Here is a 72089-nt window from a genome sequence, read left to right as displayed (position 1 = left end):
AGGATCTAGTTTATTGTTTGTTCTGTTTTACTTTTTGTTTGATTTCTCTCTCTCTCTCTCTCTCTCTCTCTCTCTCTCTGTTACTATTTTCTTCTGATTCGTTTTGTTTGTATTGTTCTGGTGGTGTTGTTGCTATTTTTGTATTTTCTCTCTCTTTCATCTATTCTTTTCTGGACATAATGATGAGATGGAGAAACTTACCCCAAAAAACAAACAGGAGGCAGTACTCACTGCCAGGCATTTAATCAATATGAATATAAGTAAGATTCAGAACTAGAATTCAAAACAATAACTATAAAGATACAAGCTGGGCTTGAAAAAAGCGTAGAAGACACTATAGAATCCCTTACTGGAAAAATAAAATAACTAAAATCTAAACAAGTTGAAATCAGAAGGCTATTACTGAGATGCAGTAAAAAATGGAGGCTCTAACTGCTAAGATAAATGAGGCAGAAGAGAGAGTCAGTGATATAGAAGACAAAATGATGGAAAATAAGGAAGCTGAGAAAAAGAGAGATAAATAACTACTGATTCCCAAGGGGATAATTCAAGAGATAGGTGATACCATAAAGTGAAATAACATTAGAATAATCGGAGTCCCAGAAGAAGAGGGGGGGGCAGAAGGTTTATTTGAATAAATTATAACAGAGAATTTCCCTAATCTGGGGAAGGAAACACACATCCAAGTATAGGAGGCACAGATAATCCCCACCCTCAAAATCAATAAAAATAGGTCAACACCTAGACATATGATAGTGAAACTTGCAAATTTCAGAGATAAAGAGAAAATCCTGAAAGCAGTTCAGGACAAGAGATCCTTAACCTACAAAGGTCGAAACGTAAGACTGGCATCAGACCTGTCCACAGATACCTGGCAGACCAGAAAGGACTGGTATGATATATTCAAGGGGCTAAATGAGAAAAATATGCAGCCAAGAATACTTTATTTAGCAAGGCTGTCATTCAGAATACAAGGAGAGATAAAGAGCTTCCAGAACAAACAGAAACTAAAAGAATTTGTGATCCCTAAACCAGCCCTGCAAGAATATTAAAGGGGGGGCGCCTAGGTGGCTCAGTCATTAAGCATCTGCCTTCAGCTCGGGTCATGATCCCTGGGTCCTGGGATCGAGTCCCACATAAGACTCCCTGCTTCGCGGGAAGCCTGCTTCTCCCTCTTCCACTCCCCCTGCTTGTGTTCCTGCTCTCGCTATCTCTGTCTCTGTCAAATAAATACATAAAATCTTAAAAAAAGAAATATTAAAGGGGATTCTTTAAGTGGAGAAAGAGCCCAAAAATAACAGAGACCATAAAGAAACAGAGACAATATACAGAAACAGGAACTTTACAGGTACAATGGCACTAAATTCATCTTTCAGTAGTTACTGTGAACGTAAAGGGGTATAATGTTCCAATCAAAAGACACAGGGTATCAGATTGGATTAAAAAAAAAAAAGACCCATTAATATGCTGTATGCAATAGACTCCTTTTATTTTGTTTAAACTTTTTAAATTTTATTATGTTATGTTAGTCACCATACAATACATCATTAGTTTTTGATGTAAGGATCCACGATTCATTGTTTTCATATAACACCCAGTGCTCCATGCAATACGTGCCCTCCTTAATACCCATCACTGGGTTAACCCATCTCCCCACCCCCCTCCCCTCTAAAACCCTCAGCTTGTTTCTTGGAGTCCATAGTCTCTCATGGTTCATCTCTCCCTCCGATTTCCCCACCTTCATTTTTCCCTACCTTCTCCTAATGTCCTCCATGCTATTCCTATGTTCCACAAATAAGTGAAACCATATGATAATTGACTTTCTCTGCTTGACTTATTTCACTTAGCATAATCTCCTCCAGTCCCATCCATGCTGATATAAAAGCTGGGTATTCATCTTTTCTGATGGCTGAGTAATATTCCATTATATATATGGACCACATCTTCTTTATTCATTCATCTGTTGCAGGGCATCTCGGCTCTTTCCACAGTTTGGTTATTGCAGACATTGCTACTATGAACATTGGGGTGCATATGGACCTTCTTTTCACTACATCTGTGTCTTGGGGGTAAATATCCAGGAGTGCAATTGCTGGGTAATAGGCTAGCTCTATTTTTAAATTTTTGAGGCACCTCCACACTGTTTTCCAAAGTGGCTGTACCAACTTGCATTCCCACCAACAGTGTAAGAGGGTTCCACTTTCTCCACAACCTCTCCATTTGTTGTTTCTTGACTTGTCAATTTTTCCCATTCTAACTGGTGTAAGGTGGTATCTCAATGTGGTTTTGCTTCGAATTTCCCTGATGGCTAATAATGATGAACATTTTTTCATGTGTCTGTTAGCCATTTGTATGTCTTTTTCAGAGAAGTGTCTGTCCATGTCTTCTGCCCATTTTTTGACTTATTTGTTTCTTGGGTGTTGAGTTTGAGAAGTTCTTTATAGATCTTGGATACCAGCCCTTTATCCGTAGTGTCATTTGCAAATACCTTCTCCCATTCTGTGGGTTGCCTCTTTGTTTGTTGACTGTTGCCTTTGCTGTGCAGAAGCTTTTTATCTTGATGAAGTCCCAAAAGTTCATTTTGTTTTTGTTTCACTAGCTTTTGGAGACGTATCTTGAAAGAAGTTGCTGTGGGCAATGTCAAAGAGGTTACTGCCTATGTTCTCCTCTAGGATTTTGATGGATTCCTGTCTCACATTGAGGTCTTTCATCCATTTTGAGTTTATCTTTGTGTATGGAGTTAGAGAATGGTTGAGTTTCATTCTTCTGGATGTGCTGTCCAATTTTCCCAGCACCAGGGATTGAAGAGACGGTCTTTTTTCCATTGCACATTTTTTCCTGCTTTGTCGAAGATTATTTAACCATAGAGTTGAGGGTCCATATCTGGGCTCTTTATTCTGTTCCATTGGTCTATATGTCTGTTTCTGTGCCAGTACTATGCTGTCTTGGTGATCACTGCTTTGTAATATAGCTTGAAATTGGGCAACGTGATGCCCCCAGCTTTGTTTTTCTTTTTCAACATTTCCTTGGTGATTTGGGGTCTTTTCTGATTCCATACAAATTTTAGGACTGTTTGTTCCAGCACTCTCTCTTTTTACAGATGACATGATACTTTATGTGGAAAACCCAAAAGACTCCACCCCCAAATTAATAGAACTCATACAGCAATTCAGTAATGTGGCAGGATACAAAATCAATGCACAGAAATCAGTTGCTTTCTTATACACTAACAACGCAACTGTAGAAAGGGAAATTAGAGAAATGATTCCACTTACAATAGCACCAAAAACCGTAAGATACCTCGGAATAAATTAAATAAATTTAATAAATAAAGAGGTAAAAGGTCTATACTCTAGGAACTACAGAACACTCATGAAAGAAATTGAAGAAGACACAAAAAGATGGAAAAACTTTCCATGCTCATGGATCGGAAGAATAAACATTGTTAAAATGTCTATGCTACCCAGAACAATCTACACCTTCAATGCCATCCCGATCAAAATTCCAATGACATTTTTCCAAGTGCTGGAACAATAGACTCGTTTTAGACCCAAAGGCACCTCCAGATTGGAAGTGAGGGCATGGAAAACCTTTTATCATGCCAATGGACATCCAAAGAAAGCTGAGGTGACAATCCTTATATCAGACAAATTTGATTTTAAACCAAAGACTGTAATAAGAGATGAAGAAGGACACTATATCATAATAAAAGTGTCTCTCCAACAAGAATATCTAACAATTGTAAATATTTGTGCCCCTAAAATTGGAGCAGCCAATTATATAAAACAATTAATAACAAAATTAAATAAACACATCAATAATAATACAATAATGGTAGGGGACTTTAACACCCCATTCACTGCAATGGAAAGATCATCTAAGCAGAAGATCGACAAGGAAACAAGGGCTTCGAATGACACACTGGACCAGATGGACTTTACAGATATATTCACAGCATTTCATCCTAAAGCAATAGAATACACATTCTTCTCGAGTGCACATGGAACATTCTCTAGAATAGATCACATACTGGTCACAAATCAGGTCTCAACTTCTACCAAAAGATTGGGATTATATCCTACATATTCTCAGATCACAATGTTTTAAAACTTGAACTCAATCACAGAAGAAAATTCGAAGGAACACAAATACATGGAGGCTAAAGAACATCCTACTAAAGAATGAATAGGCCAACCAGGAAATTAAAGAATTTAAAAAATTCATGGAAACAAATGAAAATGAAAACAACATTCCAGAACCTTTAGGATGCAGCAAAGGCAGTCCTAAAAGGGAAGTATATAGCAATACAGGCATTTCTCAAGAAACAAGAAAAGACTCAAATACACAAGCTAACCTTACACCTAAAGGAGCTAGAGAAAGAACAGCAAATAAAGTCTGAATCCAGCAGGAAGAGATAAATAATCAAGATTAGAGCATAAATCAATGAAATAGAAATCAAAAGAACAGTAGAGCAGATGAACAAAACTGGGAGCTGGTTCTTTGAAAGAATCAATAAGATCGATAAACCCCATGGCAGACTTATCAAAAAGGAAAGAGAAAGGACCTAAATGAATAAAATCATGAATGAAAGAGGAGAGATCAAACCAACACTGAACAAATACAGCTATAAGAGAATATTATGAGCAATTATATGCCAACAAATTAGGTAATCTGGAAGAAATGGATACATTCCTAGGAATATATAAACTTTATCCATTCATCTGTTGAAGGGCATCTCAGCTCCTTCCACAGTTTGGCTATTGTGGACATTGCTGCTATGAACATTAGAGTGCATGTGCCCCTTCTTTTCACTATATCTATCTTTGGGGTAGATAGGCTCTATATTTAACATCTTGAGGAACCACCATACTGTTTTCCAGAGTGGCTATACCAGCTTGCATTCCCACCAACAGTGTTAGAGGGTTCCCCTTTCTCCACATCCTCATTTGCCAACATTTTTTGTTTCCTATCTTGTTAATTTTTGCCATTTAACTGGTTTAAGGTGGTATCTCATTGTGGTTTTGATTTGTATTTCCCTGATGGCAGGTGATACGGAGCATTTTTTCATGTGTCTGTTAGCCATTTGTATGGAGAAGTGTCTGTTCATGTCTTCTGCCCGTTTCTTGATTAGATTATTTGTTTTTTGGGTGTTGAGTTTGACAAGTTCTTTATAGATCACAGATGAATGGATAAAGAAGATGTGGTATATATATACAATGGAATATTACTCAACCATCAGAAACGATGAATACCCACCATTCGCATCAACATGGATGGAACTTGAGGGGATTATGCTAAGTGAAATAAGTCAAACAGAGAAAGACAATTACCATATAGTTTCATTTATATGTGGAACATAAGGAATTGCACAGAGGACCATAGGGGAAGGGAAGGAAAACTGAAGGGTGTGGGGAATCAGAGAGGGAGACAAACCATGGAAGACTATGGACTCCAGGAAACAAACATAGGGTTTCAAAGGGGAGGGAGGTGGGGGGGATGGGGTAGCCAGGTGATGGGTATTAAGGAAGACATGTGTTGTGATGAGCATTGGGTGTTATATGCAACTAATGAATTGTTGAACACTACATCAAAAACTAATGATGGTCTATATGGTGGCTAAGTTAACATAATAAAAAAATAAAATAAATAAAATGTTAAAAAACTTTTAACAGCTTTATTGAGGTATGATCAACAAATAAAAACTATATATGTTCAAAAAAATTTAAGTACTGTTATGAGAATTTAAAAAAAGAAGAAGAAACATATAAACTACCAAAACTGAAACAGAAATAAATGGAAAACCTGAACAGATCCATAACCAGCAAAGAAACTGAAGCAGTAATCAAAAATCTCCCTACAAAAAAAGGTCCAGGACCCAATGGCCTCCCAGCAGAATTCTACCAAACATTTAAAGAAGAATTAATACCTATTCTTCTGAAACTGTTTCAAAAAATAGAAAGGGAAAGAAAACTTCCAAACTCTTTCAATGAGGCCATCATTAATTTGATCCCAAAACCAAAGATTCCACTAAAAAGGAAAATTACAGACTAATATCCCTGATGAACATGGGTGCAAAAATTCTCACCAAGATACTAGCTAATAGGATCCACCAGTACATTAAAAGGATTACTCAACCATGACCAAGTGGGTTATTCCTGGGCTGCAAGGGTGGTTCAACATCAACAAATCAATCAATGTGATACACCACATTTATAAAAGAAAGGACAAGAACCATACGATCCTCTCAATAGATGCAGAAAAAGCATTTGACAAAATACAGCACCATTTTTTTTATTAAAAATCTCTCCATAGTGTAGAGATAAAAGGAACATCCCTCAATATCATAAAAGCCATATACAGAAAACCCACAGTGAATATCACCCTCAATGGGGAAAAACTGAGAGCTCTTCCCCTAAGGTCAGGAACATGACAGGGATGTCCGCTATCACCACTGTTGTTCAACATGGTACTGGAAGTCCAAGCCTCAGCAATCAGACAACAAAAAGAAATAAAAGGCATCTAAATCTGCAAAGAAGAAGTCAAACTCTCACTCTTTGCAGATGACATGATACTCTATGTGGAAAACCCAAGAGACTACACCCCAAAATTGCTAGAACTCATACAGGAATTCAGCAAAGTCGCAGGATATAAAATCAATGCACAGAAGTCAGTTGTATTTCTACACACTAACAATGAAGCAGAAGAAAGAGAAATCAAGAAATTGATCTCATTTACAATTTTACCAAAAACTATGAGATACCTAGGAATAAACCGAACCAAAGAGGTAAAGGATCTGTACTCCAAAACTATAGAACATTTATGAAAGAAAGTGAAGAAGACACAAAGAAATGAAAAAACGTTCCATGCTCATGGATTAGAAAAACAATTTTGTTAAAATGTCCATTCTACCCAAAGCAATCTACACATTCAATGCAATCCTTATCAAAACACCGTCAACATTTTTCACAGAGCTGTAACAAACAATTCTAAAATTTGTATGGAACCAGAAAAGACGCCGAATTGCCAGGAGAATATTGAAAAAGAAAACCAAAGCTGGAGGCATCACAAAGCCCGACTTCAAGCTCTATTACAAAATTGTGATCATCAAGAACACATGGTATTGGCACAAAAACAGACACATAGATCAATGGAACAGAATAGAAAGCCCAGAAATGGACCCTAACTCTATGGTCAACTAATCTTCAACATAGCAGGAAAGAATATACAATGGAAAAAAGACAGTTTCTTCAATAAATGGTGCTGGGAAAATTGGACAGCTGCATGCAGAAAAATGAAACTGGACCATTCTCTTACACTATACACAAAGATAGACTCAAAATGGATGAAAGACCTCAATGTGAGACAGGAATCCATCAAAATCCTAGAGGAGAACATAGGCAGTAACCTCTTTGACATTGGCCACAGAGACCTCTTTCAAGACATATCTCTAAAGGCAAGAGAAACAAAAGCAAAAATGGAATTTTGGGACTTCATCAAGATAAAAAGCTTTTGCACAGCAAAGGAAACAGTCAACAAAACTAAGAGGCAACCCACAGAGTGGGGGAAGATATTTGCAAATGACATATCAGATCCAAGATCTATAAAGAACTTCCCAAACTCAACACCCAAAAAACAAATAATCCAGTCAAGAAATGGGCAGAAGACATGAACAGACACTTCTCCAAAGAAGACATACAAATGGCCAACAGACACATGAAAAAATGTTCCACATCACTCAGCATCACCGAAATTCAAATCAAAACCACAATGTGATACCACCTTACACCAATTAGAATGGCAAAAATTAACAAGATGAAACAAGCGTTGGCAAGAATGTGGAGAAAGGGGACCCCTCTTACACTGTTAGTGGGAACGCAAGCTGGTACAGCCTCTCTGGAAAACAGTATGGAGGTTCCTCAAGACGTTAAAAATAGAGCTACCCCATGACCCAGCAATTGCACTAATAGGTATTGACCCCAAAGATAAAAATGTAGTGAAAAGAAGGGGCACATGTACCCCAATGTTCATAGCAGCAATGTCCACAATAGTCAAACTGTGGAGGGAGCTGAGATGACCTTCAACAGATGAATGGATAAAGATGTGGTTCATTTATACAGTGGATTACTCAGCCATCAGAAAGTATGAATGCCTACCATTTGCCTCAACATGGATGGAACTGGAGGGGATTATGCTAAGTAAAATAAGTCAAGCAAAGAAAGACAATTATCATATGGTTTCACTCATATGTGGAACATAAGGAACAGCACGGAGGACCATGGGGGATGGGGAGAAAGCTGAATGGGAAGAAATCAGAGAGGGAGACAAACCATGAGAGAGTCTGGACTCTGGGAACCAAACAGAGGGTTAGAGAAGGGAGGGCTGTGGGGGGATGGGGTAGCTGGGTGATGGGTATTAAGGAGGGAATGTGTTGTGATGAGCACTGGGTGTTATATGCAACTAATGAATCATTAAGCACTACATCAAAAACTAATGATGTACTATATGTTGGCTAACTGAACATAAAATCAATCAATCAATCAATCAATCAATAAATACCCATATTAAAAAATTTACACCTCAGGAAATAGGAAAAGAACAATCTAAGCCCTAAGTTACTGAGCAGGAGAAAATGAAGTATGACTAGAAACACAACAGAAAAGATCAATGAAATTAAGATCTGGTTTTTTGAACTGATAAAGAAATATTACAAACCCTTAGCTAGACTCACAAAGGAAAAAGAGAAGACTCAAATAAATGAAGGAGACATTACAAGTGATACCACAGACATATCAACAATCCTGAGTCAACTATGAACAATTATATCCCAGTAAGTTGGACAACCTAGAAGAAATGAATAAATTCCTATAGACACATAACTGACCTAGGCTGAATCATAAACAAAGAGAAAATCTGAACAGAAAAGTAGTGAGTAACGAGATTGAATCAGTAATCAAAAAGCTCGCAGCAAAGACAAGCCCAGGACCAGATGGCTACATGTATGAATTCTACCAAACATTTAAAGATTAACACCCATTCTTTCAGACTCTTCTGAAAATATGAAGAGAGGGTCACTTAACCAGGCCAACATTACCCTGTTACCAAAGCCAAAAAAGGACACTACAAGGAAAGAAACTGCAGCCAAATATCCCTGATGAACACAGATGCAAAAATCTCAACACAACTGAATTCAGCAGGACATTAAAAGGAGCATATGCTAGGATCAGGTGGGATTATCCCTGATGTGGGGATGCCTCAACATATTCAAATCAATCAATGGTGATGACCACATTAACAGATCGAGGATGAAACCATATGATCATCTCAATAGATGCAGAAACAGCATTAAACAAAATTCAATATCCTTTCATGACAACAATCTCTCAACAATTAGATAGAGGAAGAAGGCACCTCAGCACAGTAAATGCGGGCCATACACAAGCCCTCCAGCTAACATCATACCTGATGGTGGAAAACCACCATTTTCTTGAAGATCGGGAAGGAGACAAGGATGCCCACTCCCACCACTGTTATTCAGTGAAGTACTGGAAGTCCTTGCCAGAGCAAAGAGGCAATCAAAAGAAATAAGAGGTATACAAATTGGAAAGGAGGAAGAAAATTGTGTCTGTTTGCAGATGACATGATCTTATAGAAGAGAGTAATTATATAGAAGAGTACCTGAAATAACCCCACAAAATGCATCCTGACATTTGCAACAGCATGGATGAGCCTAGAGAACATTATGATTAGTGAAATCTGCCACACAAAAATGACAGTCTATAGTATTACTTACATGTGGAATCCGAAAAAAAAATTGAACACATAAAAACAGAGTAGAATGGAGCTTGCCTGGAGCTTAGGGTGTGGGGAAATGGAGAGATTCTGAACAAAAGTACAAGCTCCTCAGTTATAAGATGAGTAAGTTCTGAGGACTGGACATACTGCATAGTGACAATATACTGTACTGTATACTTGTATTTGCTAAGACAGTAAATATTAAGCTTTCTCACCAAAAACAGTAACTCTGTGAGATGATGGATGTGTTCTTTAACTCGACTGTGGCAATCACTTCACAATGTACACATGTATCAAATCATCACATTTTATACCTTAAAAAACACTTTAAAATGAAGTATATACAACTTTTATTTGTCATTCATTCCTAAATGAAACTAGGGGAAAACTAGGCCTATCCCAAGTGAGAGGCTGACCCCTTCTCTGAAACCAAGTAGTGGAGGGTTAGGGTAAGTGAACCCTAGATTAGACCCAAACTAGTAAGTGCTCTGACCAGGAACTGAAGACGTCCAGCCAAGATCAGCTATCCAAGATTTGGACAGATCTGACAAGACCTGGTGACCAGCCAGCCACTGCTTCCACATAAATGTCCTGGAGGTCTGAAAAGCCACCATCCGTAAGATGCACCCTTTCCAGGAGCAGGGGCAGCCTGTTGCCACTAGCCTGGGTTAGCATGGTTTGCCCAGAGCAGGGAAGCTTCCATTCCCCCAGGTTTGTTGAGCAGAGAGGGGAGCATTTCCAGACTGGTTGAAGTCTGCTCTCACTCCTTGTGAGGCAGGTGGCACTGAGTGCACAAAACGCTGAGAGAAATGCCCAGTGGCCACTGACACCTGGCCATTAGCTACTCCAAGGTGCAGGGACCTGGTAATGTCCAGCAACAGCCTTGAGCCAATGACAAGCTGGTGAGGGTTGGCCTTGGTTTTTTGTAAACTTCTATCTGGGAAGAAAGGACAATGTCTGCCTGTGGCAGAAATGGTGGGTTGGTGTGTTCATTGGCTCGATGCCATGACAGTCTCACTGTCTGACATGTCTATCAGCTCTTCCTGATGCTGCTGCTGGTCAACCAGCCCCTGGGTGATTACTGCTGAGCACCAGCCCCTGTTGGAGCCTAGAACACCATCAGGTGCCAAGAATATCTTCTGTTCTTACTTGGTTGGCAATTCAATCTGTCCCCCAGGTGCTGGTCAGCTTCTCCAGAGAGTTGTGAATCCATGGACTGGTTCTGCCCAATCAGGAAGAGCAAGTTCTGTGTTAATTGGTCCCTCAGGGAGCACCAGCACTAGCTGGCGTCTGCCTGTTTCAAATGATATAGGGCATCTCTAGCCCTGGTTACAAATCTCCGACTGACCCCACTCTTTACTACAGGTGTCACTCACTGTACTTTTTCTTTTTAAAACAAAATCTGTTTCTTAATAATTGCTGATGATTGTCTAAAGTTTTTTGCCTTGGGACCAAGAAAGAAGTTTCTTGAGAGGATACCAGGATTTCCAGAAAGACTTTTTTCATATTTCTGTAAGCATCTACTATAATTGAATGTGGATTCTATGTACCATGTATGTTTTAAATATGAACAACAACGTTTGAGAATGGGATAATTACATTATACTCTGTTGACTAAGAGTAATGAGATCCCTTTGGCTGTTATGGTTTAGGAGGAAAATTCTCTAATCATATTTTTTAAAAAGGAAAATGAGCAACATGGACAATATATGGTATAAAATCCATCTCCCTCCGTCCCTCTCTCTCTCTCTCTTTCTATTTTTTTAAAGAATCAAGATTTTTGGTTGAAACATATCATCATTTTCCACACTGGTAAGCACATTCCAGTGGGCGATCTGGTTTGTCATTCCCATACCACCCCTCACAGGGACATGTTCTGTAATGTTTAATGAAAGTCATACATCCTCACAAGACTGTAAAGCAGATGGTTGGGGAGACCAGATCTCAGCCAAGGCTGGCATGTAGGTTGCCAAGCCCCTGGTTTTATACAGATGTATGAAAGTCTTCTTTTTTGGTTGAAGGGCTATGATTTAAGTAGTGAAATATTTTCAAGATGCACTGTTTTGAAATATGCACAGTGCCCCCACATTAACATAATAATTTATAAAGAGCCATGCCACCAGCACTGGCATCATCACCAGAAGCTGTCACGGATGAGCCTGAGTCCCCACTTATTCCAGGTTTATCTTGGGGGGACCTTTTTGATTCAGCTAGAGAGTTTTGGTGGTGATTTGCCTCTGATTTTTTGGGACCCCTGTTGTGGGCTGTCCTGCACCTGCAGACAGGCCTGCTCCCGCAGACAGGCCTGCTCCCATGCCCAGTGACCATGTGTGTGAGGACCCTCGGTCCCCCTCAGACAGTGTTGCCTTGGAGATAGTCAGTCCTAGAAGGAGATAGCTGGGCTTTGGAAGCAGGTTCTTTCCCATTTAATGTGCTCCCTCCTCCCCATCTCTCCCATCCCTCCTCTGTTCCTAGACCCTATCTGAATGGATGAGCGGGCTTTAACACAATCTTTGTGGTCTTCACAGACCTCAGGTCCCCTGGTTCTCTGTAAGCCCCCCAATGCCACACGTACCCAGTGCTCTGAGTGGCTGGGGAGACCAGCCCTTGATGACCAGGGCTCCAAGTCTGGTGATTTTGTTAGTGGCCGTCTCAGTCCTACACCAGGAAGAGAGGGGTGAGGACTGGGGCTTCTCTGCACACAGTGGGGTGGCTGCTTTCTCTGTGATGCCCCTGATCTCCAAAGTTTTCAGGGACACAAAGCTCCATTTTTATTACCAAAAGAGTATTTGAAATTCTCTAAGTGGATCACACACATATTTGCAAGACAGGATGTTCAGAACAAAGTGAAATAGTGGTACCTCTTTCCTTCAGAGCCAGGCTCAGAGCTCCCACCCACAGTGGCTGTGATGAACCAGACACAGGTCATTGAATTCCTCATTCTGGGATTCTCGGAAACACCTCAGCTGCAAATGCTGTTCTTTCCTGCCTTCCTCCTCCTCTACATGGTGGCCCTCTCTGGAAACCTGCTCATCATGGTGGTCATTGGCTCCAGCCCTGCCTTGCATACCCCCATGTACTTCTTCCTGGTCAACCTGGCCATGGTGGACATCCTCTGTACCTCCACAATCCTGCCTAAGCTGCTGGGCAGCATGGTGGCTAAGAGGACCATCTCCTACGGGGGCTGCATAGTGCAGGTTTTCTTCTTCACGTGGTCCCTGGGGGCTGAGCTACTGCTCTTCTCTGCTATGGCTTATGATCGCTATGTGGCCGTCTGCTGGCCCCTGCACTACAGCACCCTCATGGACCCCCAGGTGTGTAGGCTTTTGGCCATGGCTGTGTGGATGGTCAGCCTGGCCAACACCAGCGTGAACACTGGCCTCCTGTTGCGCCTGCCCTTCTGCCACTCTAAAGTGGTCCAACACTTCTTCTGTGAGATCCCCCCTCTGCTGAAGCTCTCCTGTGCCCCAACACACTTGAATGAAGTGATGGCATTCACTGCAGACATGATCCTGGCTGTGGGGAACTTCTCTGTGATCATGCTCTCCTACATCTGCATCATCGCCAGCATCCTGCGTATTCGCTCAGCTGCAGGCAAGCAGCGGGCCTTCTCCACATGCTCCTCCCACCTCCTGGTGGTCACCTTGTACTACTCCACTGTCATCTACACCTACATCCACCCGGCGTCCAGATACTCACTGGACAAGGACAAAGTGGTGTCTGTGATCTACACTTCTGTGGCACCCTCCCTGAACCCCCTTATCTACTCCCTGAGGAACACAGATGTCAAAGCTGCCCTCAGGAGGCTGCTCTCATGAGCTGAGGTCTGTGTGTCCAATGCCCAGACCCCACCACCTCCACTGAAGAGTATGGCAGCAGGCATGGCCCGGGGTACAGGTTTCCCTAAAGTGGGGTGTGCCCTGATGTCTGAGAGCCCCCATCCTCCTTCCAGAAGACACACCCCAATGTGTCCATGTATTATGTTCAAGGAGCCCAGCTCTGGGCGCCTGGGTGGCTCAGATGGTTAAGCATCTGCCTTCGGCTCAGGTCATGATCCCAGGGTCCTGGGATCGAGTCCCGCATCGGGCTCCCTGCTCCTTGGGAGCCTGCTTCTCCCTCTGCCTCTCTCTCTCTCTCTCTCTCTGTCTCTCATGAATAAATAAATAAAAAGTTTTTAAAAAAAAAAAAAAAAAAAAAAAGGAGCCCAGCTCTGATATCACTGCACCCTGGGGCCCCAGGAAGCCCCTCATCCTCCCAGATCCTGAGTGTCCTGCCCTATAGGGTCAAGGAATGACCTGTGTGGCAGCTCTGTGAACTGAGAGGCACTAAATAGATTTAAGAAATCATTAGTGTGGACATGGCCCTGTCCCCAGGCCTGGCTAGCAGTTTTCTCTCCAACATACCTCTGCCCAAGGCAGAGGCTTTGGGTGAAGACTGTGGACCCTCCTCCCACCACACTCAAGGCTGCATTTGTGGCAGGCATAGTGGGTGAGAGGCAGTGAGGGGCGGGGGTTGCGACACTTGGGGAAAGATAGCATTTCAGGAGAATAGATTCTTCCTGGAAGCAGAGGCTCCAAGAGTGGTCTTTAAAAAAGCACTTTTTAGGGTAATAATTTGACAAGGCTTTTTCAAGTCTCAGATGTGAAGATGTTATATGCATCACTGTGGAAAGTTAACCAGGGTTGCTGGGCCCTGTCTTCCCCTGCCACAAATGACGAACCCAGTTGTCTTCTCCCCATGGACCCTGGATCCAGGGAGATTTGGGTTCAGGAAGATTTGGGCATGGGGAAGTCCCTGGGAAATAGAGGCTCCTCATGGCCCAAGCACTCTGTTCCCCCTTGAAATTTAACTGTGTGGGGCTAGGGGCGGGATGTAAGAACGTGTTGCTTTTGAAGTACATGGACAGAAAGGGCCTTTTGAGGGAACAGGCTATCTCCCCTGCAAGCTCTCTCACCATGTTTCCTGGCCTGCCCTCCTCCACATTGCTTTGTCTGTCTCCCTCTACAGACTTTAAGCTCTTTGAGGACAAGGACAATGTCTTTTTCACCTTCTTACTCCTACACCAGGGGTTGTCTGTCTAAATCAATTCATTTAAAAGCATTGTGTACCAGGCACATGGCAGGAACCAGTAAATATCAGTTGACAGAGTAAACAAATGATCCAGAGATGATGTCTACCAATTAGAACTAATTTTGGAAAGGCTGCACAGAGGTATTTTTGTGACATGGTTACTCAGGGGACTGTGACCATTCTTTTTATTTTTCCCTGATCAGAAATAAACCTCACATTTATGAGGTTTATAAAACCTGTGGAAACTGGGCAGGGTATTAGGACAGTGGCCAGGGGCAGAGTTTGCAATCTAATCCTAGAGCCTCTGTGCAAAGCTTCTGAGCTTTGCACAGGTCACAGGAAGGTGGCTGGTAAGCAGTCTTGTTGGGACTGGCTGTGGCCACAGAGATGTGGGCTTTGCCTGTCTTGCTTCTCTGACCCCAGACGGAGAGGGTTGCTAGAAATGCTTCAAGAGATGAACTCTGGGGCCAGAATTCTGCATGAGAGGTGCCCATCCCCCATCCTCAGGTTGGGGGAGGCATTCTACTGAGGTAGGGTCTAGAACCACCATTGAGGGCCCCCAGCCCAGGGAGACCCGATATGGCTCACACCCTTAACTCTTGTCTACTCCCAGGTTCTCTGTTGCTCTGTGTTGTAGGGACTCCCTGAAAAAGATCCATGGGGTTTCATTTCATTACAAAAATGTATTTTACACCAATAAAATTGGAAAACAAGGACATTTAAAGGAGAAAATAAAAAAGCAAACCCTGTGATTCCAACCAGAGGAAGCTATTCTGGTATGAGCAAGTTTTGTTTGATTTGTATTTATACATATACACAGGCTTTAATAAATATAGAATAACTGTGTGATTGTTTTATAAGCTGCTTCTTCAGTTTAAAAAACACTGTGTAATTCTTTCCATGTCATTCCAGGTTCTTCTAAATCAGTTCATACTGGAAGTGTTCCCAATTTCATTACTGGCTTGTGTATGCAGGTGTCAGGGGTCCACCGGGGCCTCAGATACATGTCCTAGAAATGTTGGCCTTATTCCTCTTCTCAAGCCCTATATTCAAATTCTCAACAAGTCCCTTGTTCTCTTCTTGATTCAGAATAAAATGTATGCATATTTAAGGTTTTTTAGAAAACATTGAATTAAAAAGGAGATGACAGGTTGTTTCTAGTTCTATAATCTTTAAGTAGATTTTATCAGATTGTTATCACATAGATAACAATTATAATCTCCAGAACAAATGTTTTTTTATGTGTCACAACTCTTTCTAGAACCTGAAGGTGACCTAAACCAGACAAAACTGGATAGGAATAAACCTCAAAAGAATGGAGTCATTGTAAGATTCTGTGTCTAAGCTCAACTACAAGCTGAATTCCAGGCACTAAGACTCATCATAGGGCCATAGGCCAGTTGGCTTGAGATGTCAGAGGACAGAGATTGTGGCTGCCAGGCAGCTGGAAATTGAAGATAAATGTCTCAGAAAAAAAGCGGGGAGCAAGGGTTTTCCAGCCATTGGCTGATACCTGAATTGTGCATGAAAAGGGGGCACTGAAAGGAGACAAAGGAATGTCAGTATGTGGAAGGATCAAGTGGCTGATATGTGAGCTGCTTCTCATGATGGGACAGATGGAGTTTGAGATTCAAGTCCCACCTTGGTAGAGGGGCTTGATAAACATCTCAGGATCTCCACTAAAACCCAAGAAGGGCCACACCTAAGGAATAAAGACTATGTTACAGGACCAAAGATTTATCTTAAGACTAAAAGCACTCAAATACAAATCAAAACCATAATGAGGTGTCACCTCACACTTGTCAGAATGACATCAAAAAGACAAGAGATAATATGTGTTGATGAGGATGTGGAGAAAGGGGAACCCTCATGCACTGTTGGTGGGAATGCAAGCTGGTGCAGCCACTCTGGAAAACAGCATGGAGGTTCCTATTCCATCCAAAAATTAAAACAGAATTACCTTATGATGCCACGGTTGTATTTCTGGTATATATTCAAAGGAATTGAATCAGAATCTTTAGGGACATCTGCACTCCCATGTCCATTGCAGCATTGCTCATAATAACCATGATATAGAAACAACCTAAGCATCTGTCAGTGGACGAATGGATAAAGATGTGATTCATATACAGTAGAATATTATTCAGCTATAAGAAAGGAGATCTGCCATTTGTGAAACGGGTGTACCTTGAGAGCATTATGCTAACTGAGATATTTAGACAGAGAAAGATACATACTGTATGATATCTCTTACATGTAGAATCTAAAAAAAAAAAAAGCAAACTAGGAGAAACCAGCAGTAAGGTGATGATTAACAGGGGCTGGGGCATGTGGGGTGGGAAAATGGGGAGATATTGGTCAAAGGGTACAAACTTCCAGTTATAAGATTAACAAGTTCTTTGGATCAAATGTACATCATGGTTATTGCAGCTAATAATACTATATCATACACTTGAATGTTGCTAAAACAATAGATCCTAAATGTTCTTACCACAAAAAAGAAATGATAATTATTTGACACGATGGAGGTATTAGCTTAATGCTCTGATGGTAATATTTTTGCAATACACAAATTTTTCAATATACAAATGTATAAAATCAACATGTTGTACACCATAGCTTACAAATGTTATATGTCAATTATATCTCAAAAAAGCTGGAAAAAATAAATTTAAAACAATGATAAAAAAACTGAGGTCAAAACCAAAACAGACCTATCCTGACAAAATAAAAAGTAGTCCTTAACAAACAAAATTAAACCACCATAAGATCTCCCAGTAATTTAACTCTGCTAAAACAAAAAGTCAAACCTATTCACAGGAAGGTAACATAATGAGTCTTTGTGAAGTGTCATTTACAATGTCTAGGAATACAATGTCATACATATGATAAACAAGGTGTGACCAAAAGACAAAGAGAAAATATAGTTAATAGAATGAGACAACCCAGATGTTGGATTTATCAGACAATTACTCTAAAATAGCTATTGTTAGGGTATGAAATGAGAAGAACATGCAGCGACGGATACTTTATCCAGCAAGGCTGTCATTCAGAATGGATGGAGAGATGCAGAGCTTCCAAGACCCACAGAAACTGAAAGAATATGTGACCACCAAGCTGGCTCTGCAAGAAATATTAAGGGGGGTTCTATAAAAGGAGAAAGACCCCAGAAGTGATATAGGATAGAAATTTACAGAGACAATCTATAGAAACAAGGACTTCACAAGCAACATGATGACAATATAATCATATCTTTCAATAATCACTCTCAGTGTGAATGGCCTAAAATGGCACAGGGTTGCAGATTGGATAAAAAGACAGGACCCATCTATATGCTGTCTACAAGAGATTCATTTTGAACCTAAAGATACATCCAAACTGAAAGTGAAGGGATAGAGATCCATCTTCCATGCCAACGGACCTCAAAAGAAAACTGAGGTAGCAATTCTCATATCAGACAAATTAGATTTTAAGCTAGAGACTGTAGTTAGAGATAGAGAAGGACACTATATCATGCTTAAAGGGTCTATCCAACAAGAAGATCTAATAATTGTAAATATCTAAATCCCAACATGGGAGCAGCCAACTACATAAGCCAATTGTTAACCAAAACAAAGAGACATATTAATAATAATATGCTAACAGTAGGAAACCTCAACACTCCACTCTCAGCAATAGACAGATCATCTAAGCAGAAAATCAACAAAGAAACAAGAGCTTTGAATGATACACTGGACCAGATGGACCTCATAGATATATACAGAACATTCCAACAGAATACTCATTCTTCTCAAACGCACATGGAACTTTCTCCAGAATAGACCACATACTGAGTCACAAATCAGGTCTCAACCAATACCAAAAATTGAGATTATTCCCTGCATATTCTCAGACCATAATACTTTGAAACTGGAACTCAATCACAAGAAAAAATTTGGAAGAAATTTAACACTTGGAAGCTAAAGACCATCCTGCTTAAGAATGTTTGGGTCAACCAGGAAATCAAAGAAGAACTTAAACAATTCATGGAAACCAATGAGAACAAAAACACATCAGTCCAAAACCTATGGGATACTGCAAAGGCGGTCCTAAGGGGGAAATACATAGCCATCCAAGCCTCACTCAAAAATATAGAAAAATCCTGAATACACAAATTAACTTTACACCTTAAAGAACTGGAGAAAGAATGACAAATAAAGCCTAAGCCACACATAAGAAGAGAAATAATTAAGATTAGAGCAGAAAACAATGAATTAGAAACCAGAAAAACAGTAGGGCAAATCAATGAAACTAGAAGCTGGTTCTTTGAAAGAATTAATAAAATCAATAAACCACTGGCCAGAATTATCCAATAGAAAAGAGAAAGGACCCAAATTAATAAAATTATGAATGAAAGGAGAGAGATCACGATTAACACCAAGGAAATAGAAACAATTATTAGAAATTATTATCAACAACTATATACCAAAAATTAAGCAACCTGGAAGAAATGGATGCCTGGAAACCTATAAACTACCAAGACTGAAATAGGAAGAAATTGACAACCTGAAGAAGCCAATAACCAGTAACAAGATTGAAGCAGCGATCAAAACCTCCCAAAAAACAAGAGTCCAGGACCTGATGGATTCCCTGGGGAATTCTACCAAACATTCAAAGAAGAAATAATACCTATTCTCCTGAAGCTGTTTCAAAAAATAGAAACAGAAGGAAAACTTCCAGACTCATTCTATGAGGCCAACATTACCTTGATCCCCAAACCAGGAAAAGACCCCATCAAAAAAGAGAATTACAGACCAATATCCCTGATGAATATAGATGCCGAAATTCTCAACAAGATCCTAGCTAACAGTATCCAACAGTACATTAAAAGGATTATCCATCACGACCAGGTGGGATTTATCCCTGGGATGCAAGTGTGGTTCAACATTCGCAAGTCAATCATTGTAATACAACACATAAACAAGAGAAGAGACAAGAACCACATGGTCCTCTCAATTGACGCAGAAAAAGCATTTGACAAAATATGGCATCCTGTCCTGATTAAAACTCTTCAGAGTATAGGGATAGAGGGAACATTCTTCAGTTTCATAGAAACCATCTATGAAAAACCCACAGTGAATATCATTCTCAATGGGGAAAGGATGACAGCCTTTCCCTTAAGATCAGGAACATGACAGGGATGCCCACTATCACCACTATTGTTCAACATAGTACTAGAAGTCTTAGCAACAGCAATTAGACAACAAAAAGAAATAAAAGGTATTCAAATTAGCAAAGAAGTCAAACTCTCTCTCTTCATAGATGACATGATACTTTATGTGGAAAACCTAAAAATTCCACCCCCAAATTACTAGAACTCATACAGCAATTCAGTAATGTGGCAGGATACAAAATCAGTGCACAGAAATAAGTTGCTTTCCTATACACTAACAATGTAACTGTAGAAAGATACATTAGCGAATCAATTCCATTTACAATAGTACCAAAAATTGTAAGATACCAATTACAATAGTATGAAAAACTGTAAGTACCAAAAACTAACCAAAGACGTAAAGGATCTATACTCTAGGAACTATACAACACTTATGAAGGAAATTGAAGAAGACACAGAAAGTTGGAAAAACATCCCATGTTCATGGATCGGAAGAATAAATATTGTTAAAATGTCTATGCTACACAGAGCAATCTATACTTTCAACGCCATCCCAATCAAAATACCAATGGCTTTGGGGTAAATACCCAGGAGTGCAATTGCTGGGTCATAGGGTAGCTCTATTTTTAATTTTTTGAGGCACCTCCACACTGTTTTCCAAAGTGGCTGTACCAGCTTGCATTCCCACCAACAGTGTAAGAGGGTTCTTTTCTCTACAACCTCTCCAACATTTGTTGTTTCTTGCCTTGTCAATTTTTGCCATTCTAACTGGTGTAAGGTGGTATCTCAATGTGGTTTTGCTTCGAATTTCCCTGATGGCTAACAATGATGAATATTTTTTCATGTGTCTGTTAGCCATTTGTATGTCTTCTTCAGAGAAGTATCTTTTCATGTCTTCTGCCCATTTTTGACTTGATTATTTGTTTTTTGGGTGTTGAGTTTGAGAAGTTCTTTATAGATTTTGGATACCAGCCCTTTATCTGTAGTGTCATTTGCAAATATCTTCTCCCATTGCGTGGGTTGCCTCTTTCTTTTGTTGACTGTTTCCTTTGCTGTGCAGAAGCTTTTTATCTTGATGAAGTCCCAAAAGTTCATTTTTGCTTTTGTTTCACTAGCCTTTGGAGATGTATATTGAAAGAAGTTGCTGTGGCTGATGTCAAAGAGGCTACTGCCTATGTTCTCCTCTAGGATTTTGATGGATTCCTGTCTCACATTGAGGTCTTTCATCCATTTTGAGTTTATCTTTGTGTATGGTGTTAGAGAATGGTCGAGTTTCATTCTTCTGCATGTGGCTGTCCAATTTTCCCAGCACCATTGATTGAAGAGACTGTCTTTTTTCCATTGCATATTTTTTTCCTGCTTTGTCCAAGATTATTTGACCATAGAGTTGACGGTCCATATCTGGGCTCTCTACTCCGTTCCATTGGTCTATATGTCTGTTTTTGTGCCAGCACCATGCTGTCTTGGTGATCACTGCTTTGCAAGATAGCTTGAAATCGGGCAACGTGATGGCTCCAGCTTTGTTTTTCTTTTTCAACATTTCCTTGGCAATTCGGGGTCTTTTCTGATTCCATACAAATTTCAGGATTATTTGTTCCAGCACTTTGAAAAATGTCATTGGAATTTTGATCGGGATGGCATTGAAGGTATAGACTGCTCCGGGTAGCATAGACATTTTAACAATGTTTATTCTTCTGATCCATGAGCATGGAATGTTTTTCCAACTTTTCATGTCTTCTTCAATTTCTTTCATGAGTGTTCTGTAGTTCCTAGAGTATAGATCCTTTACCTCTTTGGTTAGGTTTATTCCGAGGTATCTTACAGTTTTTGGTGCTATTGTAAATGGAATCGTTTCTCTAATTTCTCTTTCAACAGTTGCATTGTTAGTATATAAGAAAGCAACTGATTTCTGTGCATTGATTTTGTATCCTGCCACATTACTGAATTGCTGTATGAGTTCTATTAATTTGGGGGTGGAGTCTTTTGGGTTTTCCACTGATGTAGTGATAAGAAGGGCCATATGCACCCCAATGTTCATAGCAGCAATGTCCACAATAACCAAACTGTGGAAAGAGCCGAGATGCCCTTCAACAGACGAATGGATAAAGAAGATGTGGTCCATATATACAATGGAATATTACTCAGCCATCAGAAAGGATGAATACCTAACTTCTACATCAACATGGATGGGACTGGAAGAGATTACGCTAAATGAAATAAGTCAAGCAGAGAAAGTCAATTATCATATGGTTTCACTTATTTGTGGAACATAAGGAATAGCATGGAGGACATTAGGAGAAGGAAGGGAAGACTGAAGGGGGGGAAATCAGAGGGGGAGACGAACCATGAGAGACTATGGACTCTGTACTGCATGGAGCACTGGGTGTTATACAAAAACAATGGATGGTGGATCACCACATCAAAAACTAATGATGTATTATATGGTGACTAACTAACATAATAAAATAAAATTTAAAAAAATTAAAAAAAATACCAATGGCATTTTTAAATGTATTGTATGGTGGCTAACATAACATAATAAAATTAAATTTAATTTAAAAAATAAATAAATAAAGTGCTGGAACAAACAAGCCTAAAATTTGTATGGAACCAGAAAAGACCCCAAATCGCCAAGGAATTGTTGAAAAAGGAAAACAAAGCTGGGGGTATCACATTGCCTGATTTCAAGCTATATTACAAAGCTATGATCATCAACACAGCATGGTACTGACACAAAAACACATAGACCAATGGAACAAAATAGAGAGCCCAGATGGACCCTCAACTCTAGGGTCAAATAATCTTTGACAAAACAGGGGGAAATATCTAATGGAAAAAAGACAGTCTCTTCAAAAAATGGTGCTGGGAAAATTGGACAGCTATATACAGAAGAATGAAACTCGACCATTCTCTTACACCACACACAACTCTAAATGGATGAAGGACCTCAATGTGAGACAGGAATCCATCAAAATCCTAGAGGAGAACATAGGCAGTAACCTTTTCAACATCGACCACAGCAACTTCTTTCAAACACTTCTCCAAATGCAAGGGAAACAAAAGCAAATATGAACTTTTGGGATTTCATCAAGATAAAAAGCTTCTGCACAGCAAAGGAAACAGTCAACAAAACAAAAAGGCAATCCACAGAATGTGAAAAGATATTTGCAAATGACACTACAGATAAAGGGCTGGTATCCAAGATCTATGAAGAACTTCTCAAACTCAACACCCAAAAAACAAATAATCAAGTCAAAAAATGGGCAGAAGACATGAACAGACACTTCTCCAAGAAGACATACAAATGGCTAAACAGACACATGAAAAAATATTCATCATCGTTAGCCATCAGGGAAATTCGAAGCAAAACCACATTGAGATACCACCTTACACCAGTTAGAATGGCAAAAATTGACAAGGCAAGAAACAACAAATGTTGGAGAGGTTGTGGAGAAAGGGGACCCCTCTTACACTGTTGGTGGGAATGCAAGCTGGTACAGTCACTCTGAAAACCAGTATGGAGTTTCCTCAAAAAGTTAGAAATAGAGCTACCCTATGACTTAGCAATTGCACTACTGGATATTTACCACAAAGATACAGTTGTAGTGAAAAGAAGGTCCATATGCACCCCAATGTTCATAGCAACAATGTCCACAACAGCTAAACTGTGGAAGGAGCTGAGATGTCCTTCAGCAGATGAATAGATAAAGGTGTGGTTTATATATACAGTGGAATATTACTTAGCCATCAGAAAAGATGAAAACCTACCACTTACAGCGACATGGATGGAACTGGAGGGGATTATGCTAAGTGAAATAAGTCAAGCAGAGAAAGTCAATTATCATATGGTTTCACTTATCTGTGGAACATAAGGAATAGCACGGAAGACATTAGGAGAAAGAATGGAAAAATGAGGTGTGGGGGAAATCGGAGGGGGAGACGAACCATGAGAGACTATGGACTCCGAGAAACAAACTGAGGGTTTTAGAGGGGAGAGGGGTGGAGAGATGGGTTAACCCGGTGATGGGTATTAAGGAGGGCACATATTGCGTGGAGCCCTGGGTGTTATATGCAAACAATGAATCATGGAACACTACATTAAATACTAATGATGTGCTGTATCATGACTGATGGAAAAAATTAATTTAAAATTTATTTAAAAATAAATAAATAATCTATTGTCTCTGCCATTGTTGCTTCAAATATTTTTATCCATTCCTTTCTCTCCTTTTTCTCCTTCTAGTCTTCCCATTATGTGTATGTTTCACCTTCTGTAGTTGTCCCATTGTCTGAGGATATTCTGCTTTTTTTGTTTCAATCTCTTTTCTCTTTGCTTTTCAGTTGTTGGGGATTCCACTGATTTATTCTCTAGCTCAAAGATTGTTTTCTCAGCCATGTCCCATCTATTAATGTGTCCCTAAAAGGCATTCTTCATTTCTGTTACAGTGATTTGCATATCTAGAATTTCTTTTTTGTTCTTCCTTAGGATTTCTACCTCTCTGCTTACATTGGCCACCTAGTAATTGGAGTATTTTTTAATTCTTGGTCTGATAATTCCAACATCCCTGGATGTCTGGTTCTGATGTTTTTTCTGTGTCTTCAGTTTGTACTTTTTGCCTTTTGATATGCCAGTAATTTCTTTGTCATAGCCAGCTATGATAGAATGGGTAAAGGGAACTGCTGTAGATAGGTATTAGTAATATGGTGGTGATATGGAGGCAAGAGAAGCCTTCTACAGTCCTATGATTAGATCTCAGTCTTTTAGGGAGTCTATGCCAAGGATATAGGCCATGGGAAAGTCTCCAGTGTCTGTCTGGGTTTGGTATCCATGGCATTCAACTTCTGTGCAACTCAATTTTCAATTTCCACCCCATACAACTGATTCTTCTAACATGCACTGAGTTTTTCCAGGCTGTGCCAGGCCCCGTTCTGAGGGGCCAGGATCGAGTGTGAGGGAACCAGTAGCTGGAACCTGGTGGGGCCTCCATTAAGAGTGTCACCCAGGAGTATATGAGCATGCTTGTGGCTCAGTGACCTGGTAAAGTACGTATTCTTCTGAGAAAATCAGGCACAACTGTGATGGCTAGCCTTTCTAGTCTTAAATAAAATCAATTAAATGAGATAAAAACAGCAATAATGTAGAATTTCAGCCTAAAAGTGCCATCTTTAAACCAGTGACCTTCACCCAATGAGGGAGAGGGCAAGGCTCTGGGAGCAGTGAGGTCTAAGATGGGGGTGGGGGTCAGAGCAGTTTAGTTTGTCAAAGATGACATGGTTTTATAGGCTCTGAAAAGCTGAGGATGAATGTTTTCCATCAGGAACATCATGGTTACCCTAACAACAGCACCAACAATCCCTTTTTCCTCCCTATGTCAAGCATCATTCTGCTACAAGACTACACATATTTCCTTATCCACTCTTGAGCTGGTATGAGTAAACTTTCTATCTTCAGGTCCTTTTACAGATGGTTCTCATCTTCCATTCACCCCACCACCACCACTGACCTGCAGATGTGCACTGCCTGTGTGATCAGCCCCACAGTCTGTGAAGGAGGATGGTTAGACATTCTATGCAGAGCCCCTACTCCAAGGATTTTACTGCTCAGGGCAGGTAAGTTGCCTTTATACAACAACAAAGAATGAGAAAATGTTTGATATAAAATACCTGGATTTCAAGGGTGTGTGTCAGAGAATCTAAACTGTCATGTGAGGCTGTGGGTAGGGAGAGCACAATGTCAGAAGGCAAAGGGCCAGAATAGAACACTCTTGGCAGAGCAAGAGGTAGAAGTTGGATGGAGGAGCCTGGGGTGAGGGGCCCTCACAGAAGCAGGGCATGTGACAGGAGACTGCAGGAGGTAGGAGTTGGATGGAGGAGCCTGGGGTGAGGGGCCCTCACAGAAGCAGGGCATGACAGGAGACTGCAGGACTGCACATGACCGGTGGATGTTGGAGACCATCCAGCCACAGCACAGTGATGGGAAGGAGGGACAGGAGTCAATGGGGGAGGAGATGAGGGACCTTCCAGGATACACTCCAGTGCAGGCAGGAGCATGAGAGAACAAGGTGAGGGGTGCCTTTGAAAGTAAAGGTCTGGGGCAGAGCAAGATGGCAGAGGAGTAGGAGACCTGGATTTCGTCTGGTCTCAGGAATTCAGCGGAATAGGGATCAAACCATTCTGAACACCTACGAACTCAACAGGAGATCGAAGAGGAGAGTAGCAACAACTTTCTGAACAGAGAAGTGACCACTTACTGGAAGAGTCATATTTTATCCCTTCATAGTAGTTACCCTTATTTTTGGCATATATATATAAATTGTTCTCTCCTTAAAATTTTGAGATACAGTTTCTTCTAACAGATCAAAATATACCCTATATCACTAGTGTATGGCTTTGTTCTAGTCTCCTGCCTGATCACACTGTCTCCCTTTTTTTTAAAAAAATCTTCTTTCTTTTTTCAAACAACTTCTTATCGTATCAATTCCTTTTATAAAATCTTTTATAATTTTCATCTTTACAGTCATCTGCCATCCCTTCATTGTATCAACCCTTATTTTGTACATATATAAGTCTTTCTTCCTTTAAAATTTTAGGAGGCACTTTTTTCTAACAGAACAAAATACTCCCAAAATCTAGTGTGTGGCACTGATCTATACACTAGCCTTATCATATTTGATCATATTCTGTTTTTTTTTGTATTGTTCTGTTTTTGTTTTTATCTTTTTCTTTTTGTTTTTTCTTTCTTTCTTTCTTTTCTCTTTCTTTTTTCTTTCTTTCCCTTTCTTTTCCCCTGGTTTCAGGTCTTTTCTGATTTGTATAGAGTATATTTGCTGGGGACGTTGTTAACCTGTTAGCATTTTGTTCTCTCATTCATCTATTCTCCTCTGGACAAAATGACAAAACGAAAAAAATCACCTCAGCAAAAAGAACAAGAGGTAGTACCGTCAGCCAGGGACCTACTCAATACGGACATTAGTACGATGTCGGACCTAGAGTTCAGAATCATGACTTTAAAGATACTAGCTGGGCTTGAAAAAAGCGTGGAAGTTATTAGAGAAACCCTTTCTGGAGAAATAAAAGAACTAAAATCTAACCTAGCCAAAATCAAAAAGGCTATTAATGAGGTGCAATCAAAAATGGGGGCACTAACTGCTAGGATAAATGAGGCAGAAGGGAGAATTAGCGATATAGAAGACCAAATGATGGAAAATAAAGAGGCTGAGAAAAAGAGAGAGAGAAACAACTACAGGATCACGAGGGCAGAATTCGAGAGATAAGCGATACCATAAGACGAAACAACATTCGAATAATTGGGATCCCAGAAGAAGAAGAAAGAGAGAGAGGGGCAGAAGGTATATTGGAGCAAATAATAGCAGAGAACTTCCCTAATGTGGGGAAGGAAACAGGCATCAAAATCCAGGAGGCACAGAGAACCACTCTCAAAATCAATAAAAATAAGTCAACACCCCAACATCTAATAGTAAAACTTACGAGTCTCAGAGACAAAGAGAAAATCCTGAAAGCAGCTCGGGAGAAGAGATATGTAACCTACAATGGTAGAAACATTAGATTGGCGACAGACCTATCCACAGAGACCTGGCAGGCCAGAAAGGACTGGCATGATATCTTCAGAGCGCTAAACGAGAAAAATACACAGCCAAGAATACTATATCCAGCTAGGCTCTCATTGAAAACTGAAGGAGAGATAAAAAGCTTCCAGGACAAACAAAAACTAAAGGAATTTGCAAACACGAAACCAGCCCTACAAGAAATATTGAAAGGAGTCCTCTAAGCAAAGAGAGAGCCTAAAAGCAGCACAGATCAGAAAGGAACACAGACAATATACAGTAACAGTCACCTTCTAGGCAATACAATGGCACTAAATTCATACCTTTCAATAGTTACCCTGAATGTAAATGGGCTAAATGCCCCAATCAAAAGACACAGGCTATCAGATTGGATTAAAAAACAAGACCCATCAATATGCTGTCTGCAAGAGACTCATTTTAGACCCAAAGACACCCCCAGATTGAAAGTGAGGGGGTGGAAAACCATTTACCATGCTAATGGACACCAAAAGAAAGCTGGGGTGGCAATCCTTATATCAGACAAATTAGATTTTAAAACAAAGACTGTAATAAGAGATGAGGAAGGACACTATATCCTACTTAAAGGGTCTATCCAACAAGAAGATCTAACAATTGTAAGTATCTATGCCCCGAACAAGGGAGTAGCCAATTATATAAGGCAATTAATAACAAAAGCAAAGAAACACATTGACAGCAATACAATAATAGTGGGGGACTTCAACACCCCCCTGACTGAAATGGACAGATCATCTAAGCAAAAGATCAACAAGGAAATAAAGACTTTAAATGACCCACTGGATCAAATGGACTTCACAGATATATTCAGAACATTCCATCCCAAAGCAACGGAATACACATTCTTCTCTAGTGCCCATGGAACATTCCCCAGAATCGATCACATCCTAGGTTACAAATCAGGTCACAACCAGTACCAAAAGATTGGGATTATTCCCTGCATATTTTCAGACCACAATGCTTTGAAACTAGAACTCAATCACAAGAGGAAAGTTGGAAAGAACTCAAATACATGGAGGCTAAAGAGCATCCTACTAAAGAATGAATGTGTCAACCAGGAAATTGAAGAGGAATTTAAAAAATTCATTGAAACCAATGAAAATGAAAACACAAGTGTTCAAAATCTTTGGGATACAGCAAAGGCAGTCCTAAGAGGAAAGTATATAGCAATACAAGCCTTTCTCAAGAAACAAGAATCAATGCACAGAAATCAATGGCATTCCTATACACCAACAACAAGACAGAAGAGAGAGAAATTAAGGAGTCAATCCCATTTACAATGGCACTCAAAACCATAACATAACTAGGAATAAATTTAACCAAAGAGGCAAAGGATCTGTACTCAGAAAACTATAACATACTCATGAAAGAAATGGAGGAAGACACAAAGAAATGGAAAAACGTTCCATGCTCATGGACTGGAAGAACAAACATTGTGAAGATGTCAATGCTACCTAGAGCAATCTACACATTCAATGCAATCCCCATCAAAATACCATCCACTTTTTTCAAAGAAATGGAACAAATAATCCTAAAATTTGTATGGAACCAGAAAATACCCCGAATAGCCAGAGGAATGTTGAAAAAGAAAAGCAAAGCTGGTGGCATCACAATTCCAGACCTCCAGCTCTATTACAAAGCTGTCATCATCAAAATAGTATGGTACTGGCACAAAAACAGACACATAGATCAATGGAACAGAATCGAAAGCCCAGAAATGGACCCTCAACTCTATGATCAACTCATCTTTGACAAAGCAGGAAAGAATGTCCAATGGAAAAAAGACAGTCTCTTCAACAAACGGTGTTGGGAAAATTGGACAGCCACGTGCAGAATGAAACTGGACCATTTTCTTACACCACACACAAAAATAGACTCCAAATGGTTGAAAGACCTAAACGTGAGACAGGAGTCCATCAAAATCCTAAAGGAGAACACAGGCAGCAACCTCTTCGACCTCAGCCGCAGCAACTTCTTCCTAGAAACATCTCCAAAGCAAGGGAAGCAAGGGCAAAAATGAACTATTGGGATTTCATCAAGATAAAAAGCTTTTGCACAGCCAAAGAAACAGTCCACAAAACCAAAAGACAACCGACAGAATGGGAGAAAATATTTGCAAATGACATATCAAATAAAGGGCTAGTATCAAAAATCTATAAAGAACTTATCAAACTCAACACCCAAAGAACAAATAATCCAATCAAGAAATGGGCAGAAGACATGAACAGACATTTTTCCAAAGAAGACATCCAAATGGCCAACAGACACATGAAAAAGTGCTCAACATCGCTCGGCATCAGGGAAATCCAAATCAAAACCTCAATGAGATACCACCTCACACCCGTCAGAATGGCTAGAATTAACAAGTCAGGAAACGACAGATGTTGGCAGGGATGCGGAGAAAGGGGAACCCTCCTACACTGTTGGTGGGAATGCAAGCTGGTGCATCCACTCTGGAAAACAGTATGGAGTTTCCTCAAACAGTTGAAAATAGAGCTACCATACGATCCAGCAATTGCACTACTGGGTATTTACCCCAAAGATACAAATGTAGGGATCCGAAGGGGTACATGCACCCCAATGTTTATAGCAGCAATGTCCACAATAGCCAAACTGTGGAAAGAGCCAAGATGTCCATCGACAGATGAATGGGTAAAGAAGAGGTGGTATATATACACAATGGAATATTATGCAGCCATCATCCTGCTCCCCACTCTGTGGGCCAACCCCACAGCCATCCTGGTTCCTCCTCTGTCCACCACACCTCCTGGGCACCCACCAATCTCCTCAAACCCCTCAAGACACATCCTCCCTTCATGGCTCCACTCTACTGCCTTTCCAATTTCTTTCCTTTATTCCTATAAAACTGCTAACTGGTTTCCCTCCCTGCAGCCTAGCTTCTATCTACTTCCCACGCTGGCCTCAGGGGGACCTTCCTCAAAGTCTAGTTTTCTCCAGCTCAGGATCCTTCATTCATACCCCTACTTCTGAAGTCATGGCCTGACATCTCACCTGACACACAGAGCACCTGCTTACCTGGCCGATCTCACCTGGCACACACAATTCTTGTTTACTTGGCTGAGCTTTCTGGCATCAAGCTGCCTACTCTTCCTGGGTCCCAGCAACTCCTGATGTGAGGCTGGGTCCCCAACAGACCCCCAGGTATGCCATCAGGCTGCCATGCACTCTCGGCAATTCTCACTTCTGCTCCTGTGAGGCCACGAGCTCCTTGCTCAGGCACTCAGTTCCCTGTGGATGGAAAACAGAAAGGCAGGATGAAGGGAACCTCATCAGCTGTGTGTCCAGGAACTTTACCAGGCCCCTTAATGTGTTATTGGCTCTACTGTAATGCTGGAACCAAGTTGTAACTTTACTTACAGACACAAATACACACAGTGTTCCACAATTTGTTGATCAAGACATGCATCAGACCTCTCAGATTGCTAGTGTCTGCCAGGTATCTTCCTCTGAGGTCAGCTAATGTGAGAGGATCACTGGGCATCAGGCAGGACAGGGGCCAGAGTCTCTGCAGAGCAGGTGCTGTACATCACAGACATGGTGACTATCATGTCCATCCTGACATCCATAGTGACAGTGCTATCCCCCCTCTGACCTGGTCACTTTTATCCTAACTTCCACCTCCCTGCCCCTAAGACTGAGTCTGGCTGATCTCTGCCACCCTTTTCTGGACTGGCCCTCTATGTGCCTTCTACCACAATTCCCTCAGTTCCAGCCTCCTGAGCCACAATCCCGTGTCCATCCAGTAGGCAGGATAACATCGGAGTTTTGTCTGTGGGATTTGTGCACAGTCTGGGGCTGGAGACACCATCTGTTGGTAAACAGACCACCATGATTCTGAGTGGACATGTCCCTGGGGCCTGGAGTCAGGAAGGTGGTGGGAACCATGCACCAAGGAGAGCACATTCTTTATTCTCAGGGCCTAAGGAGGGGCCTTGATGATGGTGAGAGAGCAGGTGGGTGGCAGCAAGAGCGATGCTGCAGAGGGCCCAGGGTGATGGAAAGCAGAAGCCCCTGGAGGCCCTTAGTTTCACACTGGGGTGGGTTTAGCACCCATCCCATAGGTTTGCCTAAGAATTGGCAACACAGAATGAAACTTGATTAAACTTGGAAATTTTTCTCTAAAATCCAAACACTGCTTATAGAGTAAGACTCAAAAGAGCAGTTTCATTCTGAACTGGCCTCTGGACTTTGCAACCCTGGGATCGGCCCATAATCACCAACATTCAGCTTATCACTCACTGGAATTCCCACTATCAAACACCTCATGCTGCAGATGCGGTGAATACACAATGGAATATTACTCGGCCAAGAAAAAGAATGAAATCTTCCCATTTGCAATGAGATGGACGGATCTAGAGAGTATGATGCTAAGCGAAATAAGTCAGAGAAAGACAATTATCATATGATCTCACTCATATGTGGAATTTAAGAAACAAAACAATTGAGCAAGAGATAAGAGAGAGAGAGAAAGCAAGAAACAGACTGTTTTGCTGTCTTTCTCTGTCAAATAAATAAATAAAATCTTAAAAAAAAAAAGAAAGAAAGAAATTTTAAAAAGAGGCACCTGGGTGGCTCAGTCATTAAGCGTCTGCCTTCAGCTCAGGTCATGATCCCAAGGTCCTGGGATCGAGTGCCACATCCAGCTCCCCGCTCAGTGGGGAGTCTGCTTCTCCCTCTCCTGCTCGCCCTGCCTATGATCCCTCTCTTGCTGTGTCTCTCTCTGTCAGATAAACAAATAAAATCTTAAAAAAAGAAAGAAAGAAAGAAAGAACGAAGAAGAAAAGAAAGAAAGAAGAAAGAAAAAAGAAAGAAAGAAAAAGAAAGAAAGAAAGAAAGAAAGAGAAAGAAAGAAAGAAACAGATTAACTCTAGAGAACACTCTGATGGTCACCAGAGGGGATGTGGGGGGGGGGGGGAGGGGGATGAAAGAGTGCACTTGTTGTGGTGAAAAAAATAAAATTAAAAACAAAGCACCTCCACTCCGAGGAGGGAGTGTGGCCTGACCAGCAGTTTCTCAAGGTGTCCAGAGGCCTCTGCCTCTCCATGGGCTGCCCTTCCTGCCTTTTTCTCTGCACATTGGTCCCTCTCTTCCACTTTTCCTGTTTTCTCTCAAATCAATTCATTATATGGACACAGTCCACAGATGAGCACATTCTGCTTGGAAACCGATACATTACAAGACAAAGCTGAAGCCCCTTGACCACGTCCCCAGCACCACTGTTGTGTATTTGTTGTGTGTCCATGCAAACTGCTACCTGTGCATTCGTGTGCCTGTGTTTATATAAAGAATGATATCCCCCACCTCATCACTTTTATAACAATAGGATATGCTTTTTGTTTTGTAACTTGCTGTTTTCAACATCTGGAAAACGGTGACTTGGAGACCTTGGTTCTACCAGATGCACTGCCCTGGTGAGAGGCACCGTGGCTTAGCTGTGGCCCTGACAGTGGTCTTCAGTGCATGTCTAGTTGCTTTTGCTCATGCCTACACTGAGGATAGGAAGTGTCCACCACGAGAAACACCATGTGCCACAGTGCAGACTGGCTGTTGCCCAGCCAAGGGAGGGGATGTGGAGTGACCACTTGACAGCTACAGGGTCTCCATTTGGGGGATGAGAAAGCTCTGGACCGAGATAGTGGTGAGGATGTAGTCGGTGCCACTGAACCGTTCACTTTAAAATAGTTAAAATAGTAAACTTTATGTTATGAGTATTTTACCATAAGAAAAAAATGTAGAAATCCTGGGGGGAAAATATTAAGTCACACACTTTTAACAGATACAATTTTTATTTGCTAATTTTATCTTTAAAAAGTTGGAGAAAGGCAAATAAAATGTCAAAAAAACCCACAAACGGCATAGACATTTTCGCAATTTTTATTCTTCCAATCCATGAGCATGGAATATGTTTCCATCTTTTTGTGTCTTCTTCAGTTTCCTTCATAAGTGTTCTGTAGTTTCTGGAGTACAGATCCTTTACCTCTTAGGTTTGGTTTATTCCTAGGTATCCTATGGTTTTTGTTGCTATTGTAAATGGAATCGATTCCTTAATTTCTCTTTCTTCAGTCACATTGTTAGTGTATAGAAATGCAACTGATTTCTGTACATTGATTTTGTATCCTGCCACATTTCTGAATTGCTATATGAGTTCTAGTAATTTGGGGGTGGAGTCTTTTGGGTTTTCCACATGTAGTACCATGTCATCTGCAAAGAGAGAGAGTTTGACTTCTTTGCCAATTTGAATATGTTTTATTTCTTTTTGTTGTTTGATTGCTGAGGCTAGGATTTCTAGTACCATGTTGAACAATAGTGGTGAGAGTGGACATCCCTGTCATGTTCCTGACCTTAAGGGAAAAGCTTTCAGTTTTTCCCCCATTGAGAATGATATTCACTGTGGGCTTTTCATAGATGGCTTTTATGAAATAGAGGAATGTTTCCTCTATCCCTATACTCTTAAGAGTTTTAATCAAGAAAGGATGCTCAGTGTAATCTACACATTCAAAGCAATCCCTATCAAAAGACCATCAACATTTTTCACAGAGCTGGAACAAACAATCCTAAAATTTGTGTGGAACAAGAAAAGACCCTGAATTGCCAGGGGAATGTTGATAAAGAAAACCAAAGTTGGGGGCATCACAATGTCTGACTTCAAACTATATTACAAAGCTGTGATCACCAAGACAGCATGGTATTGGCACAAAAACAGACACATAGACCAGTGGAACACAATAGAGACCCAGGAAATAGACCTTCAACTCTATGGTCAACTAATCTTTGACAAAACAGGGAAAAATATCCAATGGAAAAAAGACAGTCTCTTCAACAAATTGTGCTGGGAAAATTGGACAGCCACATACAGAAGAATGAAACACAACCATTCTCTTACAAAAAGATAAACTCAAAATGGATGAAAGGCCTAAATGTGAGAAAGGAATCCATCAAAATCCTAGAGGAGAACACAGGCAGTAAACTCCTCGACCTTGGCTACAGCAACTTCTTTCAACACATGTGTCTAAAGGCAAAGGAAACAAAAGCAAAAATGAACTTTTGGGACTTCGTCAATATAAAAGCTTCTGCACAACAAAGGAAACAGTCAACAAAACCAAAAGGCAACCTTACCGAATGAGAGAAGATATTTGCAAAGGACATATCAGATAAAAGGGTGGTATCCAAGATCTATAAAGAACTTCTCAAACTCAACACCAAAAAACCCACAAATAATCCAGTCAAGAAATGGGCAGAAACATGAATAGACACTTCTCCAAAGAAGACATACAAATGGCCAACAGACACATCACTAGCCATCAGGGAAATACAAATCACAACCACAATGAGATACCACCTTACACCAGTTAGAATGGCAAAAATTAACAAGACAAGAAACAACAAATGTTGACGAGGATGTGGAGAAAGGGGATCCGTCTTACACTGTTGGTGGGAATGCAAGCTGGTACAGCCACTCTGGAAAACAGTATAGAGGTTCCTCAAGACGTTAAATGTATATAGATATACTTAACTAATGAATCATTGAACACTGCATCAAGGACAAATTATGTACTATACAGTGGCTAACTGAACAAAAAATAATAATTAAAAAAGACATTAAAAATAGAGCTATCCTACAACCTAGAAATTGCACTACTAGGTATTGACCCCAAAGATACAGAGGTAGTGAAAAGAAGGGGCACATGCACCCCAATGTTCATAGCAGCAATGTCCACAATAGCCAAACTGTGGAAGGAGCTGACATGTCCTTCAACAGACGAATGGATAAAGAAGATGTGGTTCATATATACAATGGAATATTACTCTGCCATCAGAAAGGATGAATACGTATCATTTGCATCGACATGGATGGAACTGGAGGGGATTATGCCAAGTGAAATAAGACAATCAGAAAAAGACAATTATCATATGGTCTCAGTCATATGTAGAATATAAGGAATAGGGTAGAGGACCATAGGGGAAGGGAGGGAAAACTGAATGGGAAGTCATCAGAGAGGGGAGATAAACCATGAGAGACTCTGGGCTCCGGGAAACAAACTGAGGGTTGCTGGAGAGGAGGTGGATGGGGAGATGGGGTAGCTGGGTGATGGGCATTAAGGAGGGCACGTGTTGTGATAAGCACTGGGTGTTATATGCAACTAATGAATCATTGAACACTACACGAAACTAATGATGTACTATATGTTGGTTAATTGAACTTAATGAAAGAGAAAGAAAGAAAAAGAAAGAAAAAGAAAGGGAGGAAGAAAGAGAGGAAGGGAGGAAGGGAGGGAGGAAACCCACGGGAATCAGCATACCATAAGTGCTCAAAATGGCTCAGCTGCCCCATGGCTGCTGCTGTGTGGCTGTTATTGGTCTGCCCTGCCAAACCCCTGCCACGGCCAAGCCTCCTGCCCCACATCTGCCCCCACACCTGCCCCAGCCAGTGTCACCCAGAACTGCCTCCATTCCCTATTCTGCTTCTTGGACAACCTCCCCAGTCTAGTGGTGCTGCGTGCAGCCCTGCCCTGTCATCCATGGGCCTGCAACGTGGGCTGATGCCCTCCCCTCTCTGCACCTGCTTTCTCATCTGTACACTGAGGGTCAGCGCTGTCACCTCCAAGAAACCTTCCAGCACTGTGTTTCTGCGAGAAACCAGCGCTCAGAGTGTGCACTTGGGATATCGGTGCCTGGCAGACACTCCCCATCACAGCCCCGTAGGAGGAAGTAAGCTCCTTGTCTCCCTAACTTGGAGGAGTGACAGGTCCTGTCAACACCTCTTGCCTCTGTCCCTCTATACAACTTGCTCTGCACTGAGGCCACTGCCCTCAGGTTCCAAAGCCCCCAGGGCTTCTGAATCCCTCTAAGTGACAGGATCTGGAGCTGGATCCTGGTGGGTTAACACCTTCACTCATGACATCACACAGCAGAGCTGCCGCTTTAAAACCAGGCCAGGCTGGGCTCTGGCCACAGTCCCCCATCCTCAGCACAGACCCCACTTGCCATTGAGCCAGGACCCTGAAAGTGCCTGCACAAGGGGGATGTTGTTTGTTTCTTCTGAGTTGAGCCCAAGAGGACTCCCTAGGCAATTTAAGGACCATCTGCAATGTTTCTGGGACTTAGAAAGAAGCTTCTGTCTGCTCAACAATTTTTTAAGTCGTACTGTATTTATTCTTGATCATGGATCTCTTTCTCTTGCTATTATTAGATTCATTTTACAAAATTAGTGGAATTAAATGACTTAGGTCATGAACATTTTTATTTGGTAGGTCATAAATTATTATTACTGAGCAATTTTGAATTTTAGGGGGTAAGTTTTAATCATTTTCAGTGTTCACAGAGAGAGCAGGGCAGGGAAGGAGGGAGGGGCTAGGACTTTGTGGCCAAGGTCCACATCCCTGAGTTTTGCAGCTCAGAGCAGGTGCAAGTGCGGGGCTGTGCACCATCCCCTCCAGGACACCAGCAGACACCTCTGAACACCTGCCAGGGAGGCTGAGGGAGGCATGACTCTCCTGTGAGGTGGCTGCTGCTCCATTTGTTCCCTCTCTGACCCCATGGAAGGGAGACAGATCAGAGGCTGGTTCCAAGGTTGTTCCCATGTCCCTCTGGATGATGTGCATTCTGTGAGGTTTTGGGTTTGAGTGGGATCGTGTCTGCAATGAGCTGGTACCTTCCAGAGCCCAGTGTCCTTAAGTGCTGCCATTTCTGCTTGGCGGGATCCATGTACCCTGGCTGTGCTCTCACGTTGTGTGCAGGTCTGTCCTAGACATTGGGGAGGGTCTTCTTCAGCATGTTTGAACACAACTGACTTCTGCTTTAGAGAACATGTTATAATGAATTTCCATGTCATCAAGTTTTTAAATCAATTGCTGACCACACAGTGTCCAGGCTCAGACTGTGATAGGGAAGGAGAGCAGGTTGTAGGTTTTCTGCATCTTCAGAAAAGTGCAGGGTTTTCCCTAGGATGCTTCTGTGTTCCCACTGCTCTCCTCTGATGCTCAGACTTCGACCTCTCTGCCTCTCTCGGGCCCCACATGCTCATAGCACAGCCCAAGCTGAGGGCAGCAGATCAGAGACAGCTCACTCTGAGCAGTATTCTCTTTTCTGGAATAGGGAAAGGCTGAGAGGGTCTGAATTCAGGTCCAATTGCCAGAATGATGTATTTAATAACACTTCCAAGAATGTCCCTCTTAATACCACATTACTGCACAGAACAGGAGCATTAACAGACTATTTCAGAAGATAGGGTGGCTTCTCCCATGCCTGCTGGTCTTTCCAGTATGAAGATCTCTTGGGGTTGTAAAAATGAAGATGCTGGGGACCCAGTCACACATGATATTTCAAGCAGAGATATTTTTCTTAAGACTGGGTTGCCCCTGTGAACTTGGGGCAGGTCTGTACCTTTGCAGTACAAAGTCAAAATTTAAACAGTGACAGTACAACTTGTCACTCATCTGTGGTGGGAAAGCTTAAAAAGGTGCTTTACTTACAGACTTAATGGCAGGCCACACAGAGTTGAGCTGTCTCTGGTTCACAGTGGACGTCCCTTTTAGCTTGGGGCAGAAGACACCCCCACTCAGCAGTAATACTGTCATCTGTCCTGCGGCAGTTGCATGGCTTTCTCAGACATCACTTGCTGGCCAGTGTGCAGATATGTGGAGTGTGCTTGTGGGAGGGTGCAGTCCTGATCTTGGGTTCAGTTAGGAAGACTCCATGTAACTCTATATCTGCTGTGTAACTGTGTGTCTTCCTTCTCAAGGAGCCTGACATTTATCCACTTGTCATTTATAAGCTCATCCTTAAAATGTTTCTCTGTGTCTGTTTTTATACAACAAACATGATGGAGGAATATAAAATATATGTACAATCATGCTAATTTCTGATGTGCCAGCTCATAATCAGCTGGAATAAGGGCTGTGGACAAGGTCACCCCTGCAGAAGCAGCTGGGAGTTGCCACCAGGCCCTTTGATGCCTGCTCTGACCTGGCCTGGATGCATCCTTCCCGGGACTGGGCAGTCACTGAGGCAGAATCAGTAACACTTTCCTCTGGGAAACCCCTTTGCTCTGCTCTTTTCAGGTGTGACTGCCCTTGACCCTCAACCTGTAAGCTCCTCCCTGCTTCCAGAACTGCCTGAATCACCTCTGGACTTCCCAGTCTGGTCCTGACTGTACCGCCCAGCCTGGACCTCATGTTTGTCCCCCTTGATGACTTAGGTCTCCCACCTGACTGCAGATTTATCTGCCCTGCCTTCTGGCCTCCTGCCTTCCCCTGGCATCATCTTATGTCCCCCTAAGCAGAGCCCAGGCTCCATGTCAGGGTCTGATGCTCACTGAGAAAGAAGCTCATGCCTGGGGCAGCTCATCAAGGGATGTGGAGGGATTAGGGGAACCAGGCAGAGGAAGTGGGATAGTACATTTGGGGGAGAGGGGTGAGAGCAGGGGCAATGCTGGATACTCCCTGTCCAGGACAGGACATGGAGACACTTTAAGGCCCACTCGACACTGGACATCATCTCCTGAAGGGCTATTGCAGGGACATGGCATAGTCAGAGGATCCCTGTGGGAGGCCATTGTGCCGCAGTGGGGTTGTTTATGGGGAGGTGGTCCTAGGTGTAGTGGTGGCAGGATGGAGCCAGGGTGAGTACTCCTGCCCATTTTTCTGAGAGGAGCTTGTTAGCTGGTGATGCCCAAGTCTAATGAAATATGAAAGCATTTAAATTCTGGGAGAGTCTGACATATGAAGGTATCTTGGCCTACTTATGCAGACCATTAATTCCACACACTTTTTTCCAGCCCAGCTGCAGAGCAAGAAAGAGTTTGAACAGACAAGTCAAAGGCCATGAGTAATCAGACGCTGGTGATGGAATTCATTCTGCAGGGCTTCTCAGAAGTGCCGCAGCTCCAGGTTCTCTTCTTCATTCTCTTCCTCTGCCTCTACACCACAGCACTCCGTGGCAATTCCCTCATAGTGGTGGCCATCACCTTCAGCTCCAGGCTCCACATGCCCATGTACTTCTTCCTGGTCAATCTGTTTGTGGTGGTTATTATTTGTGCATGCACTATGGTGCCCAAGCTGCTCAAGATCCTGGTGGCAGAGAAGAGAAGCATCTCCTACAGAGGCTGCATGACCCAGATGTATTTCCTGTCATGGTCAGTGGCAGGGGAGGTGTGCTCTTCACTGCTATGGCCTATGACCACTACGTGGCCATCTGCCAGCCACTGCACTATAGCTCCATGATGAGCCTCAGGGTATGTGCAGTGCTGGCTGGAGCTGTGTGGGGCATCAGCGTGCTAGGTGCTGGAGTCAATGCCTGCCTGATGTTACAGCTGAACTTCTACAGGCCCAACATGATTGATCACTTCTCCTGTGAGATCCCCCCTCTGCTGTTACTCTCCTACTCCTCCACATATGTGAATAACATCATGGCAATTATGGCTGACATCTTCTTTGCCATGCTGAACTTCCTGCTCACCATGGTGTCCTATGGCTTCATCATCTCCACCATCCTGAAGATTCGTACAGCCGAGGGGAAGCAGTGAGCCTTCTCTATCTGCTCCTCCCATCTCATTGTGGTCATCTTATACTACTCCACCATCATTTACACCTATCTGAGCCTTGGCTCCAACTACTCCCCAGGGATGGGCAAGGTGATGGCTGTACTTTATTCCACTGTGAGCCCCACCTTGAACCCTCTCATCTACAGCCTGAAGAACAAGGATGTCAAGGCAGCCCTCAGGAAACTCTTGATACTCATGGTCAATAACCTGTAAATTGGCAATTTCTAAAGTTTGTGTTCTTTGTTGCTCTCTGACCACTGAGCCTTATGAGATTTATCCCACCTGTTATAAATACCCTCTTTCTATGCAACCCTCAATATACTTCATTGAGAAAATATTCCTCTGTGAATTCTCTATAGCATCCCAGTGAGATGTGAATTTTGGCCACTGTTACTGAAAGTTTGGAGTCCCTGGAATATAACACATATTAAGATACAATGGATGTGTTGGTTACTTCTCAGATCCCTGGACTGCACACCAACCCAGAGTCTCTACCTATGTCTTACTGACCTTCATGAGGTGGGAGCCAGCTCAACTCCATCCAAAGTTCCACTGTAAAAAAAAAAAAAAAAAAAAAAAAAAATGCCCCTGTAAAGCTACCCAAAGTTCTTGCTTAGGCCATACAGATCTTGGTCCCGAACTGCAGAGGAGGTATCTCCTACAATGGTTGATTTTATGTGTCAACCTGACTAGGCTCCAGGACACCCAGACAGCTGGCCAAACATTATTTCTGGGTGTGTCTGTGAGGGTGTCTCTGGAAGAGATTAACATTTGAATGGGTAAACTGGATAAAGAAGGTCATAGATCATCCTCAGCAATGGAGGTGGGCATCATGAGCCCACTGAGGGCCAGAATGAAACAAAAAAGGAAAAGAAAGGTATATTTGCTTCTTTGGCTATCAGACTCAGAATAGTACTTACAAACTGCCCCTGGTTTGTAAGCCTTTGGACTTGGACTGAATTACTACATCAGCTCTTCTGATTCTACAGTTTGCAAATGGCTGGTAGTGGGGCTTCTTGTCTTCCATAAATGCATGAGCCAGTTCCAATAATAAACCTCCAAATGTATGTATATATGTATATATATGTGCACACCATATTGTATAATATCATGTATGTAATTACACGTGTTATACGTATGTATATATGTGTGCATGTTATATACATGTGTGTATAGATATAGATCACCACAAATCCAAAAGTATGTATACCTGCTGTTGGTTGTTTCTCTGAAGAACCCTAAGACATCTCTCTTCCCATATAAAGTATGATAGGAACCTCATGATCCAAGGCAACATTCCCCCTTCGAATCTTGTGTACACATTGCTCCTTCAGCATGGAATGTTATTTACCTGCTCAACTCATGCTCTTTCCACATCCCAGCTGCATGTTAAATCCTAAATAATTTTTCCCTAACCAGCCTGAGTTAGGTCCCTCCATTATCTGCTCTCCTAGTGCCTTCTTATTTCCCTCAGAGCTAATCATACAGTTGATTATTTAATTAATATCTCTCATACTGGATTTCATTAAGAGAAGGGCTATAGTTTTTGCTCACCACTGTATCCTCACAAAAAACAGGACCTGGAACATAATAGGTGATAAATAAATGACAAATAATCCACAGTACCACCTTACTTTGCACATCTTTTCAAGATGAAGAGGTACATACTCTACTATTCAACAATTTCACTGCTAGGTGTTCTTGCATATATACACAAGGACACGGGTTCAGAGTTGTTTGTTCCATCACTTTGTGCAGTAGCAAAAAGTAGAAACAACCTAAATGTCCATCAGTGGGAACATGAATAAGCAAGCCATGGATTTATCACACATGGATTATCATCCTGAATCCATACATTTAATGTGGACACACATCACACATGGAGTATCATGTTGGATGTGCCTTATCCATGTGGACATACAACAAAAGCATAATGTCAAGTAGAAAAGCAAGTTGAAAGTGACTATATAAAGGTGGCAAACATTGCCATATTTATAGAAATTTGAAATAATGGGGTGTCTCAGTCAGTTAAGTGTCTGCCTTGGCTCAGGTCATGGTCTCAGAGTCCTGGGATCAAGTCCCGCATCGGGCTCCTTGCTCAGTGGGAAGCCTGCTTCTCCCTCTGCCTCTGTTGCTCCCTCAGCTCATGCTTGTTCTCTCTCTCTCTCTCTCGTACTTGCTCTCTCTCAAGTAAATAAATAAAATATATTTTTTTAAATCATTGAGGGGTGCCTGGGTGGTGGCTCAGTCAGTTAAGCATCTGCCTTCGGCTCAGGTCATGATCCCAGTGTCCTGGGATTGAGTCCCACATTGGGCTCCCTGCTCAGCGGGGAGCCTGCTTCTCCCTCTGCCTCTGCCTGCTGCTCCCCCTGCTTGTGCTCTCTCTCTCTCATACACACAAATAAATAAATAAAATCTTTAAAAAAAAAAACCTAATGAATCAGAATTTGCATTTTAACAAGTTCCCTGGGTGATGCTTCGTAAGCTGAGGTATGAATACCCCTAATTCAGGGTAAAAGCAAGACTTTCCTGTCTCCCACTATGTACCCATCATGGGATCTGATATTCTTCCTCAAAACAGAGAAAGCTATAGGACCCCCCTGCTAAATTCCTCTGTTTAGCAGATAAGTCTGAATTTTCACTCAACAGTATAGATGTTCATATCCCGTTTGTTTAAAGAAAATTTGTCAGTATCATTGATCAGAATGGCTAAAATTAATAACATGAGAAACAACAGGTGTTGGTGAGGATGTGAAGAAAAGGGAACCCTCTTACACTGCTGGTGGGAATGCAAACTGGTATAGCCACTCTGGAAAACAGTATGGAGTTTCCTCAAAAAGTTAAAAATAGAGCTACCCTACGACCCAGCAATTGCACTACTAGGTATTTACCCCAAAGATACAGATGTAGTGAAAAGAAGGGCCATATGCACCCCAATGTTCATAGCAGCAATGTCCGCAACAGCCAAACTGTGGAAAGAGCCGAGATGCCCTTCAACAGATGAATGGATAAAGATGTGGCCCATATATACAATGGAATATTACTCAGCCATCAGAAAGGATGAATACCCAACTTTTACATCAACAGGGATGGGACTGGAGGAGATTGTGCTAAGTGGAATAAGTCAAGAAGAGAAAGTCAATTATCATATGGTTTCACTTATTTGTGGACATAAGGAATGGCACGGAGGACATTAGGAGAAGGAAGGGAAAAATGAAGGGGGGGAATCGGAGGGAGAGACGAACCATGAGAGACTATGGACTCTGAGAAATAAACTGAGGGTTCTAGAGGGGAGGGGGGGTGGGGGGATGGGTTAGCCTGGTGATGGGTATTAAGGAGGGCACGTTCTGCGTGGAGCACTGGTGTTATGCACTAACAATGAATCATGGATCACTACATCAAAAACTTACGATGTACTATATGGTGACTAACATACCATAATAAAATACAAAATTAAAAATAAAAAAGTCAGTATCATAATCTGAGTTTTTGGAAGTATGTTTTCTAGTAAATATAGGTAGCTCAGCCAGTTGGGCTATATTGATTGTAATCCCCCAGAGCACCCCGTTTTCTCTCAGTGGTCTGAGAGCCATGGGTCATCTCTCCACAGCATGGCTCAGCCACAGGCAGCTCCCAAAGCCTCCATTAAAGTTCTTTTTCACTCCTGTGGAAGAGACACCACACAGCACATGCATCGCCCTGTGATCAGGTCCTGGATATACCACTGACAGCATAGTTAGGCTATGGGAAGGACCACAGGCTGCTTTGGATGGTGACACAAACTTGAGTGCTGAAAATAGTATTATAGGGAAAAGAGTTCTTCTAAATTCTATCAGAATAGTAATCACATGAATGTTTCCAACCAGCCAGCTAGCATCGGAGTTTCTATCATTCTCATCTTGCCTGACTCCAAAAGACAAATGAACTGTGACTACAGAATGTTACCTGGCATTAGCGGCTGGTGAGTCAGTGCATCACAATGGCTTCAGGTGGTCCCTCTGGGCACTTTAGCCACTTAGAATTCATCTCCCAATTTCGCAGGTACTTTGTCATATTTCCAAATTGTAACTGATTTTGCCACATAAAGCTATGAAGATCCTTAATTTAGTGCATCACCTCAGCGGTTTAGGACAGGCAAGTAAAGAATGTGATTACAATTAACCTTGAATTATTTTTCCCAATTCTTTTTCTATATAAGAGTAGATATGTATTTATCATCACCGCAAAATATTACATGAAGAGAGTAGAAACAGTTCCAACAGATTCTTGGTCCTCCCTCTTACACACACACCCCATTTCTATCCCCAGAGTAATCCCTGTTAATTTTTTCTTTTATTGTCTTCCAGAAAATTTTTTTCTCTTTAAATTTTTTATTGTTATGTTAATCACCATACATTACATCATTAGTTTTTTTAATTTTTATTGTTATGTTAATCACCATATATTACATCATTTGTTTTGGTGTAGTGTTCCATGATTCATTGTTTGTTCATAACACCCAGTGCTCCATGCAGAATGTGCCCTCTTTAATACCCTTCACCAGGCTAACCCATCCCCCTACCCTCCTCCCCTCTAGAACCCTCAGTTTGTTTTTCAGAGTCCATCATCTCTCCTGGTTCGTCTCCCCCTCTGACTTACTCCCCTTCATTCTTCCTCTCCTGCTATCTTCTTTTTCTTTTTTCTTAAAATATGTTCCGTTATTTGTTTCAGAAGTACAGATCTGTGATTCAACAGTCTTGCACAATTCACAGCGCTCACCGTAGCACATACCCTCCCCAATGTCTATCACCCAGCCACCCCATCCCTCCCACCCCCAACCACTCCAGTAACACTCAGTTTGTTCCTGAGATTCAGAATTCCTCATATCAGTGAGGTCATATGATACATGTCTTTCTCTGATTGACTTATTTCACTAAGCATAACACCCTCCAGTTCCATCCATGTCATTGCAAATGGCAAGATCTCATTCCTTTTGATGGCTCCATACTATTCCATTGTGTATATATACCACCTCTTCTTTATCCATTCATCTGTCGATGGACATCTTGGCTCTTTCCACAGTTTGGCTATTGTGGACATTGCTGCTATAAACATTGGGGTGCACGTACCCCTTCGGGTCCCTACATTTGTATCTTTGGGGTAAATACCCAGTAGTGCAATTGCTGGATCGAATGGTAGCTCTAATTTCAACTGTTTGAGGAACCTCCATACTGTTTTCCAGAGTGGTTGCACCATCTTGCATTCCCACCAACAGTGTAGGAGGGTTCCCCTTTCTCCACATCCCTGCCAACATCTGTCGCTCCCTGACTTGTTAATTTTAGCCATTCTGACTGGTGTGAGGTGGTATCTCATTGAGGTTTTGATTTGGATATCCCTGATGCCGAGCGATGTTGAGCACTTTTTCATGTGCCTGTTGGCCATTTGGATGTCTTCTTTGGAAAAATGTCTGTTAATGTCTTCTGCCCATTTCTTGATTGGATTATTTGTTCTTTGGGTGTTGAGTTTGATAAGTTCTTTATAGATTTTGGATACTAGCCCTTTATATGATATGTCATTTGCAAATATTTTCTCCCATTCTGTAGGTTGACTTTTGGTTTTGTGGACTGTTTCTTTTGCTGTGCAAAAGCTTTTTATCTTGATGAAATCCCAATAGTTCATTTTTGCCCTGGCTTCCCGTGCCTTTGGTGATGTTTCTAGGAAGAAGTTGCTGCGGCTGAGGTCGAAGAGGTTGCTGCCTGTGTTCTCCTTTAGGATTTTGATGGACTTCTGTCTCACGTTTAGGTCTTTCAACCATTTGGAGTCTATTTTTGTGTGTGGTGTAAGAAAATGGTCCAGTTTCATTCTTCTGCACGTGGCTGTCCAATTTTCCCAACACCATTTGTTGAAGAGACTGTCTTTTTTCCATTGGACATTCTTTCCTGCTTTGTCAAAGATGAGTTGACCATAGACTTGAGGGTCCGTTTCTGGGCTCTCGATTCTGTTCCATTGATCTATGTGTCTGTTTTTGTGCCAGTACCGTACTGTCTTGATGATGACAGCTTTGTAATAGAGCTGGAAGTCCGGAATTGTGATGCCGCCAGCTTTGCTTTTCTTTTTCAAGATTCCTCTGGCTATTCGGGGTCTCTTCTGGTTCCATACAAATTTTAGGATTATTTGTTCCATTTCTTTGAAAAAAGTGGATGGTATTTTGATGGGGATTGCATTGAATGTGTAGATTGCTCTAGGTAGCATTGACATCTTCACAATGTTGGTTCTCCCAATCCATGAGCATGGAACGTTTTTCCATTTCTTTGTGTCTTCTTCAATTTCTTTCATGAGTATTTTATAGTGTTCTGAGTACAGATCCTTTGCCTCTTTGGTTAAATTTATTCCTAGGTATCTTATGGTTTTGGGTGCAATTGTGAATGGGATCGACTCCTTGATTTGTCTCTCTTCTGTCTTGTTGTTGGTGTATAGGAATGCCACTGATTTCTGTGCATTGATTTTATAGCCTGCTACTTGACTGAATTCCTGTATGAGTTCTAGCAGTTTTGGGGTGGAGTCTTTTGGGTTTTCCACATACAGTATCATATCATCTGCAAAGAGTGAGAGTTTGACTTCCTCTTTGCCAATTTGGATGCCTTTGATTTATTTTTGTTGTCTGATTGCTGTGGCTAGGACTTCCAATACTATGTTGAATAGCAGTGGTGAGGGTGGACATCCCTGTCGCGTTCCTGACCTTAGGGGAAAAGCTCTCAGTTTTTCCCCATTGAGAATGATATTGGCTGTAGGTTTTTCATAGATGGCTTTTATGATATTGAGGTATGTACCCTCTATCCCTATACTCTGAAGAGTTTTGATCAAGAAAGGATGCTGTACTTTGTCAAATGCTTTTTCTGCATCTATTGAGAGGATCATATGATTCTTGTTCTTTCTTTTGTTAATGTATTGTATCACGTTGATTGATTTGCGGATGTTGAACCAGTCTGCAGCCCAGGGATAAATCCCACTTGGTCATGGTGAATATCCTTTGAATGTACTGTTGGATCCTATTGGCTAGTATTTTGGTGAGAATTTTTGCATCCATGTTCATCAAGGATATTGGTCTGTAATTCTCCTTTTTGATGGGGTCTTTGTATGGTTTTGGGATCAAGGTAATGGTGGCCTCATAAAATGAATTTGGAAGTTTTCCTTCCATTTCTATTTTTTGGAACAGTTTCAGGAGAATAGGTATTAATTCTTCTTTAAATGTCTGATAGAATTCCCCTGGGAAGCCATCTGGCCCTGGGCTTTTGTTTCTTGGGAGATTTTTGATGACTGCTTCAATTTCCTTAGTGGTTATAGGTCTGTTCGGGTTTTCTATTTCTTCCTGGTTCAGTTTTGGTAGTTGATCCATCTCTAGGAATGCACCCATTTCTTCCAGGTTATCTAATTTGCTGGCATAGAGTTGCTCATATGTTCTTATAATTGTTTGTATTTCTTTGGTGTTGGTTGTGATCTCTCCTCTTTCATTCATGATTTTGTTGATTTGGGTCATTTCTCTTTTCTTTTGGATCAGTCTGGCCAGGGGTTTATCAATCTTGTTAATTCTTTCAAAGAACCAGCTCCTAGTTTCGTTGATCTGTTCTACTGTTCTTTTGGTTTCTATTTCATTGATTTCTGCTCTGATCTTTATGATTTCTCTTCTCCTGCTGGGTTTAGGCTTTATTTGCTGTTCTTTCTCCAGCTTCTTTAGGTGTAGGGTTAGGTTGTGTATTTAAGACCTTTCTTGTTTCTTGAGAAAGGCTTGTATTGCTATATACTTTCCTCTCAAGACTGCCTTTGCTGTATCCCAAAGATTTTGGACAGTTGTGTTTTCATTTTCATTGGTTTCCATGAATTTTTTTAATTCTTCTTTAATTTCCTGGTTGACCCATTCATTCTTTAGTAGGATGCTCTTTAGCCTCCATGTATTTGAGTTCTTTCCGACTTTCCTCTTGTGATTGAGTTCTAGTTTCAAAGCATTGTGGTCTGAAAATATGCAGGGAATGATCCTAATCTTTTGGTACCGGTTGAGACCTGATTTGTGACCTAGGATGTGATCAATTCTGGAGAATGTTCCATGGGCACTAGAGAAGAATGTGTATTCCGTTGCTTTGGGATGGAATGTTCTGAATATGTCTGTGAAGTCCATTTGGTCCAGTGTGTCATTTAAAGTCTTTATTTCCTTGTTGATCTTTTGCTTAGATCATCTGTCCATTTCAGTCATGGGGGTGTTAAAGTCCCCCACTATTATTGTATTGTTGTCAATGTCTTTCTTTGCTTTTGTTATTAATTGCCTTATATAATTGGCTGCTCCCATGTTCGGGGCATAGATATTTACAATTGTTAGATCTTCTTGTTGGATAGACCCTTTAAGTAGGATATAGTGTCCTTCTTCATCTCTTATTACAGTCTTTGTTTTAAAATCTAGTTTGTCTGATATAAGGATTGCCACCCCAGCTTTCTTTTGGTGTCCATTAGCATGGTAAATGGTTTTCCACCCCCTCACTTTCAATCTGGGGGTGTCTTTGGGTCTAAAATGAGTCTCTTGCAGACGGCATATTGATGGGTCTTGTTTTTTAATCCAATCTGATAGCCTGTGTCTTTTGATTGGGGCATTTAGCCCATTTACATTCAGGGTAACTATTGAAAGGTATGAATTTAGTGCCATTGTATTGCCTAGAAGGTGACTGTTACTGTATGTTGTCTGTGTTCCTTTCTGATCTTTGCTGCTTTTAGGCTCTCTCTTTGCTTAGAGGACCCCTTTCAATATTTCTTGGAGGGCTGGTTTCGTGTTTGCAAATTCCTTTAGTTTTTGTTTGTTCTGGAAGCTTTTTATTTCTCCTTCTATTTTCAATGACAGCCTAGCTGGATATAGTATTCTTGGCTGCATATTTTCCTCGTTTAGTGCTCTGAAGATATCATGCCCGTCCTTTCTGGCCTGCCAGGTCTCTGTGGCTAGGTCTGTTGCCAATCTAATATTTTTACCATTGTAGGTTACATATCTCTTCTCCCGAGCTGCTTTCAGGATTTTCTCTTTGTCTCTGAGACTCGTAAGTTTTACTATTAGATGTTGGGGTGTTGACTTATTTTTATTGATTTTGAGAGTGGTTCTCTGTGCCTCCTGGATTTTGATGCCTGTTTCCTTCCCCACATTAGGGAAGTTCTCTGCTATTATTTGCTCCAGTATACCTTCTGCCCCTCTCTCTCTTTCTTCTTCTTCTGGGATCCCAATTATTCGAATGTTGTTTCGTCTTATGGTATCACTTATCTCTCGAATTCTGCCCTCGTGTTCCTGTAGTTGTTTCTCTCTCTCTTTTTCTCAGCCTCTTTATTTTCCATCATTTGGTCTTCTATATCGCTGATTCTCCCTTCTGCCTCATTTATCCTAGCAGTTAGTGCCCCCATTTTTGATTGCACCTCATCAATAGCCTTTTTGATTTCGACTTGGTTAGATTTTAGTTCTTTTATTTCTCCAGAAAGGGTTTCTCTAATAACTTCCACGCTTTTTTCAAGCCCAGCTAGTATCTTTAAAGTCATGATTCTGAACTCTAGGTCCGACATCGTACTAATGTCCGTATTGAGTAGGTCCCTGGCTGACGGTACTACCTCTTGTTCTTTTTGCTGAGGTGATTTTTTTCGTCTTGTCATTTTGTCCAGAGGAGACTAGATGAATGAGAGAACAAAATGCTAACAGGTTTACAACGTCCCCAGCAAATATACTGTATACAAATCAGAAAAGACCCGAAACCAGGGGAAAAGAAAGGGAAAGAAAGAAAAAAGAAAGAGAAAAAAGAAAAAAAAGATAAAAACAAAAACAGAACAATACAAAAAAAGCAGAATGTGATCAAATATGATCAGGCTAGTGCATAGATCAGTGCCACACACTAGATTTTGGGCATATTTTGGTTTGTTAGTAAAAAGTGCCTCCTAAAATTTTAAAGGAAGAAAGACATATATGTACAAAATGAGGGTTGATACAATGAAGGGATAGAAGATGACTGTAAAGATGAAAATTATAAAAGATTTTATAAAAGGACTTGATAAGATAAGAAGTTGTTTGAAAAAAGAAAGAAGATTTAAAAAAAAAGAAAAAAGGGAGAGAATGTGATCAGGCAGGAGACTAGAACAGAGCCATACACTAGTGATATAGGGTATATTTTGATCTGTTAGAAGAAACTGTATCTCAAAATTTTAAAGAGAGTACAACTTATATATATATGCCAAAAATAAGGGTAACTACTATGAAGGGATAAAATATGACTCTAAAAATGAAAAATAAAAAATGTTTTTTTTTAAAAAGAGATTGATAAGATGTTGGTTGAAAAAGGGAAAAAGAAAAAAAAACAGTTAACAAAAATTAACTTTGATGAACTAATGAATCATGGTAAAAAAAAAAAAAAGCCATGAATTCTATGTGCAGTATTCCCCTAGCGCTGGAGTTCTCCCGTTCTCCTTGATCGGTAAACTTGGTCTTGGCTTGCTGGCTGTTCGTGCTGATCTTCTGGGGGAGGGGCCTGTTGCCGTGGTTCCCAAATGTCTTTGCCGGAGGCTGAATTGCCCCGCCCTTTTCGGTCCGGGCTAAGCAAGCCCTTCCGGTTTGATCTCAGGAGTTTTTGTTCCCTGCAAGCTCTCCGTACAGCTTGGAGGACCAGGGCAAAAATGGTGGCCTCCCAATCTCCACCTGGAGGAGCTGAGAACTCGGGGCCCAGCTCCTCAGTGCGCCCACAGAGAAAAGCAGTCACTCCCTTGTCCCCGGTCTCTGGCCGCTCTCCGTGCTCACCCGGCCTGTGACCAAGCGTTTCTATCTCTGGCACCTGACCCCGTGTGGAGTCTCCAAACCCAGCAGATCCCTGCGGTGCGCTCCCGCGCCGCTCCTCCCCGGGAAGGAAGGGGAGTCTCCCCGGCTCTGCCACCTGTTGGGTCCCTGCTGGAGGAGCAGTGGCCCGACTGGGCCACGGATCACAGTTTATGGCAACCCCAAGTTGAGAGCCCGCGCCTCGGCTCCGTCTCTGCAGCCGGCTTCCCCGCTCCGATACCTGTGAGCTCTGGCACACTCAGGCTCCCCCCGTCTTTCTGTGACCCCAAGGGTCCTGAGACCACACTGTCCCGGGAGGATTCCACCCCCTGCTTAGCCACTGCAGCGACGTCCCTCAGTGGAGCCGACTTCTAACAGTTCCGATTTTGTGCTCCGGGACTCTATCACTTGCCAGAAGCGGCCGGCGGAGGCCCCTCCCCCGCTGTCTATCCTCCCAAATATCGCCTCGGATTCACTTCTCCGCACGTCCTACCTTCCAGTAAGTGGTCGCTTCTCTGTTCAGATAGTTGTTGCTACTCTCCTCTTTGATCTCCTGTTGAGTTCGTAGGTGTTCAGAATGCTTTGATCCCTATTCAGCTGAATTCCTGAGACCAGACGAAATCTAGGTCTCCTACTCCTCCGCCATCTTGCTCCGCCCCCACATCATTAGTTTTTGATGTAGTGTTCCATGATTCATTGTTTGTGCATAATACCCAGTGTTCCATGCAGAACATGCCCTCAGAAAATTTTTGTTGTGCATTGCTTGTGCATTGCTAAACAAATATTGGATAGCTATTTGTCATAGCATTTATAGATCTTTAAATTTTTTCTTTTATAAAGTAATTGTAATCAACCAGATATTTATTGATGGAGATTGTGATAATTTCATTTTTCTGTTATAAAAATGCTACACTAAATATTTTTAGAAATATTTGAGCACTGAGTATTTATGCAGAGCACAGTCAGGGAAAAGAGATTAATCATGGAAAGGATATTTATGAAACCTGCCAAATTTTATTTGTTCACAAAATGCAAACAATTTACAAATGTATTAATTTTCCCTTATCGTCACCAAAACTTCCAATCTGAAAGTGAAATTTTATTTCATTGTTGATGAAATTTTCACTTCCCCAAATGTGGTGATATTGGCTCTCTTTGGGGGAATTCACTCATCATTCCTCATCTAAGACATGTGTTTGTCCATCCTCATGATTTGTAGAGGCTCCACATACTCAGTAGAGGACCAAGAAGGGCTATAGAACAGATGTGGGGCAAAGTTTGCTGCAGAATAAAGGCCACTCTAGACAATCCCAAAGCACTTAGAAGTCACCGAAAAGCAGTGAACAGATCAGCAAGACTGTTCGTTTCCTGCTAGAGATGTTATAAAAGCAGGCAGTGGACAACATAGAATCATGTGTCCAGCATCCATTCACAATTATCAGACAAACAAAAGAGGCAGAAAAAAGTGTAACACAGCCAGGGGAGAGTTCAGTGAACAGAAACCCTAAAACATGGTACAGAGGATGGAATTAGTGAATAATTGCATTTAAAAAAGCTATTGTAAATATGTTGTACATGTTTTAAAAAAGATGAAAATTATGGAAGAGAAAAATTAAAGGTTTAATTAAAAACCAAATAGAACTTGTAGAGATGAAAAATGCTGTCTCTAAAATGGAAAGCTCATTAAGGAGAGGAAGAGCAGACTGGAGCCTGTGGGTCTGGACACTTAGCAGTAGAACCTCTTGAAAAGATAAAGGGCTGATATCCAAGATCTATAAAGAACTTATCAAACTCAACACCCAAAAAACAAATAATCTAGTCAAGCACTGGGCAGAAGACATGAACAGACACTTCTCCAAAGAAAACATACAAATGGCTAACAGAAACATGAAAAAATGTTCAATACCATTAGCCATCAGGAAAATACAAATCACAACCACAATGAGATACCACCTTACACCAGTTAGAATGGCTAAAATTAACAAGACAGGAAACAACAAGTGTTGGCGGGGATGTGGAGAAAGGGGAACCCTCCTACACTGTTGGTGGGAATGCAAGCTGGGGCAGCCACTCTGGAAAACAGTATGGAGGGTCCTCAAAAAGTTAAAAATAGAGCTACCCTATGACCCAGCAACTGCACTACTAGGTATTTACCCCAAAGATACAGATGTAGTAAAAAGAAGGGGCACATGCACCCCAATGTTCATAGCAGCAATGTCCACAATAGCCAAACTGTGGAAAGAACCGAGATGCCCTTCAACAGATGAATAGATAAAGAAGATGTGGTCCATATATACAATGGAATATTACTCAGCCATCAGAAAGGATGAATAACCACCATTTGCATCGACATGGAAGGAAGTGGAGGGGATTATGCTACGTGAAATAAGTCAAGCAGAGAAGGACAATCATCATACGGTTTCACTTATTTGTGGAACATAAGGAACAGCACGGAGGACCACAGGGGAAGAGAGGGAAAACTGAAGGGGGAGAAATCAGAAAGGGAGATGAACCATGAGAGACTATGGACCCTGGGAAACAAACTGAGGGTTACCAAAGGGGGGTAGGAGGGATGGCATTACTGAGTGATAGGTATTGAGGAGGGCACGTGTTGTGATGAGCACTGGGTGTTATATGCAACTAATGAATCATTGAACACTACATCAAAAACTAAAGATGCCCGGTGATGGGTATTAAAGAGGGCACATACTGCATGGAGCACTGGGTGTTATATGAAAACAATAATCATGGAATACTACATCAAAAACTAATGATGTAATGTATGGTGACTAACAATAAAATTAAAAAAAAAAAACAACTAATAATGTACTGTATGGTGACTAACCTAATAAAATTAAATTAAATTTTAAAAAACTAATGATGTACTATTTGTTGACTAATTGAATTTAAATTTTTTTAAAAAGTTAGGTGAAGTAAAATAGACTGAAAAATGAACATCTCGAGTGATCTATAAGGGAATACTGAGCAATCTGTCAGATATGTAAATGATTACCAAAAATTAAGGGGTGGAAACAAAAAAAAAAAATTGGTCAAAAAATCTTCAAAGACTTTCTAGATATAGGAATCCCAACAGTCACCCCAAGCAGCATAAACACACACAAACATCAGAACTCACCATTATGAAATGTTTGACAGTGAATAGACATATGAAAGAACAAAGATAAAAAATTGCAAGCAGATTTCTCATCGGAAATTGTGTAAGCCAAGGGTGCCCGGTGGCTCAGTCAGTTAAGCATCAGATTCTTGACTACAGCTCAGGGCATGATCTCAGGGTCGTTAGATCAAGCCCTGCGTATGGCTTTGTGCTCAGCAGGGAGTCTGCTGGAGATTCTCCCTCTCCCTCTGCCCCTCCCCCCCCAAGAAAGAAAGAAAGAAAGAAAAAGAAGAAAGAAAGAAAGAAAGAAAGGAAGGAAGGAAGGAAGGAAGGAAGGAAGGAAGGAAGGAAGGGAGGGAGGGAGGGAGGGAGGGAGGAAGGAAGGAAGGAAGGAAGGAAGGGTGTAAGCCAGAAGATAATAAGATGACATCTCTAACGCATGGAAGAGTCTGGGGGCAAGACCACAGTGTGTGTTACACACCCTCAGATGATTTGGAAGAAAATGAAAGTTTTGTGTGTGCATTTTCTAACAAATATTTAAGGAAAGAATAATACTAATTTTACAAAACATCTTCCAGGGAGGGTAAAGACTAAAGCATTCCTGACTTAGCTGACAAGGCCGCCATTGCCCTGACTTCCAAAACAGACAGCAAAGACATTATAAGAAAAGAAAACAGCAAATCAAAACCCTCAACAAAATATTACAAAGTTACTCTGATAACATATAAAGGATATACATCATGTCAATTGAAGCTCAGTCTAAGAATGGACAGTTGGTTCAGTATCTTAGAATCAATCACTGTAGTTCACATTCCAACAGACTAAAAAAGCATATGATGATCCTATGAGATGCAGAAAGAACAGTTGACAAAATTCAACATGCATCAATAATAAATATTCTAGGAAAAATAGGAATTAAAGAAAACTGCCTCAAACTGGTAAGGGGTATTGACAAAACGCTGAGAGCCACACTGTATTTCACAGTGAAGAACCAAATGCTTTCCCTCTCAGATCATAAACAGTTGCTCCTGCTCAACCTCACGCTAGAAGCACTGGCCAGTAAGATGAGGCAAAAGACCATGATAACAGTAAAAGGCATAGAGAAATGTGAGGAAGAAGTATTTCATTCCACACACACGATTGTCTATGTAGAAAACCCAAAGATCTTTCAAAAAGTCACTAAAATTAATAAATTCATTTTTAAAACTCACAGCAAACAAGGTCACTATACAAACATCAGTTGCATTTCTATATACAAGCAATAAAACCATTAGAAACAAAACTTTAAAGTACCAGGGTGCCTGGGTGGCTCAGTTGGTTAAGCATCTGCCTTCGGCTCAGGTCATGATTCCGGGGTCCTGGGATCGAGCCCTGCATCAGGCTCCCTGCTCAGCAGGGAATCTGCTTCTCTCTCTCCCCGCATGTGCTCGCTTTCATTATCTCTGTCTCTCTCAAATAAGCAAATAAAATCTTTTAAAAAGTTTTTAAGTACCATTTGCAATAGCACCAAAAAGCAGGAAATACTTCATTATAAATTTAACAAAACACATGCAAAATTTGTATGTGGGAAACTAAACCCCTGATGAGAGAAATCAAAGGTGACCCAAGAAGAAGAGCAGATAGATTAGGTCACCAGAACAGAAAACCTGACCAGGAGAAAATCCTTACAAACCGCATTTCTCTTCTCTGGTTCCTGGGGCTCCGGGACAAACACCTGCTCTTGGAAATACAGAGGCTTCCTTGAGGGCCAGTCAGACCAGAGATCCAGCCAGGAAGACATGGGAGGACACAGGGCATCTGGGGCCACCGCAGAGCCTCCTGTGGCTAAAGCTGCCTTCCAGAGCATCCCGGGAGGCCACCGTGAGCAAAGGTGAGTGAAGCACTGCAGCTCCGCCCTCTGAATTGTTGGGAGAACAAACACCTGCTTCCCAGCGAACCCGGAAACTTGACGCCAGTCCTCAGAGCTCATTGCAGGTGGGGTTAGGGCACCACACTCTGAGTTAACACTTCTTCAGGTTTTACTGAAAGTGACTGATCAAGGAAAGGACCGGTAGAAAGGTTCGGTTTTATGCCCCATCATATAAAAAGCATAATATCAAATTTTTATGACCCTTGAGCTTATTCAGATCTGTTATTTTTGCACTTTGTTCAAAACCTGGTTTTCTCACTCAACTGTCCTGCTGATAATACTGCTTTCGAAATTGAACAAATAATCTGTGAGGAATCTAAGATCCAAATCCATGACTAGCCAATACTTGGGGTCCTGTCCTTCGGCCACGGCCTCCTGAGAGAACCTGAGAAACAATGCCAGATGCCAGCCCCTAGTCCTGCGTCAAGCCAAGAGCCAAGAGCAGAAAATGAGTCTCACACCCCGTGAGAGAAACACTTACCTGTCACGTCAGAGCTGGCCTGGCCCCATCGGCCGCAGAGTCCGCGCGCGGCTGACTCCAAGTCACATCAGTAAAATAGCATTACCATTGGATGTAAAGTCAGTCAGAGCACGGAGGGTCAAGGGTGTGAGGAGAAGGCTGGGCTGCCAGGCAGTGTCTCAGGGAGTGTGTCCAGCATGCACTGAGCCTCCGTGCTGGGGCCCGCGGGGTGCAGAGGCATCTCCATCCGTGACACAGTGTGGGCCCCAGTAGCCCACACCCAGGCTGGTCTCAGCCCCCGCAGGTGTGGAAGGCTGCCTCGCTTTGGACATTCAGGGTCCTCACACATGGCAGCCTCCAGGCTCAATGCTGGCCCTTCCCAGATGAACACGTCAGAGCCACACTCTGTTCCAAAGACCAGTCAGACAGGTGGAAAGGTCCCAGGTGTGGATCCAGCCAAGCCCGTGTGAGGCCAGTGTGCGTGTGCACACACGATTCATCCCATCTGGATAGCAGTTCCTATATCCGAAATAGAGGGATAAAAATACCCCTCCAGCCAGCTGGGAAGAGAGGCCTCAAAGTAGTCTGCTCAGGCCAATGGACAGAAACCTGATCAATTATTGATTTGTTGTTTCTTAAAAGGCCATTTTAATCCTCCCAACTGTGTGTGTAAGATGCCGCTCAGAGTTCGAGGACTTGGAAAGGTGCCCCCCCACCCAGGCAAGGCAGAGTGAAAGGCCAGGTCCAGCAGAGGGGTGGCCGGTGCCCACCAGGGTGAGGCTCTCAGCTTGCCCCTTCTGCCCATGACCTAACTTCCACAAGAAGCCTCACAAAACACGCTGTGCGGCAGGGCGGGGGGGCAGTTTGACCTGAGCCAGCAGCTCCAACTATCACCACTTGCTTAAGGTAATAGAGTCCTCCATGATTAGTAAATAATCTGTGGGAAATATTCTGAGGCCATGTAAGGTCCTGTGTCTGTCCAAAGTTTTACTTGTCCACACAGTTTTAGCAATGATCGATGATGTCATTTCCTTCCTCCTACTTTAAGGATGAGCATTCTCTTCATTCCATTTTTTTAAATTTTATTTTATTATGTTATATAATACCATATAACACCCAGTGCTCCACGCAGAACGTGCCCTCCTTAATGCCCATCACCAGGCTAACCCATCCCCCCACCCTCTCCCCTCTAGAACGCTCCGTTTGTTTTTCAGAGTCCATTGTCTCTCATGGTTCGTCTCCCGCTCCATTTAATTAATTAATGAAAATATGGACTCGTAGAATCTTAGCATGGTTGTTTCCTATCGTTAATTATTCGGGTTCTTGAATTGGTTCAGGTTTCACTAGCAGGAGCCCCTTCCGGCTGGCTCTGTCCCCTTCTGACTTCTTGTCTTCATTCTTTGAGCAGTTTCTTGCTGGAGAGCACCAGCTCCTTCGCGGGACGTGTGGCCCAGCTCTTCCTTGTCGTGCCCACATGTTCGGCTGCAGCGGCTCAGGGTCATGGCCATCTCCCACACGCTGCTGAGCACCACTGCCGCGGGCGTGTGGGTGCTCAGTGCATCAGCGCACACGGTCCTTCTGTGGCCCCAGCGCCACCACACACTTCTGCTCTGAGAGCCTCCACAAGTGCGAGCCGCATCAGGGCTGTCTCGGCCAGTGCCTTCTATAGAGTCACAGGCTTCCTGCTCGCCCCAGTGTCCCAGGGCTGCACCATCACCAACATCCTGCACATCTGCTTGGCCACTGGCTCCTCCCACCTCCTGCTGTTCACCTTGCGCTCCCCTGCTGTGTTCTGTGCCTGTATCAGCCCAGCCTCCAGCTACAGCCCTGAGAGAAACAGAGTGTCCACGTGCTGTACACTGCCCTGAGCCCCACCCTGACCCCAGCATCTACTCTCTGAGGAACACGAAGGTCAAGTGCACCCAGGGAGACTTGTTACACTTTCCAGAGGTTCATGGAGATATGCAAGCCCTTCTTCCGGCCTGGACACCCTGTACCTGTCTCCAAGACCGGGCTTGTGGAAATCGGGCTGGGCTAACACCTGTCAGCTTGATTACCGGCAGGTGTCTGTGCTGGCCATGCCATCCTGGGTTTGCCTGACCTGTGTGGCACTATGCACACAATAAATGCCTCATCTGCAGAATCTCGGCCCGGGTCCAGCTAGGTGCCCTTCTTGCATCCAGTAAACGTGTCATCGCCCTTGGGTGAGCCCTACAAACTGACAGTCAAACTGCCCCAAGGCCTTTCTTGACCCAGCTCTTCCTTAGCTGTGACAATCTCGGGCCCACCCCAAGCTCTAGCTGAAAGTGTCACCAGCTGGATCTGTAATGTCTTACTGTCCCCAAGACTGCACTCACGGGGGTGGTCTGTTCCTAGAGCCCCTTCCTCAGTGCACAGTCGGCCCCATTCCTCAAGCCCTACCTATCACTGCCCTGAAGGGTTCATCCTCTGCCGATAACGGCCCCTCACTCTGTCTCCTGCAGCTGCTTCTCTGCCCCTGGTCTACTGTATGCTGGAAGTCCACGTAGCAACTTGCCTCGTTGGCTGCATTTTCAATTCCGGTCCTGCTGTTCCCGCCTCGTGCCGGAGATTCACAGATGCCCCTCACCCCTCCAGAGTGTGTGGGAGCCATGACACGGTCTTTGGTCTCACCTGGGCCTTCCCTGCTGGGCCCTCAGGTGACTCTGGTCTCGAGGGTCTCGATGGGACAAGAATAGGGACTGCTTCAGGGTCCCACAGCCCTAACTGCCCCAACATTCCCATGCAGCTTCTCTGCTCCACGCATTCTCCTTCACCAAGGTCGTGCGTCAAGAGTGACTCACAGCTCAGTCTCGCCACCCACATGAAGCTCTGTGTCCTGGACCCTTTACCCAGTGGGGGCTGGGGGGCCCTTCGTGTGGGTCATAACTGCCCATTCCATCCTAGAACAGCCCTCCACCCACTTATTCATCAAGAAGATGCCACAGCCCCTCATGGTCCAAATGCTCAACTGGTCTTCTGGGCTTCGCATAAAATGACCCCTCAGTTGCCACCACTCCCTCTGGTTCCCGGTGTACCTGTATTCCTCACAAACCCTTATAATGGTCCTTAGCCATAGCTGTGGGTTAAACTGTGTGCCCTGCAAAGATATGTGGAAGTCTTCACACAGGAACTTTTGAACGTGGCCTTCTTTCGAAATAGGGTCATTGCAGATGTGATCAGCTAAGGTGAGTTCTTGCCAAAGTAGGGTGGGCCCTAATCCCCCCTGTCTGGGGTCCTTAAGAAAGACACAGTGACCTGGACACGGAGGGAGAAGCCACATGAGGATGGAGACAGGGGTTGGAGCGAAGTGTCTACAAGCCAAGTTTGCCAGGACCGCCGGCAACACAGACACTGGACAAGGCAACCAGGGCCCTCCCCATGGGCTCAGACAGGGACGGCTGACCCCCACATCGATTTTGGTGTTGGGCCTCTACCCCTAGATCATAATAAGTTTGGGTTGTTTTAACCCTCCCACTGTGTGGCACTTTATGACAACAACCCTAGGAAACAATATACATTTTGCACAGGTGGCCAGCCTGAGCATGAGCTGTGGCTTTGGGTCCGGTGGTCATTCAGATGCAGTGGGAGGGACATCAGGGCAGACGGTACATTCAGTGGGGGGCACGGGGAATGGGTCCATAGCCCATGATCCCCAAGGGGTGTGGAAGGGGCCTGAGCCAGTGTTCAGTGACGTGGTATGGTAAGGGTTTGCAGCATGGGGTCGAGGGTTCCACTGATGGATCCTGGAGTAAGATTTTGAGCTATATGCCAATTGTTTGGTGCAGTTCTCTCTGTACATAAAATGGCACTAATGCAAATTAGGCCCATATCAAACACTGTCTGCTGCATCATTATGTCCTGCCTAGGGCAGGCCTTCATCCCCATTTGTGCAAGCGAGAGACATGTCCCCACACACCCACCCTTCTGCTCCCAGGCTTGCCACGAGTGCAGCATCCCAGCGTGTGACCCAAGGTCTACCCTCCCCTCTCCCCCCAACACGGAGATGTTTCTCTGGCTCTACTCTCTCCCGCATTAGTCAGACCAGAGTTTTCATTGCTACAATCCCTCTGGCTTCTCTGGGCAGCTCCTGAGAAGTGTTTCTCTTCTGTACCAAGGAGGCAACCACCCAGCCACCTCTTCAGACCTGGATTAGGCCGACTTTCCTCTTGGACAGAGAGAGCAGTAACTGTGGCTCAGACTTCCTCAGAATCTCTTTTTCTTTAACACAAAAGCAGACTGGAAGTGGGTGGCCTACAGGAGGCTGGTCCTTCTGCTCCCCTCCCTCACTGTACCAACTCACAGAAGAAGGGCGGTTCTGGCTCCTTCTGTGCTCCAGTGGAACCCACCCAATGGCATCACCAGGCTCCCCTCTCAGGCTGAGCTCACTGCAGCCTGTGTGGGGACAGCCGAGAAATGGCAGGAGGGCCGTGGGCAGTGCCGCTGCAGCCAGTGGGCAGCCCCCTGACTGGTGAGCCTCGCGGCGTTGCTCACGCCAACCACCCCATGCTCTGCCCTGCTCTCTTGTTCAGGGTCCCCTACGGCCTGGAGCTGCACCAGCAAGGGTGGTATCCCCTCCGAGGCCTTGTCAGGGCTGGGTCCTGGCAACTGTCCTCACTCTCTGAAACATATGCCCAGGTCAGAAGGCTCTCCGGGTAGACTGACCCCATGCAAAGGCAGGAGCACCCACCCAACACTTGGCTCAGTCTGTTTGGGGCTGCTAAAGCTGAACAATACAGACTGGAGGCTGCAAGTTCCAGACCGAGGCACTGGCAGACCCGGTGTCTGGTGAGAGCCCACCTCTGGCTCTTCTCCCTCTGTCCTCACAGGGAGGACAGGGTAGGGCACTTTCTGGAGTCTCTTACAAGGGCACCGATCCCATTCATGAGGGCTCCAGGATCACGACCTCATCACCTTCCAAAGACCGCCACCTTGAGCGCTTGGGTTTCAACATAGGAATTTCAGGGGACCCAAATATTCAGACCATAGCAGATGTGGAAACCAATGATACCACACACACTAAGCAGGTAGGAGAGTCCCTCACTTATCCCTTGTGGTCTCTGGGGGGAGCAGGGCAGGCCCCAGCGAGCCTAAGACAGCAGGGAAGGAGCCTGGCTCAGGGTTACCCTGTCAGGCGGTGGGGCCAGGCGAGGGTCTCCACACACAGGCAGCGGCTTGTGACCTGGATCTTTCATCAGCTTGTCCAGGTGTGGGGCAGAGGGTCTGGAGAAAGACTCCTCTCGGGCGCCTGGGTGGCTCAGATGGTTAAGCATCTGCCTTCGGCTCAGGTCATGATCCCGGGGTCCTGGGATTGAGTCCCGCATCGGGCTCCCTGCTCCTTGGGAGCCTGCTTCTCCCTCTGCTTCTCTCTCTCTCTCTCCCTGTCTCTCATGAATAAATAAATAAAATCTTTAAAAAAAAAAAAAAAAAGAAAGACTCCTCTCTTACTCACAACACCAAGGGACATGTGCTGAAACAAGATGTGGGCGAATTTGGTCCTGCACAGGCAGGAACTGGGCACTAGGGCAGAGCTGGTGGCAGCCGGCCAGAGCACTGAAGGTGCAAGCCAACGAAGAGCTGGTGCACAAAGGCCAGATGTTTGGTTTTGGCTACAAGCATTTAAGAAAATCAATTTCAAATCTACTTCAAATCACCACTCAGCTAATGAAAGAGACCTCCGTGGTCACACATAACAACGAATCTTTACATAGCCTGACTGCATGTTGGGCCACAAACCAAATCTTTAAAGTATAAAATTTTAAGAGACTGAAATCACAAAAAGTATCTCTGACTACAGTGCAATGAAGCTAGAAATGAACAGGACCAGGAAAACTGGAAAATCTACAAACACAACAGGCTCATAAACAGCCAATGGGGCAAAGACATTACACGGAAAGCTAGAAACATACCAAGACATGGATTGAAGCAAAAAAAAAAAAAAAAGCCCTCATTAAGAAAAAAGAAGAATCTCCAAACAATAACCTAAATTTATACCTTAGGAAACTAGAAAGAGAAGAAGAAACCAGATCTGAAAGGAGTGGAAGGAAGGGAGTCATGAAGAATAGAATGAAAGCAAGTGAATGTACGGCACAAATCAAGAGAGAGAATAATGAAGATAAACATTGTATTCTTTGAAAAGGTAAATAAAATTCACATTTAGCTAGATTGACCATGAAAACAATAGAAAAGACTCAAGTTACTTAAAATCAGAAACGAAAGTGGAAGCATTCCTACCAAACTTGGAGAACAGAGGCAGATACAGGCAGCATGCACCCAGCACGACATAATTCAGATGAAACAGACAGATTACCAGAAACACATAGACTACCAAAACTGACCGAAAATAAACAGAAAATCTGAGCAGACTTACAAAAATTAAAGAGAATGAATCAGTAAGTAAAAATTTCTGAACAAAGAAAAGCCCAGCCCCAGATTCTCCACTTCACTCATAAAGGAAAAAAACAAAACCTGATCATCTCGATTGATGCAGAAAAAGCATTTGACAAAACCCAGGAGACCTTCAGGATGAAACACTCAGCAAACTGGAAAGGAAAGGAACCTTTCTCAACATGACAGAGGCCATATATGAAAAACCCACAGTGCGCACGAGGCTCAGCGGTGGTGGATGGCAAGCTCCCCTCCTATCGAGCGGGCAGAGTCATGGACAACTTTCCCGCCACTCCTAGTCAGAACAATTAGGCAAGAAAAAAGAAACAAAAGTCATTCAGATGGGAAAAGAAGTAAAATATCTGTATTCACAGACACATGATCTTCTCTGTAGAAAATCCTACAAAATCCTACAAAAAAAACTATTAAATAAATTCAGGAAAGTTGATGGTACAAGATCAATACATAAAAATTAGTTGAATCTCTACATACCATAATTTCCTAAAGGAAATTAAGAGAACAATTCCCTTCACAATGATAGAAACATATACTTTCTGTTTCCCACCTAAGTCTGGCATCCTGGCGGTGCCCACACTGGTGCCCAGTTCCCCAGGGGCAGTGAAACAGCAGAGACTCATTGCCTGCACAACAGAAGACCTCTGTCCACACGTGCCAGGAGCCCCAGGCGAAGTGGGCGCCCCCAGGAGTAGACACGGCTGAGCCACCCTGCAGCTGGGCACACCACATGGGCCTTGGCCCAGTCCAGGTGGGCATTGCAGCTGAGCCCCAGGTCAGGACACACCTCACTTCCAGACACTGGCACAGGGGTGCTCGGCACCCACCAGCTGGGCCTCCGTGTGACCTGTGGGGACACTGAACTGAAACAGTCCATCAAGGGCAGGGTAAGCGTTTGACAGGTCTCTGGGAAATCGACCCGACTGTCCGGCCCTCCAGTCCCACAGGGAGGAAGGCCGCAGGAGGACCAGGACCACCTGGCCTAGCATAGCCCCAGCGGGCCCTCAAGCCACCACTGGAAGCCTGGGGGTGGGGGTCCTGCAGACTCTGAGGACCCTCCCGTCACTCAGCACCTCCCAGGTCCTGGCCCCCACTCAGACTCAGACAGCAAAAGCTCATTTCCCACCTCCTCGGGCCCCATGGGAGCCAGGGGTAGATGAGCACAGCACCCTCAGCTCTGCACCGGAGGGCCTAGGGCCCCTACCCCAGGCTGGGGCTGCGTGCCCAGCTGGAACATTAGTCTCCTGGTCAGTCTTCAACCCTGGTGCATAGTCACAGCGTGACCAGAGCACTCAGAGCCCTGTGGGAGGGCACCTGCTCTAGGAACCCCCAGCGGTGTCTGCCCCCCAGCAACTCCCAAATACAGCCTTCGGAGCAAGAACACAGGAAGGTTGTACATGGCAAAAATGCTCTCAAGGACTCTTTGTCCAGAAATTTCAAAAATTAGAAATCAAATATTCACCTTCCATCTCAATTTGTATCCTTAATTTTGATTTTCCTAAGTTTTCTCAGACTTTATTTTGATGGTGTCAATGACATTAAGGAATTAAAATACTAACAAATGAATGCCTAAGGACCGTTTTCTGAGGCATCTCCACAGAGTTAGGGTCTCGGCTCTTCACATGCACATAGACGGTTCACTGCCTGCAAAGGGCTGAGACAGCCCATCTCTTTGGGGCCCACGTGGTGTGGTCCCCTCCTCTCATGGACCTCTTGGGATCCAGAGCCCTGTGGAGAGCAGCACATTCACCTGGAAGGAGGAGGGGCCATACCTCACAGCCACCTGGGCACGGAGAGTGTGCTCCACCCACCTGCAAAGGATGACCGCACGGGTCAGGTGGGAAACACACAGGACACATAGACCATGCACCTCGTAAATCATGCTCATATTTACACATCAGTGCAAAGAAAGGTTCTCATGGATATAAACCAGGATGCTGAGGGATTCATTTCTGAGTGTAGAACAAGTGTCTTCCATTCTCTTTCTTCATTCTATGAGTTTTTAAATTTACAGTAATAAATGTGTTTTGTTTTATAAACAGAATAAGATCAATAACGGTTGCTTTCCAAAAGATTTGCCAGATGACCAGTTTTCGAGAGGGCAGCTCAGGTTTTCAGACCAGTATGGAGGAGGTGAGGAGAATCTGGAGGGAGATGAGGATATACAGAGAGGGCAGGAGGACCCCATCAGCAGGACCCTCTGCACAGTAGCTCCAGCGCCTCCCGAGCCACAGCCTGTGCGCTGCACTGAGCTGCACCCCCAGCTCAGGGCTCAGGGACCTGCAGCTGCCTCAAGTGAGTCCCCCCATGCTCTTCCCTCACAAGAAGCCTAATCAATACCCTACAAATAGACTGAAAGGACCAGGGGCCACCGGGAAAAGCTCAGCACACAGCTATGAAGGGGGCACGGTCCGGGTGCCTGGGGCAGGTGCGGAGCGCTATGCTTTGGGGAAGGGCAGCACAGATAGAGGGGCCCCGCACCCTTCCTCTAAGTCCCAACCGCTCTGGCTGCTCGGCTGACACCCCTACTCTGCACCCCATGTGTCTTCCAGACCCCTGTCCCATGCCCAGACCCCCACCCCACTTCCTGCCAGCTCCCTTCTCTCCCTCCTGACCCCAGGGGACGCACTCCTGCCGCACACCTTCCCCCATCCCCCAGGCCCAGGGATATCCAGTGTGAGGGTGACCAGGGTGTGGTCAGGGTGCGTGTGGTCAGGGAAGGAGGATGTGAGGGAGGTTGTGAGGGTGGGGTGGGGAAGGTGGGGTCAGGTGGGCGTGGTCAGGGCGTGGTCAGAGTGGCAGTGGCAGGATGCAGGGTGTGAGGGTAGGGTGGGGACGGAAGGGAGGTGGAAAGGCTGTGGCAAGTGTGGTTGTGGTCACAAAGGGCTGGCTCCCTCGGTGAGTACTGGGGACTCTGGCACAACGGAACACCTGGGCCGGTTCCAGCACCCTCTGTGGATGTGAAAAGGGGCATCCAGGAGTTGGTTCGTCAGGGGCCCCCATCCTGATGCGCACAGGAGAACCACGTGGGCAAGAAGTTGTCGGTGCAGAACGTTGAAAACACGCGACCACGTGGGACTAGGGTGAAGAGGGGGTAGCTGAGAACAGAACCTGGGCTGAGAGGGGGCAGTCTGAGGAATGTTTCTGAGATGAATTAATGCATGAATGAGTGAGTTCAAAGGGACTTTAATGACATCTTTTAAAATGAGGACAATGAAAGCCCTCCAGGGCCTGGGCTCTCTCCCTGCTCTGGTCTCACTGATGTCTCCCATGGCCAGCTCACTGTCATCACGTCCTAGGGCACGCTGTGTCTTCCATATCAGCCTGAGCTTTGGGGCCGAGGCTGCAAGAAGCCCCACCTGCGTTTAAGGAGAGAGACGTGCACTGGGTCCCTTGGCCATCCCTCCGAGCCCCCCCGACTTCTGGGCCCTGGTGTGTCACTTGAAGCCAGAAGGTCACACAAGGACTAGAATGGGTGAGCCAGGGTCACACCGCTTCCCCTCCCACCCTGTCTGCTCAGGCTCCCTGTGGCCGGCCAGGACAAGGTACTAGAAGGGCCCTGTGGGCAGCCATGTAAAGAAACCCAAAGAAAACTCCAGGACCCTCCCTAAACTCCACATCCACCCACAAGAAGACTCCTGTCTAAGGAGCAACTTTGAAGGGACGGCCGAATTTTCTAACATCCAAGCCTGTGACGCAGGAGTGAGGGTCATGGACACACGGGCTGATGGCTCTCAGGGTCTTTAAATGTAGGCACTGGCCAGAGCAGAGCCCCAGGCATAGGTGCAGTACAGAAGGGACAGCACGCCAGACAATAAGGCGCAGAGGTGCACACCAGTGGGGCTCAGGGGCACCTCCTCCTCTTCCTCCTCCTCCTCAGGGCCCAGCTCCGGCTCCCCAGCGTCATCATACTCCTCCTCCAGGGCCAGGTTCTGGGACACTCTGGGCCCCTCGTCTTTCTCCCCCATGGGGACAGCTCCGATGTCCTCATAAACACCTTCCGAGGGCAAACTCCCCAACATTCTGGAACCTGCAAAGGCCACACCAGACCCCTCTAGAAGAGACACTCCCACAGTCTGAGCCCTCCCACTGCTGGCCCTGTGGGGTCTCCCATGCGTGCAACCTGGCCCTTCTGCTGCAGTTGCCCACCAAGAGCAACGTCCCCCACAAGGGGCCACACGCCTCCCTGGCACCCAGGGCTGGTTAGCCCCACCACACAGATGGCCTGAGGAATCGGGACACCACTGGGGACTTGTTCTCACACCCAGGCCACCCTTCAGAAGCAAAGCAGGGCCCAGGATCCCGAGTCCCCAGGGTCCAAGAATGTCACTGGGAAGTCGCCATGCAGTGGAGGTCCAGGTGTGACCGGGCATGCAGAGCAGTTACCAGGACAGAAGAGGCCTGTGATGGGCTGGGGTCCCAGAGTGTGCGCCCCCAACCTCCCCAACCCAAGCCTTGTGTTCACCTCCCCAACCACACCCACCTACCCCTGCGGGTTCTGCCACGGTGCCACTGTGCCCCCAAGACCAGGGAGACAATGACCAGAAGGGTGCCGAGGACAACGCAAAACATCATGGGTAGGTTCCCAGCCTTGAGGGCAGATGCAGGGGCCAGGGGAGGGCCTGTGGGGACAGTGAGAGGCGGGGTCTCCCCTGTGTGCCTGTGTGCCTGGGGTATTGTGACCTTGGGTCTGGACCACCTGAGCCTCTCAGGGAGGGGGAAGGCACCCAGAGGAGAGATGGCCTTGTGCTCCTCCCCCAGAGATAACCCCGAGGTCATTGGGCAAGGGTCAGGAGGGAGGGGGTACAGAGGGAGGGGGCCAGAAGGGAGGCCACAGTGTTCCCAGGTCAAACCCCCCAGTTGGTAAAAGAAAGACCCCAGAGAAGTGGCTAGGCAGGGCCTGAGCCTGCTGTCCCTCCCAGTGGCTCTCCACACAGGAGGATGCACAGCCATTTTCCTTGGAGGAGGGGGTGGTCGTGGTCCTCCTGACCTTGGCCCGACCAGCCTAAGGAGGGGCTGACTGGAGCCTTGGCACCCACAGGAGACTCCAGGGCACCCCTCTGTAGAGAACCCATTGTAGGGCCCCTCTGAGTTGGGGCCAGACAGGAGAGCATGAGCTGAGCCCTGAGGGAGAGCACACTACCCAATGTCTGTGCCAGTGCTGGTGGCAAGGCCGTGGTTCCCCTGTCACCTGCAAGAGAAATAGGAAGGATCTGAGGGCAAAGTAGGGGAGGCAACCACAGCCCTGGGCAGCCTAGACCCTTACCCAGACCCTCAGGGAAGTGTCCCAGCCCCACTCAGCCTGAGCCAACATGTCATGGGACAACCACAGAGGCAACCAGAGGAAGCCAGCACAGCCTCAGGGCCAGGTTCTGGGGGGATACTCGGAGGAACCCTTCTGGCAACCCCTCCCCAGCCCCCAACAAACCCTCCCACCCCGCCTGTCCCGCTACCCCCTGCCCACTCACGGGAGCAGTGCACGCCTGCATCCTCCTTGTGCCCACAGTCTCCGAGTCCCCACGGCTCTGTAGGACAGCTCCACAGGGATGCCTCACTGCCACGGCACCCCACCTCATCCAGCCACACAGGCCCCGAGCCTGGCCCAAAGGCAGCCCCCACAAGGGCACCCACAGCCGGGCCACAGCCCAGCTGGCGGCACACAACCTCTGCATCTGCCAGGTCCCAGGAATCATCACACACGGTGCCCCAGGAGCCAGCATGCCAGAGCTCCACACGGCCAGAGCAGTTGTCCTTGCCCCCACGCACACGCAGCATACCCTCTTCTGGAAAGGGGGGTTGTGGTCACTGCAGGGCAGGACCAAGATGAAGAGTGGACAGGGAGATGGACAGAAGGGTACCTGGGCAGCTGTGGGTGGATGAGCAGTTGAGGGTCTCCCCGGAATCCTGTGCCATTTTCTCTGACAATCCTATTGGATTAAGTAGTCACCATCCCACTGTAAATGCCCTGAAAAGCTTCAGAATGCAGTTTGTAGAACCCACATGACCCCCAGGCCCTGAATCATGAATGGGTGGCTTGTCAGAAACCACCAGCATCCCACCTGCACAGGTGATCCAGACCTCCTCTCCAGGGGTACAGGAATGTGGGTGCCATGGTGCCGAGGGGCACTGCCACAGCGTGGAGTTTCTCAGCCTGCGGCACTCGATGTTGTCCACCCAGGAGGTGCCTGAGCCAGTGTGGACGGGTCTGTTCTCTAGCCAGCCCTGCTCCCCACAGCCCAGCTGCTTGCAGATGATGGACAAGGAGATGTCCTTCAGGGCATTACTGCACACGGCGCCCCACGTCCCATTGTAGAACACATCCAGCCACCCAGCACAGTGGTGGATGCCACCTCGCAGTCTCAGAGCCACTGACCCTGGAAGACAAGAGCAGTCAGGCCAGGAGAAATCTCCAAAGGAGAAGGCCAAAATGAGAGGGTCCCAGCACTGGCATCAGTGCTGTTCGAGACATCTAACCCAGGGAGCCCCTGGCATGAACCTTAAATCAATCACACATCCCCATGACAATCTCCACCCCAGGGATGTAGGTAGCAGTTAATCTCAGGTGACCTGATTTAATCCCAAGCTGTAACGTCTTAGCAGGTGTCAGCTAATTGTCCAGAAATCCATCTTTGGAAATCATTCAAAATAGAGAATAATCCGGGTGCTAAATGAGAAAAATATGCAGCCAAGAATACTTTATCCATCAAGGCTGTCATTCAGAATACAAGGGGAAAAAAAATCCTCCAGGACAAACAGAAACTAAAAGAATTTGTGATCACTAAACCAGCCCTGCAAGAAATATTAAAGGGGATCCTTTAAGCAAAGAGAGAGCCCAAAAGTAACAAAGACCAGAAAAGAACAGAGACAATATACAGAAACAGGGACTTTACAGGTAGTACAATGGCCCTAAATTCATATCTTTCAATAGTTACTCTGAATGTAAATGAGCTAAATGCCCCAATCAAAAGACATAGGGTATTAGATTGGATAAAAAAGCAAGACCCATGATATGCTGTCTGCAACAGACTCATTTTAGACCTAAAGACACCTCCAGGTTGAAAGTGAGGGGTGGAAAATCTTTATCATGTTAACAAACATTAAAAGAAAGCTGGGGTAACAATCCTTATATCCGACAAATTAGATTTTAAAACCAAAGACCAATAAGACATGAGGAAGGACACTATATCATACTTAAAGGGTCTATCCAACAATTGTAAATATCTATGCCCCTAACATTGGAGCAGCCAATTATATAAACCAGTAAGTAACAAAATTAAAGAAACACATCGATAATAATAGAATAATAGTAGGGGACTTTAACACCCCATTCACCACAATGAACAAATCATCTAAGCAGAAGATCAAGAAAGAAACAAGAGCTTTGAGTGACACACTGGACCAGATGGACTTAACACATATGTTCAGAGCATTCCATCCTAAAGCAACAGAATACACATTCTTCTCAACTGCACATGGAACATTCTCCAGAATAGATCACATACTGGGTCACAAATCAGGTCTCAACTGGTACCAAAAGATTTGGATCATCCCCTGCAACAGTACATTAAAACAATTACCACAACCAAGTGGGATTTATTACTGGGCTGCAAGGATGGTTCAAAATCCACAAATCAATCAATGTGATACACTACATTAATAAAACAAAGGAAAAGAACCATATGATCCTCTCAATAGATGCAGAAAAAGTATTTGACAAAGTACAGCATCCTTTCTTGATTAAACCTCTTCACAGTGTAGGGATAGAGGGAACATACCTCAATATCATAAAAGCCACATAGGAAAAGTCCACAGTGAATATCATTCTCAATGGGGAAAACTTGACAGCTTTTCCCCTAAGGTCAGGATGCCCGCTCTCACCACTATTGTCCAACATAGTACTAGAAGTCCTAGCCTCAGCAATCAGACAACAAAAAGAAATAAGAGGCATCCAAATCGGCAAAGAAGAAGTCAAACTCTCACTCTTTGCAGACGACATGATACTCTATGTGGAAAACCCAAAAGACTCCACCTCAAAATTGCTAGAACTCAAACAGGAATTCAGCAAAGTCGCAGGATATAAAATCAATGCACAGAAGTCAGTTGCATTTCTATACACTAACAATGAGACAGAAGAAAGAGAAATTAAGAAGTCAATCTCATTTACAATGGCACCAAAAACCATAAGATACCAAAGAATAAATCTAACCAGAGAGGTAAAAGATCTGTACTCTGAAAAGTATAAAACACTCATGAAAGAAATTGAGGAATACACAAGGAAATGGAAAAACATTCCATGCTCATGGATTGGAAGAACAAATATTGTTAAAATGTCTATGTTACCCAAAGCAATCTATGCATTCAATACAATCTTTATCAAAATACTATCAAGTTTTTTCACCGAGCTGAAACAAATAGTCCTAAAATTTGTATGGAACCAGAAAAGACCCCAAGTGGGCAGGGGAATGTGGAAAAAGAAAATCAAAGCTAGGGACATCACAATTCCAGACTTCAAGCTGTATTACAAAGCTGTGATCATCAAGGCAATATGGTACTGGCACAAAAACAGACACATAGATCAATGGAACAGAACAGAGAACCCAGAAATCGACCCTCAACTCTATGGTCAACTAATCTTCAACATAGCAGGAAAGAATATCCAATAGAAAAAAGTCAGTCTAGGGGCGCCTAGGTGGCTCAGTCGTTAAGCGTCTGCCTTTGGCTCAGGTCATGGTCCCAGGGTCCTGGGATCAAGCCCCGCATAGGGCTCCCTGCTCGGCAGGAGGCCTGCTTCTCCCTCTCCCACTCCCCCTGCTTATGTTCCCTCTCTCACTGTCTCTCTGTCAAATAAATAAAAAATTTTTTAAAAAAAGAAAAAGAAAGACAGTCTCTTCAACATATGGTATTGGGAAAATTGGACAGCCGCCTGCAGAAGAATGAAACTGGACCATTTCCTTACACCATACACAAAGATAAACTCAAAATGGATGAAAGATCTAAATGTGAGACAAGAATCCATCAAAATCCTAGAGAAGAACGTAGGCAGTAACCTCTTCAACATTGGCCACAGTGACTTCTTTCAAGACATGTCACCAAAGGCCAGGGAAACAAAGAAAAAAGTGAACTATTGGGACTTCAAGATAAAAAGCTCCTGCACAGCAAAGGAAACAGTCAATAAAACCAAAAGACAACCCACGGAATGGGAGAAGATAT

At 43.8% G+C, this 72089-nt stretch overlaps 2 protein-coding genes and 1 pseudogene across 2 annotated transcripts in view; 2 read left to right on the top strand and 1 right to left on the bottom strand.

The window, feature by feature from the left end:
* The first annotated feature begins 12698 nt into the window (after window positions 1-12698).
* LOC113918879 (olfactory receptor 13G1-like) lies at window positions 12699-13610 on the top strand. The gene has a single exon (XM_027587779.1). The coding sequence runs from the start codon at window positions 12702-12704 to the stop codon at window positions 13608-13610; it is 909 nt and encodes a 302-aa protein (XP_027443580.1). The 5' UTR covers window positions 12699-12701.
* Window positions 13611-39458: 25848 nt separating this feature from the next.
* On the top strand, window positions 39459-40390 carry LOC113923743 (annotated as a pseudogene).
* A 25499-nt stretch (window positions 40391-65889) lies between these two features.
* Window positions 65890-72089, bottom strand: part of LOC113923742 (scavenger receptor cysteine-rich domain-containing protein SCART1-like) — a 25415-nt gene continuing 19215 nt past the window's right edge. The window contains exons 9-15 of the mRNA XM_027596821.1: window positions 68939-69253; window positions 68738-68797; window positions 68348-68662; window positions 67870-68070; window positions 67367-67501; window positions 66715-66909; window positions 65890-66238 (exon numbers count right to left, since the gene is read on the bottom strand). Coding sequence (XP_027452622.1) covers window positions 66168-66238; window positions 66715-66909; window positions 67367-67501; window positions 67870-68070; window positions 68348-68662; window positions 68738-68797; window positions 68939-69253 — 1292 coding nt within the window. The 3' untranslated portion in view covers window positions 65890-66167. The remainder of the gene's footprint in view (window positions 66239-66714; window positions 66910-67366; window positions 67502-67869; window positions 68071-68347; window positions 68663-68737; window positions 68798-68938; window positions 69254-72089) is intronic.

This window comes from Zalophus californianus, chromosome 15, assembly GCF_009762305.2.
Source record: "Zalophus californianus isolate mZalCal1 chromosome 15, mZalCal1.pri.v2, whole genome shotgun sequence".
NCBI classification, from domain to species: domain Eukaryota; kingdom Metazoa; phylum Chordata; class Mammalia; order Carnivora; family Otariidae; genus Zalophus; species Zalophus californianus.
The sequence above is the reverse complement of the archived record's forward strand: the minus strand, read 5'-3'. Positions and strand labels throughout refer to the sequence as shown.

Excerpts from the sequence above, each read along its gene's own strand:
- LOC113918879 (XM_027587779.1), top strand. The coding sequence starts at position 12,702 with ATGAACCAGACACAGGTCATTGAATTCCTCATTCTGGGATTCTCGGAA.